Here is a 72,089-nt window from a genome sequence, read left to right as displayed (position 1 = left end):
TAACCTCTTTTCCTCCGCACTGTTCATAGACCTGTCAAAAGCCTTTGATATGGTTAACCATAATATACTTCTTGACAAACTAAATCTCTATTCTCTTGACTCACAAGCACTTCAATGGTTTAGGAGTTATCACCAAAACAGGCAACAAGCAGTGCTTTGGGACAACAACCTATCTTCTTTACTCCCAGTAAATATTGGTGTTCCACAAGGCTCAATCTTAGGTCCCCTTCTTTTTTCATTATTTATCAATGACCTACACTTGAACATACCTCAAGCCACATGCATTCAATATGCTGACGACTCAACTTTAATCTGCACTGCAAAAAATGTTCCCTCCCTCCAGTCCCTCACCCAAACGGTTTTCCAAAATGTAGAAAAATGGTTTATGCAACAATGCCTCCTCCTTAATCCCAAAAAAACAAAACTACTTCTCTTTACTCCTACTCACAAATATCCCACACCATTCTTCACTATATCCTCTAATAATGCTACCAATATTAACCCAGATATGACCACTCGCCTATTAGGTGTAACTATTGACAACCGTCTTAATTTTGATGACCATATTAACACCACCATTAAAGCTGTTAACAAAAAAATTGGTACTCTCTATAGAATTAAACCCTTCCTTACCCCATTAGCTAGAAAAAACATTGCCCAGACCCACCTTATCTCCACCCTTTTCTATGCCTCTGCTATATATACTAACTTATCTAAAAATAACATTACCAAACTCTCTACCTGTTACAATAGTATAGCTAAATTGATTACTGCTACTCCCCTCAGAACTCACCACTGTCTTAACCTCAAACAACTAGATTGGTTAGAACTGAATAACCACTTACTCTATCAACAGTTACTTATCATTCATAAGACCCTTTTCTACCCTGATGATACCCCTAGCCTTACTAAATTGATTTCACCTTATAAAAACCTAGCTACACTATGCTCTGCTAATTAACTCCTAGTATCCTTGACTAAATCTTACAATAAAGCTGGGGACTCACTATTTTCAAATACTGCAGGAAAAGCCTGGAATCAACTCCCTCATGAAATATCTAACCAAAACTCTACCTCTCTTTTCAAAAAACATATCAAAGAACATCTTAAAACTCAGTGGCTTTGTCCTTGTGCTAACCCCGACTGAAATCACTTCTCCTCTACTCCTAACTTTCCTCCCCTCCCCTGACTATGCTTCTAAATAAGACTTTCAATTTTTGACATTTTACATCTTAGAAATAGGCTATACTATAAATTCTTTCTCTTATGCAATTTCTATCTTTGTGTTTTGCATATCTGTTTTTGTTAGTCTAACTTTAATATGATGCATATCCTTTAATTTTAGTCCTATATAATTGTCTGTTTTTGTCATTTGTTTTTTAAACAAGGCTACCTTTGTACTTTTTTTATTCATATCGTTGTTTTATGTTAATTTTTGTTTACTGCTAGTGTTGGAGCTTTTCTCCCCGGGCCTCTGCTGAAAACGGATGCATGTCCAGCTAGACTAGCCCGGTCAACAAATGTAAAATAAAATAAAATAAATAAAACTATATAAGATATTTCCATCCTGAGCCATCTCAATGTTTCATAAAACATTAAATGTAATACAAACCGAAAATATAATACCACCCTCATGGAAATATTCTTTATTCACTCCCATCTTAAAAGAAAATAAAGATCCAAAACTGTGCAGCTCCTATAGACCAATCTCTCTACTAAATAATGACTATAAGATTTTTGTGTCCATCCTTGTTAATAGAATTAAAAAAAATCTTTAACATATATTATAAATAATGATCAATCAGGTTTTATTTACAATAGGTACACCTATGATAATATGCTAAGAATATTGTCCATCATAGACATTTTAAATATGGATAATCGAGAAGCCCTCCTAATTGCTCTAGATATTGAAAAAGCCTTTGACATGCTGAAATGGGATTACCTCTTTAAAGCTCTAGAAATCTTTGATTTTCCTTCTCATTTCATTACTTTGATTAAAAAATCTATATAAAAATAATCCTGCTTATGTAAAACTTGGCCCTTTACTTCAGAATCCATAAAAATTTTCAAAGGCACTAAATAGGGCTGTCGTATGTCACCCATTTTATTTGCTCTAGCAATAGAGTTATTTGCTTTTCCAAAACCCAAAAATTAAAGGCATTGACATATATGATCAATTTTACCCCAAATCATGCTCTTTGCGGATGATATACTCTTAACTCTGAGTTTCTCACAGGATTCTCTCAAGGAATTAGATCTACAAACTAAAAAGTTTTTTGATAGCTCAGGTTTACATATAAGTGAAACACAAAAATCTAATTACATGCATATAAACAAAAAACAAAGCTTTCTTATAACCCCAAACCATTTAATAGGAAAACAGGTCAGTCAATAAATTACCTAGGAATCACATTATGTGATAATATCAATAATACTTTGTCCACAAATTATAAAAAAATTCTATCTACTTTAAAACTACTTACAGATAAATGGAACAATTTATATCTAAAGTTTGAAGATAGATTGTAATTAATAAAGATGGTATTATTACCAAAAATAAACTACATAGCTCAAGCCATACCAATGTTTCCAAATAAAAAATTACTACAAGACATAAATAAAATCCTTTTAAATTTTCTCTGGTTTCCTAAACGAAATAGGATAGCCTACTCTCATCATATTAGACCCTGGGAATTGGGAGGAATTAACTTCCCAGACTTAGAGACATATATCAGAGCCACTGTATTCAAATTAGTTTTTAATCGAATAGACCCACATTTCTAATCCACTTGGAAATCTCTTCATATTGCTATTTTTAAATGAGAATAAACTAGCAAAAAACTCCCTCCCAAATGATCTAATCAACAAATTTTGGAAAATACTATGTGTTACTCTACAATTTAATGTTCTTAATCCCACCAACTCAAACCTTATAAACTACATTTACAATGTATTTAGATACTTCATAAACTCAAACCTAAGCATTCAATTATGGTGGGAACTATCAATTCCCTTTAAAATAGCTAAAAACTTTCCCAACAAATTACATGAAAATATTTTAAACATCTGGGAGCTAAAGAATTTTACTTGCTGGCAGCATTGTATTAGGAACCTATAAGTGCTAAACATACAACAAATAATAAAGACCTTTGATATTCCAAATACAGATTGGCTTGTACTCCAAAGCATTTTATCTTATGCTCAAGAATTATGCAGAATAATCAACAATTCCTTCTTCAGAACTGAACCACAATTAATTTTCTTTATCCAAGAAATGATCTATAATAACCATAACTGGTCTAACTTAACATCAAAGATATATAAAAAATTAATAATCTATAAAGTTAATCCAAAACAAAAGTTTTGGAACTTTATCACTAAAGAATTAAATTGACCTCCAGTTTACAAGTTCGGAAGATTTTTTTCCTGGAAGTTCCTCCATAGTGCCTTTTACACTCCCAATAGGATTGCTAAAATGCATTCTTCTAAACACTTGGTATGTTGGAGATGTTCACAAAATTGTATAGCTGACTGGATTCACATATTGTTTTACTGTAATAAAATAAAAAAAATCTGGGAGGAGATTATTAATTTCCTCCAAGCTATTTTTACAGATTCCTTTGTATTAACTAAATCTCTGATTTTCCTGAATGTTAATGAAACCAATGTTTTGAGCAAGAAGAATTTATATTTCTTATGGACCATACTAGCAATTGCTAGAAAATGTATTACAAGAAAATGGAAAACCTCTTCTGAACCCAATATTCAAGAATTTAAGACTTTACTGGAAGAAACAATATATTTGGAAATAAAGGTAAAAATAGCAAAAATCTTCCCTAATAAATGGATCAACAACCCTTGAAAGAAAGTTCTTTCGCTTATTGAGACTAAAGATCTCCACAATCTCTTAGTACTAGAAGAAAATACACTTTAAATTGTGTAACTAATTCTCTCTAAGTATCCCTTTTTTATATAGGCCATATGTATATATTGCATATAGTTTGTTCTTTGAATTATTCACAATCTAATAGTATTTACATTTATTGTCTTTTTGAAAATCAATAAAATTATTTGAAGAGAAGACAACTCAGTTAATTCATCAGAATCAATTCTGTGAAATTGACTACGGACTTTATGTATGACATCTTCTGCTTTCCCCACTACTTGCTATAAATTATCAGTAAGAACCCTGAGTTCATCAGGTAGAGAATACATGCTTAAATTCAGAATTGGATCATTGCTTTCTGTCATTGTTGAAAGCCAGCCACAAGAAAATACTGGGGCTGAAAGTTCAATAAAAAAGTTGGAGAAAGTCAAAGCAACAGTAACTAATGCCTTGCAGAAGTTAGAAACAATAACAGTATACTGCTTTGTTAAAGCCCAAAAATGATTACTACTGTAAAACCAAGGCACTTTGAAGATAGGCTCAAAAAATCACCTCTTAAACAGACGTAGTGTCCAAAAAACAAAAAGTCAAAGTCTCACTCAAGGGTCGTTAGTTATTCAGCCCAGTAATGCAAAAAGCAAAAAACGCTGTCAACAAATTGTTTAATTGAAGCCCAAAAAATGATTACTGCTGTAAAACCAGGGCACTATAAAGTATAACTTAAAAAGCACCTCTAAAATAAACGTTTAGTCCAAATAAATGTTTAGTCCAAGGAATAGAATGCCAGTAGTCTCACTCACTGGCTGTTGCATCTATTTAGTCCAGCAATACAAAAAGCTCCGTCGGAGCAACTACGGTTATGCAACTCAATCAATAACAGTGATTTGCCCCACAAAGACAATGAAAGTTGATCCGTTCCTCAGTCTTCACATGGGACACACAAAAACATACAAAAGCAACTATATAGTCACTTAAACCAATGGATAACCACCACAAAAAGTGAACTAGAATGAAAACCAAACTCTACCGTTGTAGCTGTTCAGCCCAGCAAGTGGAAATACTTCTGCCGTCACTTCCATGATGGTTCGTTCTGAGAAAACCAGCAGTATTAGTTCTTAAAACCCAGTAACCTTGTTGTTGGGTCAAAGTTTCAACTTTACAACAAGGCACATAAACTCAGTCAGTTTCTGCCATATAAAAGTTGTACTTACCAATAAAAATAAATGGCAGTCACATATACAACATTGCAGCTATTCAGCACAGCAGCTAAATGAAACTCTTCTGACACTGTATCGTTCAGAATACTTCCAAATGAACTAACAGCTATGCGGTCTAATAACCACCCTTCTACCCTCAAATGAGGCACATTACCAAGTAAAAAATGATGAACTTGAGCACACAGTATTATTAAAAAACTTAAACAAATAAATCAAACTACTTCAAACTTAAAAATAAATTCACCACTGTGTGAGCATAGTCCATAAAAAACAGGAGTCAGATTTGCGCTTTCATTCCTTTACTATTGGAACTTCTTCAGGAACATTTGATTTAAAAATTAGACCAGTTAAATACTGTCATACTGATGACATCACACTATCATTAAGACTTTGAACAAATAATTAAAACAATAATACCATAAAAATATGAGAAATAGGAAACATAAATGAAAACTTCTTGATTAGAAAATATATAATATGTCACTATACAGAATTGAAAATACCATATTTCTACATTCAGTGTTGGAAATAATGTCATATAGATATATATAGATATATATATAGATATATATATATATATATATATATATATATATATATATATATATATATATATATATTTATATTTCAATAAACTTTTAATGGAAATGGTTTCATTCAAACCTGGACTGACATCAGCCCTAAGAAGGACCTGCCATTTTAATTCTAGCATTTCCAGGTAATTGTTACTTGAATCAACAAACCTGTTGGTATCCACCTGTTGCAAAACTAAAAAATAAAACTTGTGAAAACATTCACAACTTAAACTGTGTCTTGCCAGAGCATTATTTGGATCCTTGTTTTTAATGGTTTTAACATGTCCTCCCATTCAATCTTTTAGGGCCCTGGTAGCCCTTACTACATAGAAATTGTAACAGGACCCACAAACAGCCAAATAGACAATACCTATACTTTGGCAATTACATTTGTGTCGAGTTTCAAACAAAAACGTACAATATTTGAACACAAATGTACTTTCAGATTCTCTGAATAACATCAGTGTAAAATAATAAAGTAGTGGTGTTCTGTACAAATTTAAACAATAAGTATAAAACAACTTACCTAAGCAGTGTAGTAAGAGACACAAAAGAGTACCACCAATCCTGACCCTGATTCTGCAGGAACTCAGTGACAGGTCCATCTCCTGAAAGTTTTCACTGAGAATGTTATCATTGTGCAATAGACTTCAGTCACTACATCCAATCCTGACCCTGATACTGCAGGAGCTCTGCAACAAGGCCTGACTCCCTTAAGGAAGTTTAACACAAAGAGCCTCACTGTATATTAGCTTTAACAAATCAAAAACATGCTTGCTCTGTGCTGAAAAGTGGCTGTGATATTCCCCCCCCAAAAGAGTAGTCCTTGCACTGTAAGGACAACTTACTAAGTTGGTCACTCCCTTCCCCTGACCACTAGATTACACAGTATATTCTCTTTACTTACTCTCTATAGTTTCCTGGTTTCTGCATTCAATAAAAGAAAGAAAACCTGTTCTTCTTTGTGCCTTCTTGTTAATTTTACTGGCTATAAAATGATTGCTCCCTGTAATTGTCCCAAGTGTGGGAAGACCACTATGCTCCTCTACACTATCCCCAATCACATTTGCCCCCTCTTATTCTACCATTATAGTTTCCAGATACACATTTCACATGTGACATCCATTCCCTAACCCTCCTAAAAAAATCATACTACTATGATAAATACACTCCTGTTTGTATTTTCTTATTTCACAACTTTCATCTAACATATAACATCATTACCAACAAACTTTCTCCCCCCATACTGCTTTGCAGTATATCCATTCATATTCAGACCCCTCTCCAACACTACCTATCTATTATTCTACATTTCAGCTTCTACTTCCCCCAAATAAACTCTCAACACTTCCTGTCTTAACTACAGCCTCATATTCTATTCATTCAAACCACTCTATTTCTTGCATTCCTTCATAAAAAATACTTCCTTCCTACCCCACCCTCTACCAGCTTTCAGACTCCACCACCATTAAATATCATACAGCCCTGCAACGTCTTGCTTCCTTATTGATACCTACTTCCCCATTACCTGTCATCAGTAAAATACAAATCCTTTTACTTAATCATACTGCTCCTCATCATTTCCTGTATTCTTCTTCTACTGAGCCACCTCTCATCCTACCACGACTCAGTAATAGCTCTCAATATATCGCCAGCTCTTTCCCAAGCACCTACCCATACTTCTTCCCCAAACTCTCTACACATTGCACCAAACCTGTTTAATGATGCCCATCACCTTTTCCCAAATGTAGACTGACTCCTTTTCAACTCAAATCAAAACAAAATTAAATGGAAAAATACTCTCCAAAAAACAAGAATCAATAATATCCCAGTATAATAAAATCTGCCAAGAAGGAGACATTCACCCTAATCCTTGCACCACCTACACAACCATCAAGACAATTCCCTTCCACATACTATTTTAATCCCACAAAGACCAATCCCCAACTCCAGTAATCTAACTTTTGCTGTCATAAATATTAGAAGCATAACAAATAAAACTACTGAACTACATGCCCGGATTACTCAGCACAAGCCTGATATTCTCACAGTAATTGAAACTTGATTTAAACCCAGCATAAACAGCTCTAAAATCACCCCCCTGCTATAATATAATTCATAATGATCATATAAAGACAACAGTGGGGACATTGCTTTGATATTTCCCAACAACTACCATATTCTCCCTGTGACAAACCAATACCAAAATTCAGTACAGCAGACCTTCTTATTATTTTCCTGAAAATAAACAAATATAAACATATAAGTATTACCGCCCTTTATATCCCTCCTGACAATAATACAGCTACAGTTGAAGATATCCTACTCTGGATATCCATAACAGCTCCGGAAGAAAAAATGCTACTAGGTGATGTCAATATCAGTCTGGTTGTACATAACCTCCAACTCCTCTTTATCTAACTTGAACTTACATGGTTTCACACAACTAATAAATGGCCCTACATATTGCAGCAGGACATCAGATTCCTTATTAAACTGGATCAGACCCCAGCAAGTCCACCACCACAGGTACAATGTCAGATTATCTCAGCGACCATCTCTCAACCTATACAACCAGACATCTCACAAGTCTACTTAAACCATCTGTTTATACAGCAACATGCAACTTTTCCAAGTTTAACTCGGAAATATTCATTGCTACCTTATTATCTATTAACTGGAGCACCTAACCCCCCTAGATGATGCTGTAAGTGAATTCAATACAACATTCTTAAATATCTTAAATAGCCTTCCACCCACTAGAAGGAAGAGACCAAAACAAATAATGCAATTTGGCTATCCAAAATGACTAGAATACTAATACAGGATAGAAAAAAAGTGTTGAAAGAATGGCAGAAATCTGAAACACCCCTATATCTCAAAAACTTCGGAATGCTCTGCAACCATAGTATGATTGAAATAAATGTAGACAAAAAATGTGCTATAAAAGCTTTCAGGACAATAGTAAACACCACCTGGCCAAAAATTCAACCCTACCTCTTCCCCCAATAACTCATTACTCAAAACTGCAATAGAATTCAACTTTTATTTCATAGACAGTATAGCATCCCTAATTAGGGATTCCCCAGCATCCAATCCCAGCCCTGTCCAACAGCCATATGTCACCACATCCACATTCAGATTTATACCTGTGCCCACATCCTATATAAAACTACTGAAACTTAAACTATGCTCTGCTTCAGCTGATGACCTTCCAGGTGAGTACCTTAAAATTCCCACCGATAACATTGAACATCCTGTGTCAATCTTTATAAATAGGTCAATCCAGGAATCACACATTCTCTCTCTCTCTGGAAAAAAATCACATTACCTGTCAATACAAAGGAGGAAGTTCAACAGAAATAACTAACTTAATTCCTTTAGAATAGTGTATGCGTGCTGTATCTTTAAGAAGTGTTTCAAGGTTGGTACGTGCATATAAATAGCAAGCACATGCTAGCTTCAGTGCCATTTTGAGAGTGCATCCAGAGAATGAGCATGTGTGAGTGTAATAGCTAGTTTGTTTATAAGTTTATCTAAGTTAAACTTAATAAGCCCCAATCCTGATGTGTTTGTACATAATAAAGCAGCTTGAACAGAACCCACAAAGACTTGTCTACTTTATCCTGACTGGATGAGCGACATGGTGTCAGAACCAGGATTCTAGAGACTGCTTTCAGAGCTAAGTGCAGAGTTAATAATGAAGATAAACTAAGAGAAATGAGCATAAAAAAGAGCCAGAAATGAACCAAAGGTAATGAAAACTTGCACAAATGATTTATTTTATAAACAAAGATAAAATGGGGCATTATAAGGGCACAAAACACATTATTAAACAAGCGAGAGGCACAAAAGGTTTATTAATTAAATAAAATGTTTAAAGTTAAGATAATTGATAAAATGATTATCAGAAAAACACATGAGGGGTTTGGAATTACCTCAGAATTGCAAAAAGAGTATATTTAAAGCAAGATGGGCATGTTTAGAGTAAAACAAGCACAAGAAAAGTATAATGGGCATAAAAAGAGATTAAATGACCAAAATTAATATATTAAGGGTAAAAAGGTCACATTAAGCATAAATAAAGCAAGGTGACTGCATGTTGTTTGGCAAAGTACTGTGTTTTGGCATAACTACTGCATTTGCATTGTATTCAGGACAAAACTAGAGTTATTCAAAGTATCTCAAAGTGTGTAAAAGTCCTTACAGTGTGTGCTTATTAATGTATATTTATTCCGAAGAGTTTATTTGTTTGCAAAGTGCAACTATTTTGTGAAGTACAGTTAAAATACAGCCATTTCAAAAAGTTAATTGTGCTGGGTGTGTCTGTTTGCAAAGTGCCACCATTACAGGGTATTTCTTGCACTGTAACGAGTTATTTTGTAAAGCACAGCCATTTTGGGAAACTTTCAGTGTGCCATGTACTGTTTGTTTGCAAAATGCAGTTTCTTTGAAATGTTTCTTCCTCTGAGCTTCTTCTGCCCAGTTCATCTCACAGTGCAGTTATTTGGAAATGTTTCTTACACTGATAAGAGGTGATTTCTTACAGTATAGTGATTTTAAGAGTATTACAGTACCAAAGAGACTTATTTCACAAAGTTCAGTTATTCAGAGGCTTGTGGTGCTATTGGGCATGGTTACAAGTACTTGCATAAATTTCTGGCATATGTATATGTGTGTGTGTTGTTGTGCATACTTGCAAAAGCCTTTGCTGGTATGTGTTAATATGGCAGATGGATTTCAAAAACTGTCACCATTGGTGTTTGATCAAAATATTGCAGAGAACTGAAGAATGTTTGAGCAAGAATATGACATTTTTACACAAGCAGCTTATTCTGACAATGGTGCACGCACCAGGGCATTCATTTTGTTAAACCTAGCTGGGTCAGAGGTCATAGAAAGAGAGCATTAATTTGTGTATGCACCAGCAATATATGAGGGAGAAGATGAAAAACATCACATTGTTGTACAGGCTGAATCAAGGGAAGACCCTGAGTGTTTGAAGTACAGGTTCAGGGAAATGTGTAAGCCCCAGACAGATATTACATTAGAGAGGCATTTGTTTTACACAAGAGATCAAAAACCAGGAGAAAATTGTGCAGCTTACATTACTGACCTGAGAAACAAAGCTAAAATGTGTTGGTTTGGTGACTTAAAATATAAATTAATAAAGGACAGGCTTGTGTGTGGTATTAATAATTCTGCAGTGAGAAAGATTTTTCATCATGACCATGATTTAATGCAGAGCAAAGCTATTGAGATCTGTCAAATCCATGAAGTTACAGAAATGCACACAAGTATGCTTGCAAGTGATAAGAGCATGGTTTCATCAGGCTCCAGAGGAAATGTAGACAGCATGCAACAAGTGGCAAGCAGAAGCAGGCCTAAGCACATGACAGCTGTAACCCCTGCAAGTATGGCAGGTAAAACCCATAGTTTTCCAACAAGTTTAAAAGACATGCTCAGTGCTGTACAAGGGTGAGTCAACAAAATCCAAATCCAGCTTTGTCAGCTGTTGCAATTGTGGTGCCAGTCATGAGTCTAAAAGAGAAAAATGCTTAGCGTTTGGTCAGCAATACTACAAGTATAAAAAATGGAACCATTTACAAAAGTTTTGTAAATCAAGTAAACCTCACTCGAAAAAGCAAGTCAATCATATAGAGAGATGTAATTCTAATTTCTACGTAGATGGTGTATCAGTAATTGGTGAAAAGGCCGATGCAGTAAATTTGTTGGCAAAGAATGAACTGTTTTGTATTGTCCATATTAATGGTAAATCCACTGAGCTTAAAGTAGATACCAGCTCAAAGTGTGATGTTCTGTCAGCAGACACATTTGATAAGGTGAGAACTAATGAACAACTCCGTGTTGCTAGTTGTGCGAAACGTATTGCTTATGGAGGTGAAGAAATTCAAATTGAAGGCTCAGTAGTGCTTTCATGTTACTTGGCTATAAACTGTTACATCTTACTATTCCATGTAGTCCAAAGACCTGTGCAGTCATTACTGGGTCTCAGAGACAATCTGAGAATGAATTTGCTTTCTTTTACCAAAGAAGCTCATCATATAAGCACATATCCTAGCTCCAGTTACACTGAAGCTATTTTCACAGAGTATGCTGATGTTTTCGAGGACAAGTTGACCAAACTTCCTGTTGTGTATTCTTTGAAGTTAAACCTAGAGGTCAGTCCTGTGGTCAGACAGCAAGAAAAGTTCCGATAGCTATGCAGAATAAAGTTAAAGCTCAATTGGATAAAATGGTGCAGCAAGGTGTAATTTGTCCAGTTACAGAACCAACTGAGTGGGTGTCTTCTATGGTAGCAGCCCACAAAAAAGGCTCAGATGAAATCAGACCCAAGAAATTTGAAAAAAGCATTAAAGAGATCACATCATCCAATGCATACAGTTGAGGAAGTCGCAGTCCTAATACCAAATGCTACTGTTTTTTCTGTCTTGGATGCAAAATGTTCATTTTGGCAAGCAATGCCTGATCGCAAATCCTCATTACTGACTACTTTCAGTACCTCATTTGGCAGATATATATTCCTCAGGATGCCATTTGGAATAAATTCTGCATATGAATTCTTTCAGCGTGCAATGGAGCAAATTCTTTCAGGTTATCCTTGTGCCATGATAGCAGATGATTTATTGGTTGGAGACAATAGTGAAGCAGAGCATGACAAAAACCTTAAGAAAGTTCTAGTCAGAGCACATGAAGTGAACTTAAAGCTCAATCTTCTGAAGTCCAAATTCAGACTACCAGAAGTTACATATATAGGTCATTTATTTACTAGCACTGACTTGTGACCAGACCTGTCCAAGTATGCAGCCATTCTTGAAATGTTGGCACCAGATAATGTGCAGACTCTAAAATGTTTTCTTGGTATGGTTAATTATTTAGGCAAGTTTATAGCAGACATCAGTGAATTCACAGCATATTTGAGAGAGCTGACATGCAAAAATGCTATATGGTCTTGGTCGGAATGGCACCAGAAGGCATTTGAAGACCTTAAGCAGAAAATTGCCACCCCACCTACGTTAAGATACTATGATGTCAATAGCCAGTAACTCTTTCTTGTGATGCTTCAAAGTTTGGTCTTGGTGCAGTTATTATTCAAGAAGGCAGACCAGTAGTGTATGCATCTAGAACTCTTACCCAAACTGAAATGCAATATGCTCAGATTGAGAAAGAACTTTTGGCAATAGTATTTGCATGTTCAAAGTTTCATGATTATATCTATGGTCGAGCTGTTCAGATTGAAACTGATCACCAACCTCTAGTTAGTATTCTACAGAAGCCTATGCATTCAGCTCCAGCGAGATTACAAAGAATGATGCTCAGATTGCAAAAGTACAGCTTCAAAATGGTCTATACATTAGACAAACTTCTTTATCTGGCTGATACCTTATCCAGATCACTCAGAAATACAACAGAATAGCTTCATGCAGAGAATTTTGACTTTGACATCAAGGAAGGGCATCATTTTTCTACCATGAGACTTGATGAGCTAAGAGATCATACAAAGTCTAATCCTATTTTGAAAAAGTTCAACCACTACATTAATGTTGGATGGTCATCAAAGCCATCTAGTGTACCACCTGAAATGCAAACTTATTTTCCTTACAGAGATGAGATGTTGATGGAAGATGGCATTATTTTTAAAGGTGCTAGAATTGTTGTTCCCACTTCCTTACAACATGAATATATCCAGATTTTGCATCATGGTCACCCAGGTTCTGAATCTGCCAAAAGAACGGTGAGACAACTAGTATTTTGGCATTCGCTAGTAAAAGACATTGATAAAGTACTTTCTTCTAGTTCAGTCTGCAATAGTACTAAATCACATTTGCAAAAAGAACCACTTCAGCTAAGTCAAGTTCCTGAAGTACTTTGGTCAATAGTAGCCACAGATATATTTGAGTGGAACAATCAGCATTACTTAGCATTGATAGATTCTTATTTGAACTGGTTTGAGATTGATTTACAACCTAATCTAACAACCACTGCTATCACTAAGTTCAAATGTCATTTTTCAGTCGATGGTAGTCTGCACAAAGTTATTTCTGACAATGGTAAATATATTTCCTACAAAGTATTTTGAACACTACAGAATTTTTTTATGATTTATTGATGATATTTTTATTTTGTAGGACTCAACTGAAGCAAATTTGAAAAATGTGTTAAAAGTTTGAATGAAAAGTCGGAATTGTCCTTGTTATCTTACAGGTCAGGCTCCGAGTACTATACTGTAACATGTAGGTGTTTAGCCTGATAGAGTGCACACATGTACTAATTCAGACTACTGATTTTTGTGTATTGCATCATATGCAAACTAGAAAACTGGCAAAAAAAATCTAGAAGCTGCAAGATGAAGACTTAACCTTGGGAGCCACCTCTGACTCTGTGTACATTTTACAATTTAGCTATAAAGCAATGATCCCTGGTTATTTGGAGGGGGTGCACAGAAAGCTGTGTAGTAAGAACCTGTTAATCCCATACTAGAATGCAAACAGTGAGACTAACTACAACAGAGCAAGAATCTTATAATACAATAAGAAAAAAGCATGTTTAACAAAAAAGGTTAAAGCTAGATTGATACTGATAAATGAACATTTGGCTTAAAGATAGCAAACTAAGATCTTAAATGCTGTTATGAAAGATTCACTGCATGGATGAGGTTCATCTGTTCACTAAAATAGTATAGCTTTTTTAATTTTTAAGACATACTTGGTATTAAATACATCATATCAGTATACATATAGCATTATGGTTCTTTCATTTTCTGTAATAACTGAAACTTGGGGCAACACACAGTGCTTAGATTGCAAACTCACATCTGCACTGCATTTCAGTCAGAGCAAAAGTTGTTTTGGGATACATGAGTATGAGTTGTGTAGTAAAGTGTCACAAACAAAATAAGCAGAAATTTCATTTTAATGTGAAAAGGATCAACATTTTTTGTTGGTGGTATTTGCACTCCCTAAGTAAACACATTCTAACATGAAGATACAAGTTTGATGCTTGTCCTACAAAATATATATATATATATATATATATATATATATATATATATATATATATATATATAGATTCACTATACAATCTCAAAATACTGAAATGTCGAATTTCAGTATTTTGAGACTGAATAGTCGAAAAACCACATACACGAAAACCCACAATAATGAACACTACAATCGCGACCATTCACACACACACACACACACACACACACACACACACACACACACACACACACACACACACACACACAAACCAGGACATAATCACACACACACATACACCTACCTAACTAAACAAACAAAACAATGCACACAAACACACTTAACCTACCTATAAGCAGGGGGACAAGCCCCCCTGCACCCCCCTACTTATATATTCTAACTCTGAGGTCGCACTAGACACACAAACACACAACAAACACCACCGCACACACTCACACACACTAAAATCCCTACCCATTATCCTCAAACAGACAACACTTAACCGCATCACACGTCATGAACACGACACCACGATAGAGGCGGATTTGACATTTGCAGATTTGGCATAGTGTAGTTTCGGTTAACTGCACTTTCCACTATTCGGTCTCGACATACTGAATTTAGACATTTCAGTATGTCGAGATTGTCTAGTGTATATATATATATATATATATATATATATATATATATATATATATATATATATATATATATATATATTCTGATATTCTGAGTGAAATAAAGTAAGGGATTATTTCCAGATCAGTGAATATCACAAAAGACAAGGAATAGAAGTCATGTTACGACAACAGAAGGTGTGTGACACTTTCCATGTTATGGGCTGTATGGAGATTACAACGTTGAGAGTTATGCAGAATTAAGGAGTAGAAACAATGATATTTCTAAGGAAAGAATCAGACTGATGATAAATGGATAAAACAAATGGATAAAATAATGATTAGCAATAAAAGGCATTATTACTGTTAGATCTCTTTAGGGATAACAAAGGCAGAAGTAATTTTTGGAACACTTTCTTTTGAGACTCTTTGTTTCATCTCTGCATCGGGCAAGAAGTTGGGGTCTGATACCCCATAAAAAGAAATAACAAAAATAATATTGCCCACATTACCACATATCAAAAAATAAAACTGACACAATTTTGCTGGTGAAGTATAAACGTTTAATACAAAGGAGCTGCTTGTGTACCTGAACAGAGATGAGCAACTGTAATAATTTTATGTTTTCTTATAAAGCAGCAAAGGTAACATGCTTCTAAGGAGCTGGGTATTCAAAAAACATCTTTATATAGAAATAAAGCCTACAAAGGAGACCCAGAATGATGATATTTATAGGTACACAATTAAAACTGCTGTATATATATGGTTCTGCAGAAATTATACAAGTATGTTTGGTAGGTGAAGGCCATTCCTCTACAGAAGTGGAGATGTCTTTTGAGTAGCTAATATACCATATAATTTTAAAATATAGCAACACAGCCTTTTATAAAACTAACCCTAGGAGGTTAATAAAGGACAGAATTTCTCTGAGATTTGTATATCAGCACTTGATTCATGTGAGTAAAGTTTGTGGTGATGAATAGGAACTTTCCTAATAGCAAACCCTTTCCATCCACTTTTTTAACAAAGGAAATAAAATAATGTACTTACATTTGTAAGCAGAATGGTTTATTGCATAAGGTGAATGAGGCCAGTGTTGAACTGATCAGCAAGATGAGGAAAATCCATATATGCATTGTTAAAGGAATTACTAATGATTTCAGGATACTGAAGGACTTGTGTTGGTGTTATTGTATAGACCAAGCTACTTGATGCGGTATTCTGGGGTCTGTAACCAAAGTATATAAATATCCAAGGGCTGTATACAAGATACACTGAATTCTGTAATTACTGATAGAGACAGATACTATACAGAGTTTCTCTGATGTATCAGCAGAGCATTATAAATATTGCATGATAAAATTCTTATCCCAAATAATCTCACTATGCAAAATGCAGGAAAGAAATAGTAAACAGACAGACAAGATAGGTAGTTAGATAAACAGACAGACAAGTAAATAATGAAGCAGAAGGTCCACATCAAAGTTTTGCTTTTGAGAGGTGCAAAATGTTATAATACTTTCCATAAAAGATTTGTTTAGGTACAAGAAATAAAGAGCTTCTGAAGGCTAAAAAAACTTAACTAATGGAGCATTGTAGTTTGTACTGGTGTAAGATTCAATATTTTTGAAAAATAAAGATAGCCAAATCTTCATAAATGGCAGTGCATGATCAAGATTGCTCAGAATTCTTCTGCTCCCAAATGACACCTGAATTTAAGAGGCACTTGTTAGTGCTTCTTATGATGACATTAAACTTATTTAATGGATAGTAGTAATATAATAAAGGCCTAAAGGAAAGACTTGAAAAACTGCAGTCTGGAGAGATGACATACAAGGAAGAGGAATGCAGAAACAGACACACACATAGCATGAAATGGCAAAGGCATAAAATGAACTGTTTTAAAAGGAGAAATAAAGTGGATGTTTCAACTACATATAAAAGAGCCTAAGAGAAATTTCCTGCTACTTCGTACCATGTTTTGGGAGTACAGGGTCATAGAAAACAAAGGTGGTATGCAAAATATTGTCTACTCTGCATACAGGCCACAAGGAGGTAGTGATGGTATAGTACATGAGAGACACATGAGTTAATGATTATACTGAGACTGTGACAACACAGAAAGTGGGAAACTTCTGATTATTTGGTTTTGCACTGATCAGGTATCCTTCTAAATGACCTATGGGTCTACTCCCCAAACCATATTATGGCATATCTACTTGCTACATAAAAAACAGTGATGCAGAGATAAAAACAAACCCATGTGTTTTTATGTAGGGGCTGGAGAGGTTAGGCTTCAAATGGCTTAATTGGTTAGCTGCATAGTAACAACTATCAACTATGCTATTTTTTTGACTCTGTGCACACTGTTTTACTTATCTGTGCTTTGTTAGTTCCTTCCAATCTGTCCATAATGTTTTGCTTCTACTTTTTTTCACATTCTATGTACTACATCTTTTAACATACTTATATGTTGAGCTTTTTTGATTTCCACTCTTTTGTTCTGCTGAGCTACATCAGGACTGTGTTTTATACTAGGCCATCGATAGAGTGCTGGTATAGTGGTAAGTGGAGGCATTAGTAGTATACTGGTGAGCATAGCTGCCTTACACGCAGTTTTCCTGGGTTCATTTCCCAGCCAGTGCAAGAAGTCTGTACATTTAGGGGCAACATATCAGTGGATAGCATAGTCATCTCACAACAAGTGGATCCCTGGTTCAATTCATGACTGGGATGCTTTCTTTATGGAGTCTTCATGTCCTCTCTTTGTGCATGTAAGTTTTCTCAAGGTGGCCCAGCCCCCCCTCACTCCAAAGACATGCAGTAGGTGGACTGGATACTCTAAACTGTAAACTGGCTGTGTGTGTGTGTGTGTGTGTGTGTGTGTGTGTGTGTGTGTGTGTGTGTGTGTGTGTGTGTGTGTCTGTGTGTGAGTTGTATGGAGAAGACAGGGCTAGCCACCAGTGGGTGTGAACCTTGACCCTAGATGATTGTCACTGTTGAAGTAACATCCTGACCCCGGGTAGAAAATGGTAAAAATAGGCTGTGGATGGATGGATGGATGGACGGATGGATGGATGGATGGATGGAGTGGGGTGAGAAAGCATGGTCTGTTATTCTAACGGATCCATGCTGAGTATGTGAAATAATAAAGGGTAAGCACGGCACTTTCTGACATAGATAAGGATGGGCACTGTGAATTTTACTGCTCTAAGAAATAAAATTTTAATGCAAAGCTTTTGGGCTAACCACCCTTCATCAGTACATAAAACACTACATTTCATCTTTACTTTTAAATAGGGCACATTTAAAATCACATGACACAGCCAGCCTATCATTAATTGTTAACAATTATTACTCTTAAAACAACAGTACCTAAAACTCAGCAAATATCAAAAGAAAAAAAATATATACTGTTGTTTTAAGAGTAATAATTGTTAACAATTAATGATATAACAACATATGACCCTCCATATAAGAGGGTCTATATTAGAACACAGAACATTCAAAATGTCAAGTATTCTAATATCAAACCGTATGAATCGAAAATTTAAAACATCGAACATTCAGAACAGCGAATTTTTTCCTAGGGAACAAAATCGCTGTTCCAAAACACATACACACAACACAAGCACACCAAACAAACAGCAGTCCACACAAATACACCTAAACTCTAACACCTAACCCTACACTAAACTATACATACACCACTAACTATCCACTTACCATAACCCAAACCCTAACCCTAAGATCCATCACTATCGCACAGTCATCTCACCCGCACCCTAACCCAAACTCACCTAACCTGCCCTAACCCTCACGTTCACACAATCGCACACTTACCTGACCCGCGCCCTAACCCTAACTCACCTAACCTGCCCTAACCCTCACTTCCACACAATCACACACTTACCTGAACCCGACCAGTAACTTTCCACCACAGCGCTGAAAATACCAAAGCAATAGAAATGGACAACCAAATTCTTTCCCTAGGAAAAAATTTGGTTTTCTGTTTCTTTGATATTTTCTGCACTCGCTGAAAACGGGTCGATATTAGAACACTCGAAATTTTGAACATTCGGTGTTCTAATATAGACCCCATATAAGATGGGTTATGAGTTCAAATTCTGCCAAATGCTAGATGAACTGCTTTCTAAGCAGAAAAGTATATGTTTTATAATTCAACTATATCTGTAGCTATTGAGGCAAGATGCCTCTGCTCTTGATAAGACAATGAATGAACCATGGAAAAGTCACAAGCTGATTTCACAAATTCTCCATTTGATACATATTTTGAACTGTTTAATATAGTTTTTTTAGGCGAATTCCAACAATTCAGCGTTCATTCTTAGTAAAACAAAAACAATAAAATGTTTTTCAGACTGCTGGGCTCTAAATTTAATAAGCTATAAAAACATCCAGGAATGACTTCAAACTGACCTGTCCTCAGCAGCTCAACTTTTTACTGAGCAAGGCAGAAAGGAAATGAATGTTTATGCAGAGTTTGTATTCAAAATAATTCAGTTACGGCAAAGCTTTTACTCTGGATTTATCATCTGCATTTTTTCTTTAATTGTGTGTTAAAAAATAAAGTGCATCACATACATGGCTGTCTGTGGAGTAATGCTGGACTCCTGTCTGGTTTAAAGATTTGCTCTATGTCATAGAATTTGCCACTATAAACTGTATAAATTGAAGGATGGCATCTTAGGCCCAAATCTACAGATGAATCTCATTTTTTACTTTTAATCTTAACTCCATGAGCTAAACTGGCAGATAGTTTGCTTCTTCTTTGTTTAGGTGGTACATTCATTTGAAGTGTGCACAAAACCTACTGTAATTTGCATTGCATAATGCAGCTACTTTAACTTCTAGCAAAGAAGAAACCTTTATTATGTTAGAGTCAGCATTGCTGATTACTGATATCTGCATTTTCAGCTTTGGAATCAGCTCGGCAATCTCAAATGGAGCATCCTGTTTAAGAAAACGTGCCATTCACCCCCTCCCTAAAAATGTTGCAAGCATTTGTCTTAACAATGTATTTTAACATGGCACCTCTGGTGTAAAGAAAGTGAAATTAATAGAAAATGTTGCAAAATTTAAGGAAATGAATGCGTGAAGTGAAACATTTCCATACTCATTGTGCATTTAGCATGGATAATGTGAGCAGTTTAGCTGAGTTTTGATTTAGACATGCTAGACAACATCAGTAGTTGATTATTTTCCACAAGCACTCACTTTAAATGACAGGGTATCCAGATGTCTGAGGATTCATTCCTCATTTCAGACAGTTGAATTCATGGTCCAGTTTTGACACTGTACTGCAGTATGAAATCCATGCTACAGTTGTGAAGAGCATCCTTCAGGTACTTAACGCAAGCTCCAGCTACTTCTTCTTGTGGTAGCTTAGGTGGGTGCGAAAAATCTATATACAAAGAAATGCAACAAGAACGTTGGTAGACGTTATTCAGAAGATGTACTTAGAATTTTCATTTTTAAAATTTACATCACACCTTTAGTTTAATTTCATGCAACATATTTCTTACGCAAACTGAAATGTGGCCCAACAGAAACTGAAATATTCTGTGTTATATGACCTACAAGTAAAAATATATTCAAAGCAGATAGATTAGGTCACTTCTGTGGCACAGAGTCAGAAAACCTTGCTTTATCCACAGCTGATATATAGAGTCCAACTGAACCAGGATTAAATAGCAACCTAGATACTGAAGGAGTCAGCTGAGGAAGCAAAGGTGTGTGTATCTGAACATTAGCTTGTACATTGAGGGTAGTGGTGGGGGATGTTGGTATTGTACTGCAACAGGGAGGCGTATGGAGAATGCATTCCTCATGCAGGATTTTTGGCAATACATTCTGACAGAAATTACTTCCACTGTAGCCAGGCAATATATATATATATATAGTATATGAAATGGAAAATATACACATATATACATACATACATACATAGATACATACGCACACACATTCACACACACATATATATGTATATAAACATATACATGTACACATACAGACACACCACGTGTGTGTGTGTGTGTGTGTGTGTGTGTGTGTGTGCATTTTATACACACAGACACATATATAAATGTGTGTGTGTGTGTGTGTGTGTGTGTGTGTGTGTGTGTGTGTGTGTGTGTGTGTGTGTGTGTGTGTGTGCATGTGTGTGCATGTGTGTGTGTGTGTGTGTGTGTGTGTGTGTGTGTGTTTACAGACACTCACACATATACTTTGCTTATATAAGATTAATTAAGGTACACATATAGTGAATGGGTTTTGGTCAGCTACCAGTTCATATAGCTACAACAAAGTAAAGTTAATCATAGCCATACTCAGCAATAACGATTTTTAAAAGTCAGTTAGAAAACAAAACTCATTCTCTCTAAAAATACTAGAGTTTATATAGCCAATAATTTATGCTTATTAAATCAAAATAGACACTTACAGCAAAAAAATAAATAAATAAATAAATAAAAAAATTTGCAATGATTAATAGTCTAAACATGCCAAAGTACATATAGCTATCAAAATCAAATCTCTCCTCATACACTCAGTCACTGTCTTCCTTCATAGAGCAGAGCCTGCGATCACTACATCTCACTTTGATATTCTAGGAGCTCTGCCACAAGGCCTTTTACCTGAAAGTTTACTGAATTTTATCATTGTTTAATGTGAGTATATTTTTCATGAAGAACCATGCTCAGTATTAACTTCAATCAGTTATATACATGCCTGCTCTGTGAAATAGTCCATGTACTCTAAGAAACTCTTACTAAGTTGGCCACTGTCCCCTTTGCTTGACCAGTAGACTATACTGCATATGTCAGTTATTTAGTCACAGGAAATGACAGCAAACCTGTTTTATTTGAATCTCTTTGTCAATCACTTTGTTCTGGTTACAGACTGACTGCTCTCAGTTACAAACTGACCTGAAGGTGAAAGCCTCCTACACTTAGCTTTGCTCCCCTCTACCCATCTTACTCTGATATTATACTTCCTGCATACACATTTTACTTGTGATTCTTATTCCCAAACCCTCCTCACATGACCTCACTACTTCTATACATACACTTCAGTTTCTTGTTTTCTACTTCCTTATCTCTTTTTAATTTTTAGCCCCATTCCCAACTATCTTTCTCCCTCCCATACTGCTTTGCACTATATGCATTCATAATTGCAACCCTCCCTTATAGTAACTATCTGTTCTACATTGTATCTTTTTCTTTTCCCAAACAAACCCTCATTTCTTCTTATTTTGACCACATCATTATAATCTAGCCTTTAATATCCCTCTATTCCTTACATTCCAGAGAAGATACCTGGACAACCTCACTGTCTTCTTTTATAAAGAATACTTCTCTCTGTACCTATCATCTTCCAGCTTTCAGATTCCACCATCACTGAATCTCCTACTGTCCTGCAACTTCATGTTTCCATCTTCATTGCTACTTCCCCACTACCCGACATCTACAACATACAGACTCCTGTACTTAATTATGTTACTCTTCAGCATATCCTCCATTCTTCTCCTCCTGCTGTGTCATCTTTCTTCCTACCATGACTCAATAATATTTCTCAACATCACTCCAACACTGTCCCAACCGCCCAGCTATACTTCCTCTTTACACTCCCCATACTTTGTACCAAACCTATTTAATATTGTCCCTCACCTTTATTCCAGATATAGGCTGATTAATTGCACTTCAACTCAAACCAAAACAAGATTTAGTGCAAGAATCCTCTCCAAAAACAAGTATGCATAACTCTTCAATATACTAAAATCCTTCTAGGAGAAAATATACACCCTAATCCTGGTCCCACCTATCAGAAAAATAATTTTCTCCCCTATACTTCTTTAACGCAAAGAGCCAATCTCTAGCCCTGGTGATTTCATTTTTGCTGCAATAAATGTCAGAAGTATAAGAAATAAAACTGATGAACTACATACCTGGATTTCTCAGCCTAAGCCTGATGTTCTTGCTGTGACTGGAACTTGGCGTAAACTCAGCATAAAGAACTTCAAATTTATACCTCCTGGCTATAATATCATCCATAATGACTATATAAATAGGAAAGGTAGTGATATTGTTTTAATATTTCCCAATACCTACCAGATTTCCCCTTAGAGCAAATCAGCATAAAAATTCAGTTCAGTTTAGCTTCTTATTGCTTTCCTCAAAATAAACAGCTATAAACAAATATGTATTACTGTCCTTTATATCCCTCCTGGCGACAATACAGATATACTGGGAGATATCCTACGTTGGATATCCATAACATTTCCACAAGAAAAACAATATTACTAGGTGATGTGAATGTCAATGTGTTGGACATAATCTCTGACTCCCCTACATCTAGCACAAACTTATATGGTTTCACACAACTAATTAACAGCCCCATACATTTATAGCAAGACATCAAATTCCTTATTAAACTGGATCCTAGTATCAGACCCTAGCAAATACTCCATCACAGGTACAATGCTAGACTTTGTCAGTGATCATCTCCTAAGCTATATGACCAGACATCACACACCATCCAGTTAAACAGCAAATTTATAAAATGCACAACCTTTCCAAGTTTAACCCAGAAATGTTCAACACTACACTATCATTTCTGAACTGGAACTTCCTAAAAATACTTCCTTTGGATGATGCTGTATTTGAATTCAGTACAACTTTTCTAAATATCCTAAGTAGCCTTGTACCTCCTAGAAGGAAGAGACTCAAAACAAATAATGCAATTTGGCTGTTCAGAAACAGCAGAAAGCTTATGCAGAATAGAGAAAAAGCATAGAAAGAATGGCAAAAATATAAAACACCTCAATATCGTAACAACTTCAGAATGCATTGCAAAAGTAATAAAAAGCAAATAAATGAAGACAAAAAAACTATACTATAACAACTTTCAGAATATTACTAAAGACAACCCTAAAAATTTTGGACATTCATTAAAAAAAACTTACATCCGGCCAAAAATTCAACCTAAACCTCTCTCCCGATAACTCACCACTCAAAACTGCAATACAATTCAACTCTTATTTTATAGATAGTATAACATTTCTAACCAAAGATTCCTCAACATCTAATCCTAACCCTGTCCAACAGCCACATATCACAACATCCACTTTCACTGTCAAACCATTGACCACATGCTATATAAAACTACTCTTAAACAAACTTAAACCATGCTCTTCTTCAGCTGATGACCTTCCAAACTAGTACCTAAAAATAGCAGCTAGTAGTATTGACTATCCTGTCTCAATCCTTATAAATAGGTCAGTGCAAGCATCTCACATTCCATCTGTTTGGAAAAAGTCACACATTATCCCTCTGCATAAAGGAGGAAATTCAACAGACATTAATAACTTTAGATGTACAGCACTCTTATCTCCCCTCACCAAAATACTTGAAAAAGTATTCAACAACAATTGCTACACTACCTCCTGCAGGAAGAACTCCTATCCCCATACACAGTATGGCTTCCATCCTTCCCATTGTGCTAACACTGCCCTTCTAACCTAAACATACTATCAATAAAGCTAGAGATAACAGAAAACTAGTCTTTTCCATATTTCTAGACTTGTCCAAAGCCCTCAGCTCAGTTTGTCACAGCAAACTTCTTCAAATGTCATCACTAGGTCTCTCTCAGACCACCCTTCTGTAATTCAAAAACTACCTGTCCGATAGGTATCAGTCAGTAAAATGGTACTCCTCACTCTCTCCTTACCTCTCAGTCACCATTGATGTACCACAAGCATTCATCCTTGGTTCCCTCCTCTTTAACATTTTCACCAAGACTCTCCATACAGCCACAAAACAGGCCACTCTAATACAATATGCTGATGATTCCAATCTTATTTGCACATATGACAACATGATACACTTCAAAAAATTACTCAGGAAGCATTACCAACCACTGAAACAAGGCTTTTGTGACTCACAACTCATGCTCAACACACAACATAATAAATTACTACTTTTCCTCTCATTCCCTCTCTCTTGAAAAAAAAAATTAAAGTCTTCTATCTTAATAATACAACCATTGAAATCACTTCTTATAGCAAACTATTAGGGGTAATAGTGGATGATAACCTTACATTCGAGTTGTATATACAAAATTGCATAAGAAAAAATCATCAAAAACTAGGGAAGCCAAAAGCTTTCTCACCGACTCAACTAAAACTACACTTGCCACTACTTATCTCCTCCCCGCTCTTCTTTATGACACCCCCATTCTTAATAACCTCCAGGCTTCACAAAAATTAAAACTTGAGCAATGCTATAACAAAGATGCTAACTTTGCACACATACCCCTTTCAGAACCTACCACTGTATAGCGCTGAAAAGCCTAAATTGGTCAGAACTGCCTCATCGACTAACATATACATAGCTTCTTACCACCTATAAAATTATCCAGCATCCCTCTGCCTGTGCAGCACTACAAACATTCTATACAACTATGTTCCCAGTTGGTCATTGTGATCCAGTAACCAAAAACTTCTGTCTATCTACAAACCTAGCAAATCTTCTGGGCATTGTCTGTACTCATACAAGGTTGCTAAGGCCTGGAACTCCTTATCTGTATACATCAGGTCTATACCCTCCCTCCCATCTTTCAAAACCACTCTGAAAGACTTTCTAGCTAAAATCAGGCTCTGTTCTTGCTCAAAACCAGGATAAACTATATCCCTAAATGTGAACAAGTACCCTTTCATTCCTTATACCTTATGACTCTCCCTTCTTCACTTACTTCCTTACTGCTATCAAATTCTTTTCTTTGACTTCCTCTCTAAATATATCAAAAGTTTGTTTTTCTCTAACTTCATATTGCAATTCCTGTCTCTGTTAGATTAACTCATCCTCATGGATTACCAGGTTAGGAGCTTCATTCAAACCTGGTTTAAATGAAACAAATTAGTCATTTGGAGCCAGCTTCTGATTTTGCTGATTTTTTGATTTTTTGATTTTTTTTGATTTTTTGTTAATGTCATAGGATTTATTTTTCATGTTAATTGTCTATATATTTTTATTCACAATTTGTACATATTTGTTTTTTAGGGTGTATATGCCTTTAATATTTCTGGATATATAAGGTTATACCAGGATGTGCTATCCATACTATTTTTGTTGCACTGAGGAAGGCTGGTCTCACAGCCAAAACCGGTTTGCAGTATGAAGTTTTCAGATATTGCCACAATAAATTAGATTTAGGCACTCTTCTCCCTTGTGCTGGTTCATTTTTGTTGTACTCTGATGCTCATGGTTTGATCCATGCACTTGTTCTACCTTGCATGTATTTGGTTTGTTCCTGGTCTACTCTCTCACACGCTGGGGACGTCTGGGAGAAATGGCAGCAGAATTTGTGGCTTGATGCTCATCCATGGTTATTTGTATATTATTTCATCATATTAGGAACAGTTTTGGTCTCCTCTGGTATTGTTTTATTTGGATATTTATTTTTGGACATTTATCATTTGTGTGCACTTGGAGTTCACTTTATTCTACAATCTGGATATTACTGGGCCTACCTCAGAGAACGCCATTGACTTTCCCTGATGTGGAGCAGCATAACCACTAACTTTCTTTGATGAGGAGCAGCTCAATTACATTTATGAGGTATTTATAAGTATGCATGGCTGATTATTGGGCATCTTTTTTCACTTATGGGAAAATCGTTAGTGTTATCACACAGTATTGAACTGGGCCCATAAGCTGCGACTTCGGATACAAACATTTTTGCCTACATACTGGACTAGATGGTGTTTCTGATCAAACCGAAAACAAATTCAGCATTTTGGCCATAATTAAGACTGATATACAAAGCAAGGGACTCAGCTTTCATGTCAGGATTTAATAATTATTATTTGTGTTGATTTTTTTGGCCTTCTAACAGCGCGGGTGTATGGACTTTTGTGATTTAACAATTGGTTTTATGCACCTCACTTTATGGTTTGGATCTAGTAAATATATATTTTTATATGTGTTTTGTTCAGATTTTTTCTATGAACCTTGAAGTCATTTGGGACATGCACTGGAACATTATATGAGGATATAATAGACACGTGTTCAACCAGGAAAGTCTTTTTTCTGATGTAATGATTTATAAGGTATCAGTACCTGTCGAAACATCGAACATAATTTTTGAACTTTAATCTCTCAGCTGTTGTCAACAGTTGGGACTATTTATACATCTAACATATATCATTTTTGTTTATTGACATGTGAATCTAGTGCATTTGGCAGCATATGTAATTTTGATTCATCTTAAGTATTCAGTCATATTCTACATTGTGTCTTTTTGTTATATCTATATGCTTATGTTGATTATGGATATCGATCAAAGCTATAGACAATTTTATACATTTATGCAACTAATAGATCTCTAGTGGGTTGAGGTTTTTTGGTGTAAGGGTTCTATACACAACCTGAGGAGCTTGGTGTGTATGTATATTTTGGCTGTTCATGTAAGAATTCAATATTGGATGCCTTTTTTCGATTAGTAGGTTATACATCCTATATTCAATTAAGGTAAAGCCACGGATATGTGGAATACTGTCTCTATTTAGAACATATGAGTGCAACAGGGCCCATCAACCTTTTCTTTGCTGTCTTACATTTAAAAATATATATTATTTATAAGTGGCATTCCTTGATGACCACTACCATTGGTTGATTTATTAACATATGATATTGGTGGCTTAGATGCAGTTAGCCACCAGCAATTAACAATTACATATAATTTCCATTCAAACTTGGTGTAACATACTGGCGGAGACGTAGATCGGCCAACATTTCACATTTTGCCAACTAATAACAAAATATATTTTCTCATCAAGTTTGGAATAACACATTGGCTGAGACGTAGGTCGGCCAAACATTTTTTTCTTTTAGTTCATAAATTGGTATTGGTTGATCTATTGGAATTTTATGATACATCTCTTATATGACAGTAGTTGAGACGAAGGTTGGCTACTTATATCAGACAAATTGGCAATCCATTATATATATTTTTGGGAGCAGCTATTGATTTTTGGGCCTTTGTTGTTATATTTTCCTCTAATGATGTGACTACAGATTGGACATTGACATCCATATGTTCTTTTAAGATTATCTGTTTGGAGGCACTTTATAATACACAGCAACCTCAAGCTGGTTGGTATGTTTACATCTTCAGAAGATACTTTAGATCTGACGATCCTAGACCTATTTTGATAAATATTGTGTGTTATCGCCACCTGGTACATATATTTTCTATTGTCGTTTAGTTTTGAATATATTGCAGCTATTTGTGGCACCATGGACATGAAAGGTATCTTACAAGGGTTATCTGCAGATAAGGATAATTTGGATGTTTTTAGTTTAAACTCATCTGGTCCTGGTGATCCTAATACCAACAAGGGGGATGCTAAACATCTTTGTGGCATACTGTTTCAGAAAATAACTAGAAATATGAGAACTTTAAGAGCCAATATTTGGCATTTGAAGTTATTCAAGGCATATAAATTGAAAAATATTACACCTCGGGGGTTAAGATTTCGTATTCAACCTCTTTTTGGTTTGATTGATGAACAGTTGTCCAAAGACTGGGCACAAACCCAACACCGAGCCTCTGTGTTATTTGTTGACACCCTTATCTCTTATTATGAATGTATGATTGACTCTCAGACTATAGAAATTCATAATAATTGTCTAGAGGCTCAAAGTTTTGAGTCTGAAGACTGTTATAATAATTATTTAACAAATTTGGCCAAAGATTTAGCCACATTAGAAGAACACTTAATCAAAAAGAAAACACAAAAATTCCAACATGATATGGCTGACTATGAAAAAGGGAAACCTTCTGTCACTCAAAAAAGTGTCCGATTTTTTGATTCCAGTAACAAAGTCAGGAACAGGAGAAAAAGGCCTAGGTCTATACTTAGAAAAAGCACTCAATCAATAAGTGGTACTTCTGAAGATAATACATCTTCTGCCACAGATTATGACGACCCTTCCAACCAGGAGTCCCCAATGGCAAAATGAAAACAATCAGCAGACCCTTTAGACCCAGGACACGTAGAGGGGTCAGAAAACACAGGAAGAAGCACACACAGTTTACAACAGTTGTTACAGAAGATTGTGAGTCAATAAATCATGTGCATAACATATCTTCATTTGAATTGTCATCTGTCCATAATAAATTACTTAATAAGGGTCTAAATTTTGTGCCGACATCTTTTGTCCCTGAACACATATTGGTCAATGAACTTAATGATTTCTGTAGATTGATTAACTTGAAAATATTTTTTTCAGATTCTGATAATTCTCAAAGATCTACTGGGTTCCAGTTTGGGAGATCAGATTTTCAACCTCCTATGGACAAACATGTAGCCATATTCAAGGAATGTGTCACCAAAGATTTACATTTTTCTCTAGGCTATCAGCCTTTGAGCCAATTTAACTCGACAAGAACAACAAGCACTACAGGAACTCAGTTCCAATCATAACATAGTTATTGCACCAGCTGATAAGGGGGGAGGCATTGTAATAATGGATTGGGTGATGTACCAAGCGGAAGCCCATAAACAACTATCTGATGCCCGGTTTTACATACATATGGTGGTGGACCCCACACCTAATTTCAAAACACACATTGATTCTTTTCTGGACCTGGCCACTGAGGAAGGTATTATTAACAAACAAATATGTAAACAACTTAAAGTTTCTGATCCCATTCCTCAGTATCTATATTTGCTTCCAAAGATTCATAAACATCCGACATGTCCACCCGGTAGACCTATTGTTTCCGGGAAGGGATCTCTTACTGAACCTTTATCAGCATTTCTAACATATTATTTAAAACCATTACTATCTATGGTCAGATCCAGGCTGCAAGATACTACAGAATTTTTAAATATCATTCAAGATACACAATTGGAATCAGACTGGTTGCTTTGTACATTGGACGTGACTTCCCTTTATACCAGCATACCACATGATGCTGGTTTATCAGCTATTGCCTATTGGTTAGATCGATCCCAATTATATACTCCGGGATTCAACAATTTTTTTAATAAAATTGACCCAATATGTGTTAACCAAAAATATTTTCTACTTTGAAGGCCAAGCATATTGGCAAGTCAGAGGTACAGCCATGGGAGCATCTTTTGCTCCCGTATATGCAGATTTGTTCATGGGATTTTTCAAAGAACAATTCATATATGATTCTCATAATAACATCTTTATACAAGAATTGGATATTTGGAGACAATATTTAGATGATTGTTGGATGGTGTGGTGGGGCGGTGCGACCTTGGCACATGAGTTTGTCAAATATTTGAATAACAATACATGGGATATCCAGTTTACTCTAACTATGCAACACCAAGAAATTGCTTTTTTGGATGTATTAGTCTCTCGACAGGCTGATCAAACTTTGGCAACACGTGTTCAAAGGAAATTTCCACAATATAATACACTTTTGCATGCAAGTTACCACCCCCGCCACATCATCAACAACATCCCCAAATCTCAATTTTTACATATGAAATGAATTTGTTCTTCCCAAGAATCCCACTCAGAAAGTGAACAAGATTTGAGTAACAGATTGGCAAGTAGAGGTTACAATAGATATCGCATTACCCAAACTATTAATGAAGTTAAAGATATGCCTAGATCACAACTTTTGCAATATAAACACTCACATGACAGACCCAATACATTAACATCTCAACCCATCAGATTTGTTACTACATTTGGAAGCAATACATCTTCATTTAGAGATATTATCAACAACCATTGGGATATTTTGCAGGCTCATGAACATTTGAACGATATATTACCAGAAAGATGTGCTTTTTCCTGTCATAGGGGTAAAACTATCAACTCTCATTTTACACATTACAAAAGGTATAATTCGTCTATACCCATGCAGACAACCTTATTGGATGACCCATTGATAGGTTGTGTTCCTTGTGGTCATTGCAGTGCATGCAGATACATCTTTAAGACTAAAGAATTTACTAGTTGTAATACCTCCAAGATATACCAGATAAAAATTTTTGGTAACTGCAGTACTGACTGCGTGATCTATTTGGCCACATGTACATGTCTCTCTTTCTACGTAGGCCAAACTTCCAGACCATTCAGACATCGGATAAGTGAACACCTCAGCGCAATCAGAAATCATAAAATTTCTAATGCTTTATACAAACATACTATGATTCACAAAACCGCACAATTCAAATTCACCATCATTGATAAAATTGAGATGCACAGAAATCTTAAAGCAGGCTGGCATGACAGATTAGATAATATGGAATCCTCATGGATTACCAGGTTAGGAGCTTTATACAAACCTGGTTTAAATGAAACAAATTAGTCATCTGGAGCCAGCTTCTGATTTTGCTGATTTTTTAATTTTTTGATTTTTTTGTTAATGTCATAGGATTTATTTTTCATGTTCATTGTCTATATAGTTTTATTCACAATTTGTACATATTTGTTTTTTAGGGTGTATATGCCTTTAATATTTCTGGCTATATAAGGATATACCAGGATGTGCCATCCATACTATTTTTGTTGCACTGAGGAAGGCTGGTCTCACAGCCGAAACCGGTTTGCAGTATGAAGTTTTCAGATATTGCCACAATAAATTAGATTTAGGCACTCTTCTCCCTTGTGCTGGTTCGTTTTTGTTGTACTCTGATGCTCATGGTTTGATCTGTGCACTTGTTCTACCTTGTGTGTATTTGGTTTGTTTCTATTAGATTAACTTGCCTTTAATTTCTTTACAAATTGTCTAAAATTTCTCTAAATATTAAATGACTGTCATATGGCTTGATTCTTAACCAATGTTTTTATATTATGTCTAATTTGTTATAATTATTTAAACTGCAGATCTTTTTTTTTCTTCTTTTCGCTTTTCCCAGTTAGGGGTCACCACAGCAGAACAATTGTCTGCAGAATGATTGGCAGTGAAATTTTATGGTGCCAAGTTGCCAGCCCGGCGCCCAGCCTTCCACAGGAGGTACACACATGCACACAATCACACCTAGGGCCAATTTAGAGTGTCCAATCCTCCTACAGCATGGCTTTGGGATGTTGGAGGATACTGAAGCACCTGGAGGAAACACACATGACTGCAGGGAGGATATGCAGACAATGCACAGAAGACACTCTAGCCAAGAATCGAACTGTAGAACCTCTTGCTGTGAGGTGGCGATGTTAACTGCTGCACCACCGCACCTGCCCCAATTATTTAAACTGCAGATGTTTTTGTTTTATTTTTGAAGATTGTAAAATTATTGTTCTTAAAATGTTTTGTAATAATTTGGAGGTTTTCTCTATGGGCCTCCACTGAAAATGGGCTTCTACCCACTTAGACCTTCCTGGTAATCAAATGCCAATCAATCAAACAATCAGTCATTTCTATTGTCCAAAACCAATGACAATGCATTTATCAAAATCAGATCACCAGCTTTGTCCAGGCTTAATGGGACTCCATTTTATCCAAGTGAAAGTAAAAATCCTTCAGGCTGTGTAAATATTGTTTTAACTTAATCAAGAACAGAATACACAAATGCATAGGCCTATAGGGCACCTTAATATTAAAATCCTTTGTCTAGACTCCACAAAGTAGCCATTCATCATAAAGAAAACGACATACTGTAAACTGAGCAAAGAAAATAAACAGATACGTCAGGAACTTTTTTGCATTTAAAGGGCTTTGGTCCAGCAATGATGGGAAAAAGCCTCTGCTAAGCCCCAGATGACCTTGGCTTGATTAGTCGTCCAAGTGCTTGGGTGATAATTCTGTTGATTGGTTAGTAATTGAGGTTAACCTCCCTATGGGGGGGGGTTGCAGGGAGGAAACTAGTTAACATCTACCAATAGTAGCACTACTAGTGAAGGAGGCCAGTGCTTTGCTCCATTGCATGGGGACTTGAAAGCATGGGGCCCTATGAAATACAATATTTCAGAAAAATAATCACACAGCTTAAGTAACAGATAATCCAAAGAATTACACTGCCACCTACTGAAGCCAAGTTTCATAACAGATATTATAGCACATCCCATTCACAGAGATGGAACATGCTCATCTCAGAAAAACAGAAATTGGGATTCTGCCACCCTATACATTCCGCAGATACCACACACACCCCTAAATTTGTATTCTTTCTATGAATAGTTTCATCTTGGGGAAGAGGGGGGATTTCCTGATGTAACAAATTTGGTTTTAATCAGTCAACTATGGAAAATTCAGCTTACATATACCCAGATTTGATCAGTGCTGTGGGTAATGATTACAAGGACTCTGTAGTTCCAGTCTGTTTGTGTCTTTCAGCTTTTCCCGGTTAGGGGTCGCCACAGTGGAATTCTGTTCCGCTAATGATTGGCAGTAGATTTTTACATACTGGCTTGCTGGGCCTAACGCACAACCTTCAATGAAGGAATGCCCATTCACGCATGTCGCTACACAGAAGATGCTCTAATTGAGAATCGAACGGGCAATGTCTAACTGTGAGGCGACAAAGCTACCGCAGCACCACCACCGCAGTGTTAAAATGTTGTTGTGTCTTTCGGCTTTTCCTGGTTAGGGGTCGCCACAGCGGAACTCCGGTCCGTTAATGATTGGCAGTAGATTTTTATGTGCTGGCTTGCCGGGCCTAACGCACAACCTTCAATGAAGAAATGCCCATTCACGCATGTCGCCACACAGAAGACGCTCTAACTGAGAATCGAACGGGCAACGTCTAACTGTGAGGCGACAACGCTACCGCAGCACCACCACCACAGTTTATACTCTGTAGTTCGAGTCTAAATTTTCTTAATATAGATATAGATATATAGATTTCCCATATTCAAAAAGTCATAATTTTAAGAGCCACATTTCTTGCCCTCAAAAATACAACAGGAATGCATCTGGAAAAAAAAGGTACCTAATGGCATATTGTGTGAAACAAAAATCTGCAAGCAAAATAAATGCATTATATCAAAGAAAGAGACGTATACCTTGACCCTTAAAAGTGACTTAGATTATGGATTCATCTAAGAAAATTATTTAATTAAGAAAACTTAGACTGGAACTCTGTAGTTCTGAATTATAACCTTTGGTTACACTAAAATGATATTTGTCCATCAAAAATGACAGATGGGATAAGTATCTGGGGTAGAAGTGTATAAAATGAGTTAGGCAAATGTTCAGTGAGAAGAGATTTAGATAAAACATTTAACAAAGACTGCTTGACATGCAATGGCACAGGGTGACTGGATTATTCCCTAAATTTACAGTAGGATAGAAATAGCTGAGGACTGTCAGGTGACATATAAGGAAAGTTAACAACTGAACTGTCAGTGATAAACCACACTGGTTCTCTGAGAAACAGAAAGGAGAAAGGTATTCTCTAGGCCTTCAATGACCTCTGTCAGAGAGGAAAGCATCAATAAGTGCACGAGGGCCGGAGAAATGGCTAAACATATGTGCCAATGTTGCAGGGTCAGTTTACTTCATCTCCCAAGCGGTAAAACAAAAAAAAATACAACACTAACAGAAGAGTATGAGAATGTGAGAGTAAGGGTGTTTTTCTTTGCCTGAAAGATCACCATCAGTCTGTGGTCTGCTAGCCTCATCTGTCTAATGTGTAGTCAACACTTTAGATTGACAGAGCTACCTGGAGCAGGCTAGAAATCAGTACTGTGGGGGCCTGCTTGGTGATCAGTGCAGAAGTAATTCAGAGGGGTAGTTCAAAGGGTGCACAATCTCTTCCTTCTATCCACAGTAGTACAAAGTCAATATGGTTTGCAAAATGTTTGAAAAGAAGGCAATACCAGTAATACTGATATTTATTATTTATTATTTATTTTATTTATTTCCAGTTTGATTACTGGGGATGTCCACTGGGCCCTGGGGACCCGTTTTCAGTGGAGGCCCAGGGAGAAAAGCTCCAAAAATACAAATACAAATTAAAAATTACAAAATATGAAAAAATATAAGTGATACATTGAAGTGACCAGTTTGTACAATAGGAACATTCATTATTACAAAATAGTCAAACACAACTTCACTAAGGTTATTCTAAAAAGGTTATACAATTATAAAGCTGTTCTTATAGAGTAATTTGAGAAAATGCATTATATTAGCACATAGAGAAGAGTTAAGAAAATCTATTTACAGTATTTACACAAGGGGGTTCAAAGATAAATAATTGTAGGACATTTTGAGAGCAATGATACATTCCATGTGGGATACCAATGTGTTCTTGGATAATTTTTAGGTGGGGTAGACTATATGCACTGCCTCACCTTTTTACATTCTAGGTAGGATATCAGCGTATTCTTGTATAGTTTTAGGTAGGGTGAAGACATGAGCATTTCCACTTAGTGGACAGATGTTTGAAAAGCTGAGTTTTTAAATTTTCAGAGTTTGATATTGTTCTTAAAGAGGAAGGGAGAGAGTTCCAAGTCTTGCCAATAGTGAAGGAGAAGAGAAGTTGGCCGGCTGGACTTTTAGGTTTTGTTGATAGCAATCAGGTTTTGATGTTCGGATCTGAGAGTTCTATTGGGGATGTAGGGTGGAAGGATATTAGCTAGGGCAGGACAGTTAGATGGCTGAAATATAAGTTTGTGCGCTGTGGTGAGCTGCAGATAGTTTAGGTAGTTTGGTAGTTCTAGCCAATTTAGGGATTGAAGGGAAAGGCAATGATGGGTGGAGTTTTTACAGTTGGAGGCAAATTTAGAGATTTTATTGTAGCAGCTTTCTAGTTTGGAGGTGATAGAGGATGACAAGTTGGTTAGGAGAGGAGCTCCATATAATAATGAGGGCAAAAGGTAGGTAGTGGCCAAAGTGTGCCTGGTGGAGTGAGAGAGAAAGTGATTATTCCTATATAGCATGCCTAGTCTTTGGTGGGTTTTCTTAATATTTTGTTGAATGTGTATGTCGAACTTTAGGAATTCATTGACTATAACACCGAGAAGTTTGGCAGAGGGAACCACTTCAATAGTGGAGTTGGAGTTACTAAGGACTTTGAAAGTGTCTTTGTCATAGGAGTAAGACTTTCTGGGAGAGAAGAGGAGAATTTCAAATTTGTTAGCATTAAGGGAGAGGTGGTTTTGGCCCATCCAGTTTTCAGTGGTTGAGAAGGCAGCTTGGGTTTTGAGAAGCAGTTCAGAGATGTTTGAGGCAGAGCAGACTAAGGTTGAATCATCTGCGTATTGAATAATTTTGGTATCAGGGATAGCAGTGTGAATGTTATTAATAAAAATATTTAAAAGCATGGGTCCAAGGATGAATCCCTGTGGTACACCAGTTGGGGTCAGTAGGAAGGAAGAGATGGAGTTTTTCCATTTGACTGCCTGAGTCCTGTCTGATAAGTAGATAGAGAACCAGGATAGAGAGTTAGATGAGAGATGCAGGTTTGATAGATGGAGATAATGTTTATGGGAAACAGTATCAAAAGCTTTAGAGAGGTCAAGCAAAACAGTAGAGACCAGGTGACCTGAATCTCGGGCTTGAATGATAGTTTATAAGAAGGAAAGTGGAGCAGTAGTAGTGCTATGGCCAGGGCGAAAGCCATGTTGAGTTGGTGTAAGAAGATGGTTTCGGATTAGAAAAGGCATAAGTTGAAAGTGGATACACTTTCTAAGATTTTAGAGATTGGTGAGAGTAGAGGAATAGGGTGCACATTTGTGATGCTGGTGTTCTTGCCTCCTTTGTGAAGAGGAAGGATGTAAGCTGATCACCATGGTTTGGGGACGTAAGATTCATTAATAGATCTATTAATAATGATGCTGATTGGGAGTGCTATCCCATCTGCGGCACATTTTAGGAAAGTGGAGGGAATATTGTCAGGGGCATTAGAGCAGGGTTTAAGTTTAGACAGAAGTCTTTTTATAAAGTTAGTTGATACAGGTTTGAGCTCGAAACTGAGGGGTGGGTTAGTGGAGGAATTGGAGGGAGAAGATAGGGGAACAGATGGGTTATTGCTAGGGAAGGTCTTGGTTAGGGCAGATATTATTTGTATGAAGAAAGAGTTAAATTCTGAGCATAGTTCTAGGTCAGATTTACTTGGGTCAGGGCATGGATTATTTTTGGAGCCGGGATTAAGGAGAGAGTTTATTGAATTCCAGAATTTCTTGGGGTTGTTTTTATTATTAGACGGGAGGATGGTGTAATAGGATTTTTTGTCCTTGGTAATTTGTTGTTTTACTTGGTTACGTAGTTACATTTTTTTCATTCTAAAAGGTATAAAAATCACTGTGCTTTGTGGGAAATTGCTCTGATTCAATATGAGGCTACAGTAAGTAAGTAAGTATGTAAATAATTAACTAACTAAATACAGAATGAAAATTGCTGATTTAACTGTAGCTCAGGTAATGATCATTTTACAGTCTACAGTCATGTACTGTATTGCAACTTTATAAAAGGAGCAATGCCTTTTTGCCTACAAAATTCCTCATTTACAATCACTGAATATGTGAATAAACATACCTACAACAGATCAATAATGTGGACTACGAAATGCCACTCTAACAATAACAATAAGTTAACAAAACTGTCTAGCTTCAAGGTCAAGCCCTGTGGCATACTGGAATAAAGATAAAGACGAAGCCCTGACTACAACCTAGATTATCTGTGTATGAATTAGGAGTATATGGACATCTGTTGGGCCAGGTAGGGAAAAATGTGCTTGAGCATCTGAAGCCAGCTCAGTCATTCTTGGGGAGGAAGAGGGAGACTGCTAGGCCTGCAGCATTAGCGACACCTTGTGGTGGCTATGTGTATTACCACCTGTAGTGGTCAGATTGGCTCGTCCTACATTTGGCAGGGTCTTTCTTGCTTAGTAGTGGAATAGGAGGTGCATGTGGGAGCATGCACACCTCCCCTGTCTGAACAGGCAGCTACTGTGAGTCTGCAGACAGTCTATGGGTAGGCTGGTCTGAGGGATGAGCAAGATGACCTTGCTCATCCCCCAGACGAGCCTACACATAGACTGTCTGAGGGATGAGCAAGATGACCTTCTCCTAGTACCTGACTCTCACCGACTCATCCTGGAATGGATGGACGGGCAAGGTGTTCTAGGCAGGGATGAATGGGGCATTATGGGCCAAATGGCTGTGATCTAGCGTGAGGATGCCCGCCTCCATCTCTTACAGAATGAATGATGGCAGGTGGTGTCGTCTTTAGACAGGATCTCTTGGAGACAGTGAAGTAGATAAAAATAACTGTTTAATGGATAATGCTGGCCATTTAATTTTCACAGACATCTGTATCTTTATTTAAGCCTTTCTGTCTCAGTGAGCAATGTAATGTAATAGCACTATACTTTTTCTTTTTTTCCAAGACAATTTGGCTGATTTCTAACACATTTTTGTAGATGCATTCCAGCCCATAAACTTAAAACAATCAAGACTGCAGCAGACTGCAGTGCCGCTCTAGCAGGGTTGCTTTTCCAGTATTTATTTGATGTAGGTAGACCAGGATGGGAGCACCGGGTGGTGTGGTGGGGGGTGCCATGGAGCCGTTTTGCCTAGGGCACCAGTTGACCTAGGGCCGCTTCTGCACTAGCTGGCTTGCTGTTTCATATGCCCATCATGTGCTTCTGAATTTGCAGCTTAATTTTATAGTAAAGAGTGTATCCATACTGCTTGTTTGATATCTAGTTAACTAATGCTCAGAATGATATAAGTGGAAGGTTGCCAGATGGTTTTATGTGATGCAAAACTTGGAAAAGAACAGCATATTTTTTTATGTTTTGTCATGTTTTCTCTTTTGTTACATATTTTGAGGGTGAGGGGACTTGCCCTCAAATCACTGAATGCAAAATGGCTTGTCCCATGAAAAAAAATATGTTTTACAATCTTTTTGAGTTGCTCCTACGCGACAATATAGATATTTTGGGGACAATTAAGCATATGTTACCTGGACAGGACAGTAATTATTCATAGGTGATCTATATAGCTGATAAACATCAATGGACAGGAACATGTGAGTCTGAGCACAGCAAAATCTATGTCACAGGTGTTGAGGTCAGATGTAACAACACTATATAAGATATATAGGGAGAGTTCAAAGCATATGGCAATCACACATCTGTAGATACTACACTAAGTTATATTCTGCAACTCTTCAGTTCCAAAAATTAAAAAAAAAAATGTCTATAGAGACAGTTGTTAGATAGCACACTTGGTTATGGTCAAAATATGAAGTAGTAAAGGGCCTAAAATGACCTCATCTGCCAAATTACCCTGCTAGTCATGTTATGTCAAGGAGCCCTATCTTGTGTTTTAGATCAGGATGGTGTGACTGTGATTGGTCAAACTGACTGTACGCAATTCCTGAAATTAAAATAGTCCATTGAGGCATTTTTCAAAACACAATAACTCTGCAATAAATACTATGGTGTACCAGTGCCCATCTTTATTTAGTAAAGGCAGGCTGCTTTAAGAAATGAATTTGCTTGCATTTCTCAAACTACTGCAGTTATTTATCTATTGCATCTGAGTGTATTTTAAAAATTTAAATCAACCAGTGTATATTAAACATTTAAATCAGCCACTGCAGATATTGTAAATAATATATAGAATTAGAAAATCCTACTTATTCAGCATTCTTCTTCAGGCACAATAAAAACGTGTTACTTGCTGCTACAGTCATTAATATGTTTTTCTGCTTGAAGGACTGATTCATCATTAAACACCTACATCATACCTTTGGGAGGGTATTTATTGATTTGTCCTTTGTTTAAGCTACATGTTCTGATAGTAGTATTTGTTAAAAAGATATAAATACCTGTTATCTTTTGAATCACATATCGACCCCAAATGATTTAGAATGTTTACAGATAGCACCAAATCTCTGTTATTTGTCTAGTACATTGAAATGCAGGGATATAAAAGACAACAAGTAGGGACAAACAATTCTTAGGAAACATCAGTTTTTTATAGAAGAATTGCATAGTTCCAGTTTGTCTGGAACATATGACCATTCCTTATTTGAGACAGTTATGCATCAGTCAAACACATCCAGCACTCTGACATATGCATTCCTTGGTGAGATAAGCTGAACAGAACACACCCTTCTGTCCCCTTTGTAAAATGGGGCTGTTCTGACTTTTGCTGATGTGAGGCTTCATTAATATGAATGTTTGACATTCCACTCTTGTTATTTTGACTTTTGATAGTGTGTTAATTATTTCTTTTGATAGAAACAAATATATATATATATATATATATATATATATATATATATATATATGGGTCTTCAGATGATCAAACTTTCAAAAGTTCGACTTTCATATGGCCGAGACCATATGAAACTTTTGAAAGTTGGAACATTCCTAACAGAGATCTCCATACAGCGTGGAATGGGAAGATTTCCCTTTTCTGCACTGTAGTGTGATCTCGGAGTTGGTATATATATATAAATAGCAGGGGGTGTGGGGGGTGCAGAGATACTTGTCCCCATGCTAAAACCATTCAGTTTTTTTTTTTAATTTTTTATTAGATGTTCAAACTTTCAAAAGTTCGATCATATGGTTTCGGCCATACGAAAGTCAAACTTTTGAAAGTTCGATCATCTGAAGACCCATATATATATATATATATATATATATATGGTTCCCATTCAGAAGCCTGAAACATCATAAGCCTGAAAATCAAAATCCTGAAACCAAAAGCCTGAAAATTCAGAATCCTGAAAACTCAAAATCCTGAAAGCCCAAAATCCTGAAAGACCAAAATCCTGAAACTCAAAATCCTGAAAACACAAATAATGCTAATATGTCACTATAAAGACACTAATATCTACCAACTGACCCTGACCCTAACCCTAACCCTAAGGTCCGTCACTATCGCACACTCACCTGACCCGCGCCCTAACCCTAACTCACTTAAACCGCCCCTAACCCCAATATTTGTCACTATTGCATACATGCCTAACCTGCACCCTAACCCTAACTCACTTAAACTGCCCCAACCCTAAAATAAAACCAACCGCACACTTACCTGACCCCAATGCATGACCTAACACCACAGGGCTAACAATAGCAAAGCCACAATGACATCAGTATGTCTATTTTGTGTTTTCAGGATTTTGAGTTTCAGGATTTTGGTCTTTCAGGATTTTGGGCTTTCAGGATTTTGAGTTTTCAGGATTCTGAATTTTCAGGCTTTTGGTTTCAGGATTTTGATTTTCAGGCTTATGATGTTTCAGGCTTCTGAATGGGAACTATATATATATATATATATATATATATATATATATATATATATATGCGTGTGTATTTGTGTGTGTGTATATACAACTCATGCTTCTTTACTTAAAGTGTTTTGCTGATGTTTGGACCTACTTTGTGACATCTGATGAGTTAATTACCACAAAATACTTTCTGTGCTGTTGTGGGTTACTATTTTTGGTTTGTATTTTAATTAACAAAAAAAAAAAAAGAAAAAAAACATTTGGAAGCTTTTTTATTAAAACTGCAGCTCAAATAAATTTAGGGTATTCCATAGTGCATGTCACCTTAAATATTATATGAGGTGCATCAATAGACTTTAGTAGGTGTGTCTTTGTGTATGCACAATGCTCTGTCTTTTAAAATGTATGGAAGTACCTAATGTTTTCCCTTCATTGATGCCATGCATGTTAAAGATCATTGTTTAAAATCCATGCCATCATCATATGAAAAATCTAATCTTTTAATTTGTTTTAATTGAAAAGCCCAAAGAAATGTTCATTGATGTGGATAAATAGCAGATCGCAAGTTTATGCACTGCATACCATGGTGTACAGATAAGTTTTTCTTCATCTGTAAACCATGTTAATTCATCATCAACAAACTCTCTTTATGGCCAAACTTAATACCTCAGCCTTTTTGGCTTCTGAGAAGTTAGCCAGTGTCTCCAATCAAAATTTATATAGCATATTTGATTAAAGAATATCCATCAGTTCTGCACTTGACCTTACTTTGAAAAATATATCTTCATGACAAAGAAACTATTTTAATTCACAATCAGCCAGATTCAATAAAGCCTACATGGTCTGTTTACACTATGTATGTGTTACGCCACTACACGCACACAGTAATGCACTGTTTTGGATTCAGTAAGCAGCGCGCACAGCAGCGCAAACGAGGTAAACATTGTAGCATGCTAATTACAGCATAAGCAGCTGAATTGTATGCTAATTAACCAATCCCAAGCAGGAGGAGCTATTCAACAAGCTCTAAAGCAACCATGTAGTCTCACTGCTGGTTTTTCTCTGCAAATTCCAAAACCTATTCAAATACAGCCACAGAAAGGAGTCTATGTGCAGAAACAATGTTAGGGGCTGCTGTTGCTTTAATTCATTTGTATGTGCAACAGGCTGAAGTCTATTCTGTTGCTGCTGCTAACAGACTAAGGCCAAGAAGTAGAAGAGTTTTCAGATCCTGTTTAACCTATCATAATCTACATGATGTGTAAATTGTAGAGAGCTACAGGGTGGATAGAGACACACTACAGGAACTCTGCAACCTTTGTCGTCCTCAACTCAGAGCCAGGGCAAACCAAGGGGGACCCATCCCAGTGGAGAGAAAGGTATGTAAAGCACTTAGAATCTTAGCTATAGGTATCAATCAGAGACCAACAGGGGACATGCTGGGAGTGTCACAGGCATCAGCATCTAGGATTGTCCATCAGTTCCTGAATGCTATGGTCAAACATGCCAGGGAACACATATATATTCCCTGTACTCATGAGGATATGGCCAGAAATATGCAGGAGTTCTACCCTGTAGCACACTACCCTGAAGTTCTGGGTGCCATAGATTGCACACATATAGAAATTAAGGCACCACCCAGGGGAAAGGGAAGGCTGTACATAAATAGAAAGGGCTTCCACTCTATTAACTGCCATGTCATGTGTAATGCCAAGGGAATCATCTTGAATGTATGTGCTAGCAATCCTGGCAATTACCCTGACTCACATATCTGGCACACCTCCCAACTGTATCAGATGTTCGCTAGGGAGGGATATCCCACAAGGTCATTTACTGGCAGATACAGGTTAGGCACTGGAACCGTGGCTGATGACACCCATCAAAACTGCACATAGACCCACTGAAGAATGCCATAACAAGGCACATGCTCAAACCAGAAATATCATAAAGAGTGTGGTTGGGCTGCTGAAGTCATGGTTCTGGTGCCTATATACATATGGAGTAGCCCTGCAGTACAATCCACAAACATGTAGTGAAAAAAACTTCAGCAGGATCAACAAGGGGAAGGAGCACACATCCCACCGCTATTGCCAAGGTCATTGCAGCCACATGCAGATGAGGTGTCAGAGGCGGAAACAGCAGATGCTGTGGGTGTAGGGAGATGTAGGCATGCTCGATATGCCCTTGCATTGGCAAAGAGACAATGCATAGCACACTCATTCACCACTTAAGGGCCTAAAACCTTCCTCCTACGCACATACATATAGTAACATTCATGCCAGGCAACTTGCCCAACCTTTGCCTCCTCATGTATTGGCTGTGTACTGCTTGTATCAGACATTGTCAGCCCTAAAATAAAATTGTTGCAATTGCTGCATTTACAAGGTAAGTATTGAACCTGGGGTGCGTTGTGTAGTAATATGAATGAGTGGCATATCCTTGCATTTTTGTACTTGTTAGTGTAACCAAGTAAAAGGTGGGAGATTTGTTCAGAAATGAACTTAACATGTGACAGCAGAGGATTATTTGAGTTATATGTGTCTATTATTAAGTAGTAGGCCTCAGGCATCAAAACTTCATACAGTCATATCTCTCAAAAGCAGTGATGGTCACTGCATGCTTTCAGTTTAGCGCCATACATTTGCACTAGAAAATCATTAAAGAGAGAAGTTAGAAAGAAATGATACACATTTCAATTTCAGACTTCACAAACCTCACAAGATCATTGACAATAAAATTGGGAAATTCTGATGTTGTTAACAGTCTAACTTTGTAAGACTACTATAAGTCAAAGGTACAATTACTAGTTCAACATCATAAATGCAGATATACTAAGCAGTAAGTCAGCCATGCACCCTGAACATCAGACAGAAAGCTTATGTAACCCTGAATCCAAAACATACAAAACAGGGATATGGCACAGTTATCATAACTTGCACAGGGTGTTGTGTGGGAGGTAGGAAGGACAACATCATCACAATTAATAGTAACACAGGGGTAATACTTTTACCTCTTTATATGTCCATTAATTATACTTTCAACAAGAACTTGGATGACAACTCCAGCCTAAGCTAATCAGTCAGAATGTGTTGTTAACTGTAGCAATCTTCAATCCCCTCCAAAAATAAATTCTTGAGAAACAGAAGTAACATATTGATTTAAATTGTTTTACTATACAGCAGTATTCAACAATTGAGATACAAAAGTCTACATGGAAGCTGTTCTCGGGACATGCTTTCTGTCAAGGACATGCTGTTCTGCACTTTCCTGGGAGCACTCTGAATCCTGACAGTAGACAGGAACTCTTCATTTGGTGTTAGTGGTGGCTCTGTAGCAGGCTCCTCCCTGGTACCCATCAGATCATGCCCATTGCATCTGCTCTCCTCCATGCAGATGTGTTCATGTCAGTGGCCCTATAGCGCACCTACTCATATGTCCTGCCGTGGAAACCCACGGCATCAACATCATCAAAAATCTGCTGCCAAATCTGCATTCTACATGACATATCTCCCCTTTCCTTTCAAGCAGGAAGGCACCATGTTGCCTAAAAGCATCAATGATAACTTGGTTTTCAGCATCAGTGAAGGGGGATCTTTGAGAATTGAGATGCCTGGGTTGCATAGTCCTAGGTGTCCTAAAAGACAACAGAAGAATAATGCATGTAAGTATCACATAACTACAAAATAACTTTTCCCAGATAAAAAAGAAGAGTTACCATCTCAGTATCACCCACTGGAGAAACATAAAACAGTCTAGAGATTTGAAATACAAACAACAGCCTGGATGCAAAAAACAGGATAGTAACAATAGTAACTTATCCTTGTTTGTGCTATAACAGAAATGCAGCTTTCCTCATCTCCAAAAGAACAGGCAAATGACACATTTTGCTAACAAACCATCTTTGAAATGCAAAAGTGCTATAAAATGAACTGTCCCTGAAACATAACAACTCAGGCAAGTTTGTAGCCACACTATTCCTAGATCTGTCAAAGGCCTTTGACACCATCTCACACACCCTACTTATATCCCAGCTCTCCACCCTTCACCTCTCTCCCACCACCATCGCCTGGTTTTCCAGCTACTTGTCCAACCACTAAGAAGCTGTCCAATGGAAAACTTCAACCTCCCCCTTCCTTCCCACACCAACAGGTGTCCCACAAGGTTCTGTTCTTGGTCCTCTTCTCTTCAACCTATTCTATATTCTAACATTTTAAACATTCATTTATGTACTACTTTTTAGATATGCACATATGCCTTTGATGAAGGCAATGACAGATGTAATGTTTTAATTAATGCTTTTCTGTGATTGGCATGTGTGATTTTTTGAATTGTTTTAAATAAGTGCTTTATATGGAGTTTTTTGTATCAGTCTGAGGAAGTGGAGTTAATCCGTGAAAGTGCTTACTGTTTTTTGTTTTGTATTAAACGATTATTGCTGTCAGGTATGTGCCACCAACGTTTATTTTTTCTGCATTGGTTACTTGGTTTCTGCATTGGTTGCTTTATTCAGTGCTGAGGATTTTCTTTGGATTTACTACATTCTAGCATATGCAGTGTGTAGTTGACAAAATGCAAGCATACCTTCTCAAGTTCAGTAATCCTCTGTGCAGGTATATTCCAAAGTAATAGCCTCTGTTCCATGTTCTTCACATAAAATAAGTGTCCTCACCTTCAGTTTTTCTAGCTACATTGTTGCCTTTTTATATGGTGTAGATTCAGGGCTGTTAGCATGGGGAAGATGCAAATCAGGTGTGAATTGATTAAAATCGCTGAATCCCAAATACTTTGTTTGGTGTTGCAGATGTAAACATAGTGCAGGCACTCCCTCAGTGTTTGTTTTTAATGGATTGCGACTGAATGATAACTGGTTGGGAGAAGGAAAACACAACAGCACTGCAGGCTGCCTACACCCAGTAGATGTATCAGGTTAGACTTTCAAAGGGTTGGATGTATGGATGGAAATATAAGTAAGCACCACGCAATTCACAGGTTCTGTTTATTAACATCCAACCTCCCCTTCATTTATTGGCAACTGCATACGATATTGTTTCCATTTAATATCCACACACATTTTAAGGCTAATGATAGAGAATAGCTTATTAGCTGCATGTCTCAGATTACTGGTCAAATAAGAGAATAATGACCAACAAACACAAAGAGGTAAGGCAGAGCTGTATATTTGCAATAGTCATAACTGGTTGTAAGATCACTTAGTGCACTACATCCAAAAATAATAAATGTACAAATAGTTGTATGGTTCCATATTACTGTAGATGATGTTATAGTTTATTGTATGCAGAATTATTTCAGTTTGTTGGTGAAAAGCTGTTTGTGTGGCAGAAAGGGATAAGGCACCCATCCTGTATTCTAAAGGTTAATTGGAGTGAGAGTTCAAATCCAGATCTGCGTAGAAATATCTCATGTGAACCAATATTTTCTAGTGTGTATGTCATATATTGATTTTTCTCATTTCAACTGCTTGTCCCTTTTTCTTTTCTTTCTTTTTTTATTTTTTTTTAAGACTAGTGTTTGCATGATGTGGCACTTAGTGCAATCATAGGAAATGAAGGGAATGAATGTCAGGTTTGGATGTGCTTATCTCATTTGAAATAAGCACAGCAGTGCACAAACTGGACAACTGGACCACCCAAGAAGTAGACAGAACACCTGCAGACAGGACCCATATAGCCAGTAATTGAAACTGGATGCATTCAATTAATTCTGTTGGGCACCACACAAACCCTCTAAGTGGTTTTATATCTCGGTAAACACAGAGACCTTAAGAATGATTAGTAAATTAGAGAATGTCATGTAACTAGTCCTGTGGCATCAGGTGTAACTGTAGGGCTAGAGTACAGATGGTTCTGGGTTTTAGTACAGGGTGTAGAAATCTTTTTCTTAATGTCGTGACAGTGCAGTTTATAGCAATCAACTGAAAGGAATTTGAGACTGTGGACATCCCACAGCTGTGTTAGTATGAAATTTAGAGAACACTTTTAAGACTTAGAAAGCTTAATAAAGGCAAGACTGGTTTGCATAATGCTCTTCTGTTCTTTTCTGTTCTTTCCCTAGCTGCCAATGTGCAAGCTCATGTTACTCGATTGAAGAGACTGAGGAAAACAAGTGGTATTTGTGCAGGAGAAGAAAAGTGTTACTGTAACATTAAAAGTTAAAGATAACTTTTTGGTATGTGACATCCAGATAGTATCCCATTGAATGAACTGCCACCAAATAATGTGATGTCCCCTACTATCGTGGGTCAATAACTAAGGAGATTCAATCCTCACTACTGACTCCAGTGTGAGACAGTCACTTAAACAGGGGTAATGTTTAAAAAACTTTCCCTAAAAGAACAGCAAGAACACACTCTATAGCCTGGGATAGGACTGTATATGTCTGTTCACCCCTAATGTAATGCCTTATTACACACTTCAAAGCAATCTGGCCCATTGTAAGACCTCTGATACACTCACACTTAAATAAATTAAATATCATGCATCCAAACACTTCTGGGAAAGACTGACACAGATTTCCAGCTGTGTCCCTTCCCCAAAATAATACAGCAATGCTGCCACCAGTCAGAGTGTCTTCTTGCCCTTCTAAAGGGGTATCAAATTATGAAAATTAAATATTAAAACAAATAGTAGCAAATTACCTAAGCAGCCAGGCTTTCGGAGTGGCTTGGGAATTATCAATGCAAGTATAAGCATTCTCAAATCACTAAAGAAAAACACTGATTGAGCAGTCACAATGTAAGTTAATAAAAAATATTTACGATTGAGCAAAATGGTTAAAAATATAAAACAGCAATTTCCAACAAACAAACATAGCTCAGTCATCAGGAAAATGAAATCAATTCTGAAGGATAAAAATCCAACATTTAGAAAAACTCTTAACTGATCTGATTAGTTATAATTTTCCTATCTGACTGAAGAACAGTGTCCCTGATCTAAACTAAATTACTGCAACAGAGCAAAGACAGACTTACAGTTCTTGGTGAGTCCTTTTGGGTATCCACTGCACAGTATATCTGTCACTGGCTGTTTACTGACAACTGACAACTGACTTCTGTAACTGACAACTGACTATTAACTGTCTTCAGTAGGCTCTTTTATAGACTAGCCTAACTGTCACAACTATTCCGGTTTTAATTTTCATTTCATATTTTGAAAATCAACCAACAGCTGTTTTCTAAAAGTGCCTTCCTATCTTTCAGCTTCTGACAGAGTCACACTGTTAACATTCCAATGAAATCATCTGCAGATCAGCTGAACCTGTGAGAGTTTGCCTTTAGAATCTTTCTTCACAAACATGCATAGTTAGAAATGTAAAAGGACACTGTTATAGTCTTTAAAATATTCTGTACAAACAGATGATAAATCAACATGTAAGAACTTATTTACAACATCATAGCTAGTCATGATGGCATATAATACACAAGATCATCTGAAATTATATACAAAAACTCAGCCAGGCATGCTAGCATAAATAACAGTGTCTAATTTCTTCACATTGTGTTTTATAGAGATGTATCAAATTTAACATTCATATCCCAACTGTAGAAGCAAGTATGCATGAATTAGTCATAGCATAAACCAATTGTAAGAATCCAATATTAGGCTGTAGTCAGAGGTTGTAGGTTCAAATACCACAATTCACAAATATACAATATTGTATACTGTTATTTCTTCAATAATATTTACATTAAATTAAAAACGTTATACCAGTGGCACAAAATGCCCTGCTGTAAACTGTAATCTATATAATTGGAACACACATGTGCAATATATACACATTTCAAGGATTACTTTCAACAATCTGTGGTATAGGATCATAAGAAGTTACTAGGCTAATTGCCCTAGGGCCTTTACAAGCCTAGCCAAGTTCTTACCCTTATTTCCATGATCAGCACATATTGCAATTGTCCAAGAGTGACACAGGTAGATCCCCTGGGGTGAATTTATGGTCACCTATCCAATCATCCAGATTGCATTGGAAGTGGGCCAATGAGGTGCTCTGTTTGACATGAAGTGAGAGTCTGTTCCAAAGGTGTGGTAATCTCTAGGGAAGAAATCTGTCCCTCAGGTTTTATTAATGTCACATACCAGGTTGAAGTCTTTAGAGCGAGTAACCCATGTACCAGTGTGTATCTGTTAGGATGTATACTTAAATCACCAAACACGGAGGAAACACCAGTGCCCAAAAGCAACATCAGAAATCAAAATTATGGTACCAGAAGGACACAAATACAAAATATTAATAGAATGAATGCCTCATTTAAATCAAACACAAACTTTTATTAACACTTAACTCTAATCACCGCATTATGTTCCTATATACTTCTTTTTAGTTTCCATACTGTTTTTCCTATATAAAATACATAACATTTTTTACAAAGAGCTAAATAAATCACCAGATATACATGCAAGAATTGTAATATTTTTAACTACAGTAGTTTAGATATTAATAAAGTATGTTTTAATTTATTTATTAAAGGTTTGAAATTTATTCCTAACTGGAAAAGTGAAATTAGTAAAGTGCTAATTGATCTAAAATTGTTTGTCAGGCAGTAAAACTATGAATTGTTGTTCCTTATGGATTATAATAATTATGATGACAGACTTAGGAAGAAAAGTATGTATAATCTCCCATTACACCCACAGTTGAAAATTTTTGAAATTTAAGTTTAAAAAAAACTTAGAGAGGCTATCCAGGCGAACCTCTCCAAAGACAAGAGAGATTTATTGGAAGAATTGAATTGTAATAAATACGTCTGAATGCTGAAACCAGATAAAGGGGATGAGATTGTTTTAATGTATACCATCTTATATACAAATGATGGACTAACTGAATGATGAAAGTAAATATTCAAGAATATCTAAAAATGAGATAAATATTACTTATCAAAAATTGACTTTGCACTAAAAGAGTTTATAAAGGATGGGTTTATCAATGAAAAAAAAATTCAATATTTATGGCTAGATAAATCCATTATACCTTCCTTGTTTGGGATCACTGAAATTCATAAAGATATGATGGACCACTGTTTAGGCCAACTATAGCGGCAAATGGTTCCAAAACTTACCCTTTAGCCAAATTTTTGGATTCTAAATTAAAAAAATTATGGATTGAACAAACTGACATTTTAAAGTATTCCTGGGATTTTTTAAGGAATATTAAGGCTAATCTATATAGGAAATATTTAATATTTGTCACAACCACTATTCAATATTTATTTACTGTTATCCCTCATGAAATTGGGCTGGAGTGGTAGAGGAAGCCTTAATAGGAAAGAGAAAATTTACTTACAATGTATATAGATTGTGTTGAACTTATTGAGTTAGTGTTAGACAATAATTTTTTATAGATAAACCACAGCAACCAACAGGAACCGATATGGTAAAAACCACAGCAACAACAATCCAGCAATTCCAAGGAAGGAAATTTATTCACCAAACAGTAGTAAAAAGTCTCTAGCGCCTCGGCCAACAAGCCTTTAACAGAGTACATCAAATGAAAAAAGACTCACAGTTTATATATGCATATACTCAATTGAATAATAGGTTAACAGCTCTAACTACACAGTTAATTGAACCTTATTAAAACATAAAGCACAATTTAACACACTTATACAAAACTTTTCCAAAAGCATTCTTGATTCAAACCAACAGGATGCATAGTATTAAATTTTAAAATCAAAAATGCCTCTTTTTTTCTTAATAATTGTTTCACTTGTTCATCTGTCAAAAACTTTTTACATATTAATCTGTCTAAAATTGTAACCTGGAAACCCTCCAGACTTCCATTATGTACTTCATTAAAATGTACTGCAACAGGACTAGATAATTTGTAATTTTTAATGTCCCTTATATGCTCTTTTATTCTACACGCAAAACTTCTTTTTGTTTCCCCTATGTAGAATTTATTACACGTGCATTTAATTGAGTATATAACTTTCTGACTATTACAGGTAAAACTATCATTAGTTTCAAAATTCTTATTATTGATTTTATCAAATTTTGGTGTAACAAAACTACAAATACTACATTTACCACATATAACTGTCCCTTTTTCCTTTATTCTTCCCATTATTTCCAGTTTTGGTCTATGGAACCTACTATGTACAATAAAATCTTTGATATTTCTACCCCTATTAAAAGAAAATAATAACTTCTTATTTTGTAAACATTCTACTTCTCTCTTTATGATATTCCAACTAGATTTAATCATATCTGTAATTTCATCAGATATGACTGAATAAGTAGTCGTAAAATAAATATTATTATTCTGCTCATTCTTTTTATAGTTATTATACCATATCCAACCACATTTAAGTTTAATTTAATAATTTTTTATATTTTGATGGGGAATTTGTTAAACAAGAGAGGGGTGTTGTGATGGGGGCTTGTTGTACCCCCACATATGCCAATATAGCTTTGCCCATTGGGAAAGAAAAATACATTTTTAATTTCATATATACAGAGAAATGGAGCTTTTATAAATGGTATTTAGATGATATATATATTTTTCTGGACAGGCTCTGAGGTAGAATTGAAGGATTTTTTTGAATATGTTAACAACACTACCGACTTTTTTAAATTCACCTATAATATGACTAAGGACAAAATTAATTATTTAGATGTAATGATTTATAAAATGGATCAGACAGAAGGGTTTAAATCTACAATATTTAGGAAAACACTTTCTCTAATTCTTATTTATTTTTTAGTAGTACACATCCTTATAAGCAGAAGAAGAGTATTATAAAGGGTCAGTTTATAAGTGGATCAAAAATTACTTCTAATGACCATGATTTTTTAGATGAGTGTTCTAAGCTTAAAGATATATCTCTGGAAAGGAAATACCCTTTAAAATTGATTGAAGAGGTTATACAGGAAGTTAGAAAATAAAGACAAGGTAAATATAGTCCTATTTTAGGAAAAGAACTGGATAGCAACTATGGGTGGAATGATGAGTGGGTTCAAATGAGTAGCAAAGAAGAAGGGGGTGAAACTTATAAAGGTTCCTATATAATGAATTTCAACAATGATACACACATTGTTAGAGAGGTTATAATGAATAATCTGTATAGGCTTGTTTCCTATACAGATTTAGATAAGATTTTTAATGAGCCATTGAAATTTGTATAAAAGAAGGGCAAGAATATTAAAGGACTTTTGGAGAATAATAATACTTATGAAAGGGGGAATAGAAAGGCAGGTACTTACAAATGTGGGGCTTGCACTCAATGCCCATTTACTATGAATTCTGAGCCTGTTTATGTTACAGCAAGGGGTAGATATATTGAGACAGTGACCCATTCCAGTTGTAATAGTATGGGGTGATTTATTCAGCCCTGTGTAAAAATGTGATACATTTTATATAGAAAAAACAGTAAGGAAATTAAAACGAAGAATATATGAAGATATAAATGAGACCTACAACAGGGACATAAAAAAATGCACTTTAAAAGTATACTTTGAAGTACACCCAGGCAGGTTTTATTTTTTGTGTGCTAGAAGTGGTAGAAAAGGACCCTAGGGGGACCATGGGAGATAAAAACAGACTCTATTGGCAACTGGTGTTGAAAGCCAATAACGCACCAGGGTTAAATGAAAATGTTTCCATGGCCCTCGTTTTAAAATTAAGGTCTGCAAAACTTTAAGGAAATGTATATTATAGGTAGGATGAAAATACTATTTGATAGTATGATTTTTTGTGCCTCTTGACTTATTGAAAATGTTTCTCCACTAGATGTCACTGTGGTTTAATTTATATTTATTTTTATTATTCATTATTACTGTCACTTCATATTATTTTTTTATAATGTATATTTGTTGCAGTATTTATTGAGCTTTTTTGGATATTATCATAATTTTAGGTATAGATGTTTTTAACAGACAGTATTTATGGTTTTATATCATGCCCTAGACAGTTTATGAAGTTTAGCAATTAGGTATTCATGTTCCAATTGTTCTCTAATGCTTTTATTGGTTTATTAGTTAATTGACTACATTTTTGTATTAAGAAAATGGTATTTATGAGGTAATGGGTAGAGGTTTAGTTATCTGATGATGTCCTTTTGATTAGGATGAAAACGCACTGATTACAGTTAAGAGTTAATAAAAGTTTGTGTTTAATTTAAACAAGGCATTCGTTCTATTAATATTTTCTATTTGTGTCCTTCCGGTGCTGTAATTTTGACATATACTTAAATGTTATACTTAAATCCGTGGTGGTGCAGCGGTAGCATTGTTGCCTCACAGCAAGAGGTTCTCCCGTTCGATTCTCGGCTGGAGTGCGGGGAGTGCCTTCTGTGTGGAGTCTGCATGTCCTCCCCGCAGTTGGGTGGGAGTTCGAAAGACATGCATAAATGGGGGTGCCTTCGTTGAAGGTTGGACATTGAGCTGGCACCTCGGTGTTCATGAAAATCTACTGCCAATCATTAGCAGACCGGAGTTCCGCTGTGACGACCCCTAACCGGGAAAAGCCGAAAGACAAACAACAACAACTTAAATGTTTTACTTAAGATAAAAAAGTTGTATAATTGTATTAATGCATTGTATGTCACATATGATGGTAGTTATATATCTCTTTTTTCTCTCACCCCAACCCTTATTTCTCTTTTTTTTTATTTTTTTATTTTCTATTATGTGTTGTCAAAATGTTTCCATGTCATCCATTGTACCACATCACTAAATGCTCCACAGCGAGGTAGGCCAGCCCCAGTGAGTCAGCCTGCCCCTGCCCCATCGGCTCCAGCACCGATGTTCAGCACATCTGGTATGCAACCTGGCAGCACTACCTCTGCTGCACCTACACTACCTGCTCCCCGTGACAATCTTGCCCCAGAAGCTGGTGCAGTGGTACCCTCCGGGAAGAGTAGTGGAGGTGGTGATTTCACCTGGAGAGAGTTGCCAGGGATGGTGCATAAGGTCATGCACCACACCATCGGTGTACACCTACACTGGATGGAAAGGCTGCTCTCCCTAATGGCCCATAGGAGGAGGAGGAGGAGGCATCAAGCACTCCAGCCACTAGTGGAGTAAGATGACAGTGATAGTCCAGTGAGTGAGGACTTGATTCTCACTGTCTCCAAGCTTGATGGACATGAGCCTGCTTTGCCCCCTTCCTCATCCCAATTATGGTGCCCCCCAACCTTTTGTGTCCATCACTGTTCCTGTTTCTTGTATTGTTTCCCTTGTATGTTTGCAATTGCTTCCTTACCTACCCAGCTTACCTGACCCAGACATACCAAAGTCCCTTCCGCAACATTCCTCTCTTACTGAAATAAAAAAAAAAATGGACACGTATCCCACAAAAAAAAATCTTCCCATACATAGCTCTCCATTTTTCACATGTTGTTTCTTGACACACTTGATTTGGTTGAATTAGTTATACAATATGTTTGCATTGTGGTCACTCCTCTTTGTGGAGGTGACAGTCCAAATTCAGTTAATATTCTGCACATATTTTCAGTTTACATTGTTAAAGAAATTGAAAACTATGGTTCTTTTCTCCCTCCTGCACATTCCTGTAATGCTTTCCCTTTGTTCTTCTCCCTGTTTGCTCCGAATTTCACTTTTTTCCTAGCCAATTTTAACACCTTTAAGCTAGTGAAAAATATAATCACATACAATACACAAAGTAGCAGAAAGGGCAAAGGATCCCTTCACTTTTTAGACTCTGTGTTTGTGTGGAGGTGTGCATCATGCACCAATGCGCAGCAATGGTGATCGGTGGCAAAGTGTTGCAGTAACCTCTGTGCAGTGCTGCTTAACCCTGCTGCACTATGCCAACACACACCAACACATGTACTATAAAGAATTCATGTCATTGCATTATAAATGTTTATTTAAAAGTATTAGATACACCTGGATTTGAACCCAGTATCATCTGATCTCTAAATGAAAGGTGAATTAACCCATACATTACTAGATAGACAGCCAACTGGCTCACCGACAGAATGCACACTGTCAAAGTTGAGGACTGTATCTCCACAACTAGACCACTTACCAGTGGAATGCCACAATGATTTATGCTGGCCCTCAATTCTTTGGAAACTGTTTCTCTGAAGCCCAGGCCATGGTAGATGGCCTGTGGCTTACCAAGTTTGCAGATGACTTTCAAATGGACACAGTCATATAGAGTTCCCCAGTGATAGCAACATATTACAGAAGGAGCTGACAGTGACAAATGATTGGTGCCAAACACACAGACTGAACCTTAAAGCAAACAATGCCTCACTGTCCCCTTTGGCAATGAATTACCCCTGCTGATTATGAAATACATAGCACTCCTCTGAACTCAAACACAGTGCTGTGAGACTTGGGAACACATGTTGATAGCAATCTACACTTCAATCATTATGTGTCCATAGTGATGAGACACACATACTATATTGTGCACCCCATAAATAAGGCCATCATATCCAAGACCAAGGAGGTCATAGCTCTGCTGTATCCTTATTAGACAACTTATTGAGTATAATGCTCCCTTTTGTCTGTATATCACCAGACACCTGCAACACGTGGAGAAAACACATAATTTTATGACTGGGATAATTCAGGGCCTCTAAAACATGACATACATGGAAAGATTGAAAGCTCTGTCATTGCACTCAGTATCATGAAGGTTGCTGAGAGGTGACCTATGCTGTTCTACAGAGCAGTCTCAGACCCTGCCCTGCTGGAAATTCTGGATATTTGCAAATCAAATGGGACAAGAATACCTTGCTCCAGTTATCTCAACTTAGCCTGTGACATAAACAGAACATGTTGGGGAGACAGATATATCCCACAGAGATTGACACTCCTCTGTAATAAGCTTCCACTGCATGTGAAGCAGTGTTCCTTAAAGACCCTATTCAAGCACAACCTTGACAACTGGATGGGTGATTGTAAATTCACCCCTGGGGTGGCACCTATGTCCCCCATGGATAGGACCAGTTGGTGCTGATCACCAAATCACTCAGCTAACAATGACCATCTAACTATACTTAATAAGGGTACTTGTATTTTTACACAACTAGGCTTTTACATGCCCTCAGGCCATTAGACTTGTAGCCTCCTATGAACCTATGAAGCTGTGAACCTGTGCAGACCTCCCAACATCTTATCTCCAAAATGGCCTGCTGATGTCATCCACTATAAGTTGACCTGCAGTCTTGGAAAAGTCAGACTCATACTGTGACACTTGCATAGACTACTGAGTTTTGAAGTCTGTGTACGTAGATAGGTAGGGGTTCAGTTTTCACTACAGTCAACTGTATGTGTGCAGCTAGATAGAAGAGCAGAAGTGTGCATCCTACAGTAACTGCTCCAAAGCCTTGCATTGACAGTATTTTGATACTTGCACCTGCCTCCACATTCATTTTCTGCAGGCTTCCCAACATCTTCTCTTCAACATGGCCTGCTGATGTCATCCACTATAAGCTGACCTGCAGTATTATAAAAGCAGATTTGTGCTGTGGTGTGTGTGTAAATTACTAAGTTCTATAGTCTGTGTACTTAGATAGGTAGGGGTTCTATTCTCACTGCAGTCAACTGTGTGTGTGTGTGTGTGTGTGTGTGTGTGTGTGTGTGTGTGTGTGTGTGTGTGTGTGTGTGGGTGTGTGTTTGTGCTGTTGCTTGACATTACAGAGAGCCTTTTACACCAGCATGTGAGACTCTGTTATTGCCATATTCTCCTTAACAGACACTGCTGATGTCATCAGCTATAAAGTGTTGTCTGAGACAACCCAAGTCAGACTTGAGCTGTGGAACTTATCTTAAATACAGAGGTCTGTAATCTGTGGACTTAGGTAGGGATTCTATTCTCACTGCAGTCAGCTGGGTGTATGTGTGTGTGTTTGTGCTCTTGCTTGACATTACAGAGAGCTTTTTATACCAGCTTGTGAGGTACTGTTATTGCCATATTCTCCTTAATAGGCACTGCTGCTATCATCGTCTGTAAAGTGTTGTCTGAGACACTCTAGCTCAAGCTTGAGTTGTGGCACTTGCTTTAAATGCAGAGGTATGTACTCTATGTACTTAGACAGGTAGGGGTCCTAATTTCACTGCAAACCATGTGTGTGTGTGTGTGTGTGTGTGTGTGTGTGTGTGTGTGTGTGTGTGTGTGTGTATGTGTGTGTGTTTGTGCTGTTGCTTAACATTGCAGAGAGCCTTTTACACCAGCATGTGGGGCACTGTTATTACCACAGTCTCCTCAGCATACACTGCTGATGTAATCAGCTAGATGTGATTTGTGGATATGCACTATTCCCACCAGGGCAGGGTCAGAGACTGGCCTAGAGGCCAGGCAGAAGTCATTTCGTTCTATACAATATAGCTTATAGTGATATGGCTTTCAGTCCATCCACATGCTTCATGGCATGGTTTGTAGACCCTGTGTTTTCTTCATCAGAAACCCCTGTGGTCTGTCCAGCTGCTGCATGGGTCTGGTGAGATACATGTAAAACAGAGCATTATACTCTATTAGTGTTCTGATTAGATTTGAGTGCAATGCTGTCATACAATCCTAAGATCTGAATATGATGGCATTACTTATGATGTGCACAGCATAAGCTTTCAACCCAGAGTGGTCACTTGGTGGTTGAAGTTCAGATTGCTATCTACATGTGTTCCCAGAGTTTGCATCACTGGGTTTTAGCATAGCAGGACTGTTGCCAATGTTGTTATTAGCATGGAATTCCACTTTTCAGAAGGACAACATAAAGACACATTTCTGAACTTATTTGTAGATTGTGTCACTTTATCCCCAATCATTTGTCTGTGTTAGCTCCTCTTGTAGCATGTTATCATCATTGGTGGACTCAATAATTGCACACAGTATGCAAGAATCAGCAACCTTGGTAAGCCAAAGGCCATATATTTTAGTCTGAACTGTCAATAAATAGATTCCAAGCAGTGAAGGGCCAAGCACAGATCCCTGGGGTTTGACAATGGTGACAGCTCTTCTGGTACAGGTTGATTCACCAACTTTCACAGTATGTGCTCTATCGGTGAGTCAATAGGTTACCCTACTAGTGACATAAGGGTTAATCCCCAGCTGGGAGAGTTTCTCAATGATACCTTCATGGGGCATTGTATCAAAACCCTAGGCCAGATCATGATAGGCAGTATGTACTGTGTTACTTTCATCCTAGCCAATTAGACAGAATCAATGAGCTTTGACAAAATCACAGATCTTCTATGGCATGACTCAACACATAAACCTTCCTAATATGGCTGAAAACATATCCTCCACATGGGCTATGTTCCCATAGAAGTGTGTATATCAACATGCATCCATCTAAATTGGGGGACAGCACTTGATGCATGTATGTACAGACACTTCCTGACTCTCCCCAGCTGTAAGGTAGACCAACATACCATGGACCTTTTCTAAATGGACACGAGTAGTACTCCAACTGTGTGCAACAGACCTGTGTGAGTTGTTGATACATCATGTCTGTTACATATGACAGATGTCCTTAAAGAGGTCAAGGGCATGCATGATGACAACACTATCATCTTGTGGAACTTGACCAGGCCAAGGCATTTGACACAAATCTACATTGAGGAATTAAATCAAGACTGTCAGAACAGCTATCTCACCAAGTGGGTAGACCAGTATATCACATATGTGACATCTCACTATGGTGAAATGTATGAAGTGACCTATAGCTCAGGTTGAGTGATTAGGTCTGTATATCATGGCTATCTGCTAGGCCCTTTCCTGTACATTATTTAAGTGATGGACATCACAGATGACATAAACATCCTGTGTCCAAACAGCTGCCTGAAGGACTACAGACTGTGGGCAATCATTGACTCCAACTGTGATATTAGTATAACACAGACAGTATCAACACATACCAAAGATTGCTGCTGCAGCCATGATAACACCTATAATGACAAGAAAACATTGGGGATTTGTTATGTCAGGAAAATAAACACATAAACCAAGTATAATATGGAAATCATACCCTATAATCATACCAATAGGTATATGACCTGTGTTCTGGGGTAGATGGTAAGTAAATGAAACATCCACCAGAATGTGGTAACAGTGTTGACTCCCTTATATATAACACAAGTACTGAGTATGTGAAGAATATCCACATCAGAGGCCATAATACCATCATAGTTCCCAGCCTTCATTACACCAAAAACTGAATACAATGCATCCTTATACATGTAGCTCCCCACACATCTTCCATTGATGTGTAACTGAAGTGTACCACCTTTGTCACAGTGAGCTGTTACGCAGCTTATTGGCCATGCCTAGGTATTCTTTTTGTAGCATAAACATGACTGTCTGATGGTGCAAAATACCTCTTTTGGTGATGTACACACTACATACTTAGGTGTTTGAAAACATTAATGGCATGGATATCATTTGTGACAGTGTTGATTGTGCTCTCTCCTCTCTCTCTCTCTCTCTCTCTATATATATATATATATATATATATATATATATACAGGTATAGCAGTGTCCCTCCTAACACCTCTAGCAGATGTTACAGTGCCCAGACAGTGTGCGTGATTATCCTCATAGAGTGTGTACATATCATAATAGTTGTACATGTATGTTTGTGCAGAATCATCTATCTTGCTATATCACATATGTTATGTCAGAGGCATGGGATTACAGGTAGCATTATTCTGATATTGTCCATAATTGTGGTTGGTTATTTAAATGTTGTCCATGAGCCTTTACCTTGCTGGTGACCTCTGCCGAGAGTACACTCAAATTCAGGCAAATCAGTTTGCACAGCTTCAAAATATGCACCCTACCACAATTGTACCATATAGATATGTGACTGGTGTTGCTGCTATAACCACCATCTTCCACTGACATGCCCTCATCTGCTGTACATTAGGTCATTTTGCCTGTCCTCTTTCCCTGTGTTTATTCCTATAATTCATCTGTGTGTCCCTATTCAATACATACACACTTCTTGCATAGTCATGAGCTCATGTTTATGTAGTAAGAAGCTTATCATGTATCAGTCATGCAATAATACAGTGTATGAAATGGAGACCGCTAATTTTAGGAATAAAAGCAATGACCAATTTCTAAACTTTTTATTATGAAACTTTTTAATTCTTATATAGGAAAGTATCATGTAGTGTTTATTTTTATGTCGACTTAAACCTTTCTTCAGATTTCATTGTCATCTATCGATTTGCAATAACTAACAAACTAAAATAAATTGTTCTTCCATTTCTTGCTGCCCTTTTTATATAAATTCTGGCCACACTTAGGATACTATAGATTAATTTATTTCTACTGTTAACTTATGTTTTAAATACTTTATAATAACCTTACTAAAAAATGACAAATGGAAACTGGTCGAAAAGGGAAACTTGGAATAACAAATAATAATGCCTAGGCAGGTCATATGGAACACTTGATGCAGTCGACTTTTAATATAGCAGGAGTGGTTGACAATGATTTGATAATGAAAAAGAAAAAAAGGGAATATTCAAAATCCCAGTAATGCTGTGATCTTGCTCATTTGTTGACCATCTGTTTTATTGACCTACGTGTGTTAGAAAGTTGACCAGTATTAAGACTGCTGTCCGAAGAGGTTGCAGCTGGTTTGTCTAATCTGCTCTGTTTTTCTCCTTTACATACTACCATACGTTCCCTTCCTCAAGTCTTAGTTTATAGGTTCATAGGTAAGTATTAGGCTAACTGCATTGTGGGCCATTTTAATCTTAGACAGTTTCCCTTTTAGTGCTCAAAACAACCTATCCCATTTGGTTATAGATTGACTTTAACCATTCCTTGGTCGATAATAATTGATTACCCCTAATGAGAATAACTGGGAATTATACCACAGATAATTTGGTTCTCTAATGCCTTTACATATTCAGCTGTTGTTACACTCCTGCCACATTGGTTCAGTGTCACATATAACATCCCATTAAAAAAGAAAAACATTACTGAAGTAGTTATGGAGAAGTATTTTGCAATAAAGTCTTGAGAATTATCAAGGCATTCAAAGGAAAATTGAGCTGAAAATCAGTACAGTGCAGAAACATATTGTAAGATGATTCGTATGCTTTAGTTGTAACTAAAAATCATATACTGTACCCCAAAGTTGAATATTCAGAGGAACTTGCAAACAAACAGCACAAAACACTGGCAACAAGGCCTTGAGCATATCTTTACTTTAGAGATAGGATGTGAATGCATCTACACAAACAACCTGAAGATATTCACATCTGAATTTCTGATTTCAAATGTAACTATCAGACTTATCTGCAATAACATAATCATCATGATTTTGCATCATGTTACTTTCACTTGAACGTCTGACATGTTTCCTGCTGTGAATGAAGAGCATTTTAGAAGTATGGAGGTGCAGCTATGCCTTGTCACAGGTGCTTAATCTATCTTTATTGCACACCTGGTGATTATTTTAAATGCCTAGAATCTGCAGTCAAACATTGTGTAATAAAATATATTCCACCCTGTTCATTATGGCTCTCTAATGTGTTGGTAGCACTTTTCATTTTAGGAAGGAAGCAGTCAGAACTGGTTTTGAAATGTGGTAATAGCAGTACGGCAGATGCATTTGTGACTTTGAAAATTTAAAATGTAGTATTATTTATACATAAATCAAATAAAAGTAATCAGGTGTTGTTAAAGAAACTGCACATCACGTAACTAAATAGTACATTTCAAATATAACTCCAAATACAAAACATAAACAGCATCCACACCAGTGTGAACTTTATGAATTCTTCAATACAAATCTCACATGAAGATTTGTAATGAGAAGATACGTTTACTTGTATAGTCTACACTGGACTGAATGTAAGTTACATTTCAAATGCCTACTTTGTTTTTTACTAACAATTCTGAAATTTCCAAACAGGATTTGGCAAATGTGGATTGTAAAACAAGTATATAATGGGTGTGTGACTGAGAGTAAGTACTTCTTTGTTGTATGCTCAAAGTTCTGTACCATCCTTAATCCATCAAGTCAAACTTTGCATTTTCTTGTTTGGGCTTTTTTTAGATTTCTTCATGCTGGTCTTTCACAATACTTCTAATGAATGGAGTTGTGACATCAGATACAGCATGGGCATTATACTGACTGTATATTGTCATTTTGCTAGTTTAAAATGTTTGGAGTTGAGTGAACACATGGATGCATTGCATGCTGATAAAATGTACAATAAACATTAAAGAACATACCAAAGTCACAGAAAACAATATAAAGTTTAGAATGGTAATCGGCACACAGTAACCTAGCTAAAACCTTTTGTATACATATTTAAAATTCAAATTACAATCTGATGTAGCTGTTATAGATAGAATGGTTTGATTTCCTTAGCTGAGAAATGAGTGTGGACAGGGTGGAGCTACTGTTTTATCAGCAAAAGCAAATGCATATTTTCTGCTAAGCTTTAGCTTTACATGGGCAACTGCAGAAAAATGCATTCGTAGAACTTGCTCTTGTTTTGAAATACTTGAAAATGAAAATAAAAATGAACTAGAAATGAACAGAATGAGGAGGCAGGCAAGCAGAATGTTGGATAAAAAACATAATGCTTGAACAATTCGCATGGGATATTTAATATTTGATACAAGACAGTTTAAATATCTAGGGAGTTGGTGGTAGTCAATTAGATGTAGAAGAAGAAGAAACTGAAATTGAACATTTAAGTCAATTAACATTCAAGGGCATACAGCACATAGAACTGAATATTAATGCAGTTATACAAGCATAGCAATTGTACTAATATATTTACTATCAATACACTGACATAAGGAGATTTTGTACTGCAGCCACTTTTGAGATGGAAAGTAACCATCAGTTCAGCAAACAATTACACAGATTTTTTATATGTTGTACCCAGAGGTAAACTAACTGAAAATGGGCAACATAACCTCATTTACTAGGAAATGACACGCTTCCTGTCTTCCCTGCTATACACGGCTGTTCTTTGTGTTAGTGCATGCCTTTACCAAACAGGTTAACTGGCTTTTGCTAGTAGGGTAAAGGGCATGGGTATGCTTTCTGCCCCAGATGAAAACATAGATTTAGTATTCTCAGATAATGTAGTATTACACACATCGTTTCTTGCGTACTTCCTTCAGTTTATCCTCACCTTCTTCACAATCTCCCTCTCCCTTTTCTTATAATTACACATTCAAGTAGTAACACATGGAAAAAAGAAAAAGATTGACACATAATCATAATCACAGCAGAAAACATCTCTTTTGGCCCAATAGATCTACCTAGTCCCCCACATTGCATATTACTCTAGGATCCCCCACAATTCTTTTTGTACTGTGTGCCTATCACATAGCTTTATATGTTCCCTGTCATTTCATCTCTTATCACATTTTTCATGTTGCATCTAACATTTTAGTTTAAATAACATTTTGGAAGTACTGATATAGACAATGCTTGAATGGACATTAAGTTGAAAAGTGTCTAGAATTGTAAAGGAAACCTGGACTTAAGGGCCATGCAATATGTAGAAGGAAACAAGTTATATGATATCACATAACAGTAAGCATGGCAAATCAACATTATCCATAATAAGCCCCAGAATGATATATGCTGAGTTATACTTATGTAGGAAGTAATGTTAAACACATCAGTCACAGTCTTCAGAATGTACTCTTTGGGTGTTCTGGCCTGGCACTTCTTGTTTTCAAATCATAGTGCATGCATTGTTTGCACATAAACCACACTGCCTTCATTTAACTGGTGTAAACATATTTTGGTGAGTTAGAACTGTTCCTTATTTTCTTTCTTATTGTATTCTTTGCATCTGTGTTAACATCTTGTTTGATTTCTGCCACTACTTGTTTTTTTTTTCTAAATTAGTAAAACTATCTGGATGTAGGTACCAGAACTGCAAGCAGAACATCTGTCACCCTCAGCAGTTCCACAAAGTGGCATCCACTCAACTCAAATGTGAGGACATAAAAAAAAATGAGGGTCAAAAAAATCTTATAATGGTAAGAAGCTGCTTGCTACAACTGTAACAAGCATAACCCTTCTCTGGTAACTGCTTATGAAGCCATGACATCCTGCCAGCTTCATAAATCAATGTCAGCACTGCATTAACTTACCTGTACACCAGCTGGTTGAATCTCCCCACTCAACTTGTGCCTGGGGCAGCCACCCCCTCTACACCAGTACCACCCAAGTTACAATCCTGCTAGAAACTGTTAAATATTCAGAACCAAACAGATTCTAAAACACAAAAATCAAGACTTTAGCATTTCCAAAGTCAAACACCACTAATCTTGTAATCTCCTTCTAGTCTGTTATTTATATATTTTCTGCCTTTATGGAGCTCACCATCTGTTACTACTAGTGCCTTGCATTGATTTCTGATTATTAAGACTCACTTTACCCCTTGGATCTAATCTGGCTTTCTTCTGGGACAAGAGAGGAAACTGAGGCATCCTTGACTAATATTATCCCTCTTGCCATAGCGTCTTTTTTCAGTGACATATCCATGCCCCTCCCCATACCCAATGTGCAATCACATAATGTCATCAAGATCAAAGATGCCTACAAATGCCTCCTGTAGTAAATTAAGCAAGAACTGATGTCTCTGATCTCTCCATCTGGGCTGTCACCCTATGATGAAAAGATATCCCCATTCATACACCCCTACCTTAATATCTAAATACCCAGATGTTTTATATGGTTTACTATCACATATTCAATTGTCATTTAGACAATCGAATATGTGCGAAAATCATTTTTTTGAACTGAGAGTTTGATCACCACAATGTCGAAGCTGACATAAGCGAACAGCCGCTATTGTCAGTTTCAACATTGCGGTGCAGATCGCACTATAGTGGGGATCGGGAAGTGTACCCTTACCCTCACTGTAGTGCAATCTCGGAGATTGTATATATAAGTAGGTGGGTTGTGGGGGGGGCGCAGGGGGGCTTGCCCCTCTGCAAACGTTATTATTAGTTGTGGGTAGATGTGAGCATTTCAGTAAAGTCAATATTCAACATTGCTGAAATGCCCCGTTCAATATTTTGTTTGCACCATGTTTTGATTTCCGACAATGTATATATATATATATATATATATATATATATATATATATATATATATATATATATATATATATGTATCTGTGTGTCTTACTACTGGAACTGTGAGACATGTTATTCCAAGTCCCACAATTCACAAAAAATAAGATAAATTGCAAGTTCAAAGTAAATAAAGCAAATAACCAAAGTAGTTACAACTCATTTGAAACATTTTTACAGAAGGTGTACATGTAAAATATGAGAAAACATTCAACTGCAAAAAGAAGGAAGACTTTTCCACATATAAGGAAGTCTGTTTTAGTCCGAGCAGTGTGATGGCGATACTAAAGCCAAAGGGATTTTTTTAGCATTTGATTTTAGATCTCCTTTGTAGATCCAGGTATTCCAGGTTTCTGCAGCATTGTTATACACTGCTCTCAATTCACAAAGTGAGACACAACAAGAAGCATCAAAATGGTAAATGCAGTTACAGTATATATGAACATATTATAGTGAAGCATTAACAGAAATATGGTCAAAAGAAAACATTACTTTACTGAAATATATGCATTATTTACTTTGGATAAAGTACATTTTAATTGAGTGTTTAAACTCAAGGCTGATTTTATAATTCCTAAAGTAAGGAGAAACTTATTTGCTATGAATGTTAGGAATATGAGTGTGTTTTTGCACTGTGGATCATAGATCCATGGCTGTCCTGTATCTTAAGTGGCTAGTCAGATGGGGACATTTGTATGCATACATGAAACAACATGAAAGTAAATAAGCATTAATCATACAGAGCTCTGTTTGTGAATGTCATCCAGTTTGTTTGTTTGTTTTTATTCTTTCTAGGGGATTACAGTGGAAAATGATGGAAGGGAGCTTGACAGCAAACCATATTTACTAACCAAGTAAGATGGACACATATGTTTCTTTTTAGTGGCAACCTGGTAGCACTTTCTGGTCAAGAGATTTGCTCAGTCACTGAGTAGGCAAATGGGGGTGGAAGGAATCAAACCCTATTCTCTTGACTACTCAAATCAGCTCATTAATAGCCCAGAGCCTTAATCCTTTGGACAAGCTGCCAGACAAGCTTGCCAGTTAGTTAAAGAGCTTACCCATGCAATAGTGAAATACTGGTCAGCTCTGTGACAAAAAGGCAGCCCTGAGAACAACCCTAATTGACTTGAAGTCAGTTAGTGTCTCAAGTGGTGGAGAGACTAGGCAGGGAGGATGGGAAGTAGGTGCTTATGCCAGTTCAACCTTCCAGGGGTGAGGGGTGGTTTGTTTGACAGTTCCTTGTTAAGACAAGTGAGTACTGGCCCAGCTTTGAGCAAGTCACTGAATATTAAGCAGTAGGGGACTGGCAAATGCGACATGCAGTGATATATGTGATGTCATTTTATAGTCTGCACAAAACAGGCTTTCCTCTCTTCTCCTGTCTTCTAGTAAACCCATAATATTTGATCCAGCTGTGTATATCTATTTTATTTTTATTTATTTTGACATTTGTTGACCAGGAATATCCGACTGAGTCTTAGCCCATTTTCAGTGGAGGTCTGGGGGAAAAACCCCATATAGAAATTTATTTTTAAAAACAAGCAGTGGATATTAGTCATAACAAGCAGGTTGGAATACATGGCACATACACATATAAAGTATAAGGTCAGTAAATAATAAGAGACAGTATATGGTGTCTTTGTTCCAAACCTTGTCCCTTAGCGGTCATCAGACTTACTCAAGAGGTGCCAATAAGGCCATCTCTGCCTGGAAAAGGAAGGTTCACCTGTCCTAAGTAACATGACATGATGTCACTGTTTGAAAAGGGGACAAACAGGCTCACTGTGGCAAAGGTCTAATTATCAATTGTAGATGTAAGGAATGGGGTGAAACAATATAGAAGTAAAGTAGTTTATGAAGTAACAGAGAATGCCTTAGTGTTATCCTTGTTTTGTCTGTCAGAAAGAGTTTAAATCTGTAAAGATTTCCTAAATGCAGTTATTTTCTAGGACCTGTATGCTGCTTGAAAGTGAAATCCTTATCTAAATGGATGCATTTCCAACAGTGGACTTGCTTTATTAGGTCCTTGTTTCCCTTGCAGGTTGTATTGTGTGTGTCAATATTGTGTTCCATTTCTGATAAAGTAATTAATTTTGTCATTTTTTTTCATTGATCTTAGTACTGGTTATCCAGGTCTTAACTGAGTTGTAGCCTAATTCTGGCTCTTGCATTGGAGTGTCAATGTCTCTGAATAAGTATAGAATCATTGATGTATTGTTATATCAGAGGTCTCTCGCTATGTAAGGACATGCTATTAGACAGACTGACAACAGTAACAGCCCAGTGAAGAGCTTTGGAGAGATCCAGCATTAGACTGATAACCTTCAGATAAAGAATTTTGCCATAAAATGGGCTGCTTCTTTCCATATTATTAGATGAAAACTAGATTAATGTATAAGGGTTGCTTGCACCTTATTTCAGTTAATATACAAATCACAATGTCATCATTAAAAAGATCAAAGTCTTTTGAAAGGTCCAGGATGACGGTTATAGTGTGTCGACTCTTATTTAAGTTATTAGTTTACTAGTCTACACCCAGGATCAGAGACTAACCCCTGTCCAGACCCTGACAAAAACCCTGTGGAAATTGCCACACTTTTCAACACATATTTTATTGATATTATAGCTAATCTCACTATCGCCTTTCCTCCAACTACACCTAACCAACCCAAGCCACCAGCCACTAATAGCTCCCCTGACCATTCTCCCAACTTCTCTCTAGCCCCTATTTCCACATCCATAGTAAAGAAAATGCTTCTGTAATTGCAACCTTGCACAAATGCACCTGACAGCCTACCACCAGAATTCCTACAAAAAGCTGCAGATTCCATTGCATACCCCATCAGCATACTTCTTAACACATCCATGCAAGAGTCGTATGATCCTTCCATCTGGAAAAAAGTATTTATTCTCCCACTCCATAAAGGTGGAAACAACATAGATGTCTCCAACATTTGGCCCATTGCCATCCTTTCTCCCATCTCAAAAATCCTTGAGAAATGAATCCACAGCCAGCTTCTTAGCTACCTACTTGACAACAGCATACTATCTCCAACCCAGTATGGCTTCAGACCAGGGAACAGTACCACAACAGCTCTTGCCTCCATCTGTGACACTATCAATCAGGCCTGTGACACCAGAAAACTTGCCTCCTCTCTATTTCTCTATCTGTCCAAAGCCTTTGATACTATCTCTCATCCACTCCTTCTTAGAAAACTATCCAAAACAGGTATCTCTCCTTCTACCTTACACTGGTTTTCCAACTACCTATCAGACAGGCAACAAGCTACAAAATGGCTAAACTCCTTCTCTCCTTTCCTTACCACCTCCCCAGGTGTTCCCCAGGGGTCCATCTTAGGCCCACTACTTTTCAGCATTTTCATTAATGACTTCCATTCTACTCTCACTCAAGGAACAGTCATCCAATATGCAGATGACTCTACTATCATCTGTGCTGCCAACTCCCCACACAAACTCCAACAACTCACCCAAGCAGCCCTCAACACCACTGAAACATGGATTGCTAACAACCATTTAGCATTAAATCCTAAAAAAACTAAACTCGTGCTATTTACCTCTAAGAAATCCTGCACCATAAGCAAAGCCACTTTCACTATTCTCTCCCATGACAACACCTCCATAAAGGTTGTCACACATACCAAACTTCTAGGTGTTACTATAGATCAACACCTAACTTTTGACATGCACATCCACAACAACAGTAAAAAAGCACACCATAAATTGGGCATGCTATATCGATACAAAACATTCCTCAATTATTCTTCCAAACTAGCCCTTGCCTCCTCTTTTCTGCTCCCCTCTCTTCTCTACGGAGCTCCTCCTTTCACCAATTTTCAGGCCAGTCTTAAATCCAAGCTACACTCATGCTACAACAAAATAGCAAGATTTGTTACCAATGGTAGCCCTTATCTCACCACTGCACCGCTCTTAGACTAGTTGAACTGGCTAGAACTACCTCACCATCTCACGTATATTCAACTAACTACTGCCCATAAACTAATACACAACCCTACTATTTGCCCAGCCCTTTCTTACCTATTTAGTCCATACCACCCTAACAGGCCCCTCCAATCAGAAAACCAAATACTCCTACATGTAGATAAACCCAACCTCTCCGCTGCCTAATGGCTCCATTCGTTTTCCACTGCTAAACTGTGGGACTCTCTCCCTCCCTCCCTTAGATCAACTAGTAATACATATATCTTTAAAAAATCTTTGAAACATCACCTCTCGTCCCACTGGCAATGCCCCTGTGCTCAAACTTCACAACCCATAACCTGACGTCTGTCTCTTCCCTTCCTCTTCTCCCATCTTTCCTTCCTCTCCTCCCACCTTTATCTCCTTCTCCCCCTCCACCTCCAGTACCTTCACCTTTACCTTCTCCTGAACAAATAAACCCTCTCCATGCCCCTTGATATTTGACACCCCTACTGACTCTGTCTCATTTCCAACTACTATATGGGACTGTCATTCTAATCTGGAACAACTGTTGTATGGGTTCTTATCAAACTGACCATACTGCACTGTGGCCTGAAGCTAAGGCAGTTTAATCTGCCATATTTCATCCATGTGTTTTTATTACTTTGAATGCATTGTATGCTTGTATGCTTTAGCAGTTTATCTGATAAGTCTGTTATCTTGTCTTCTATCACACTGTACGCATTATATTGTTATTATGTTTTATCCTGTGGAGCTTTTCTCCCGGGCCTCCACTGAAAATGGGCACTCTTTGGCCCAGTGGACCTTCCCAGTCAACAAATGCAATAAATAAACTCCTTCTGTAATACTCCTTTTGGTTAATACAGTAACTGGAACAGTAATAAATTCAGGTAATATAAAAAGGACAGGCAGAAGATCATCTACTGAGGCCAACAATGCTCTTTGATTTTTTTCTGAGCAGCTTGTGAACTATTATATAATCTGTTTCCTTGAGATCAAACCCCTACTGTTGTTGTTTGGTTTCATATCTTCATTGTTTCACTGCCGTTAGACATACCAGTTGTGACAGAATAAGTAATAGATGCAAAATTTCCATTAAATATATAAATAATTGCTTTGTAAGATGTCAGATCTGAAGTTTATTAATGATAGACTTTGTTCCCCCACAAGATTGTTCATGTTCGTCCAAAGAAAAGCCAGGTTACTAGAGTTTTGGCACTGCTGATTACTATAGCAGTCTTTTATTGCTTATATGACAGCCATTGGACATTTGTTACGATTTACATTTTATTGTGTTCATTATCTAAAATGTTTCAGTTTTGTATACCTTACCTCCTGTTATAATATCTTTAATATTTTTTTTATTTATCCAGGGTAGTGTATTGCATTTTTACATTGATGTATCTCAATACAACACAACTCCCTAGAATGCTTAGCAGTACATTTTTGAAGTAAGCCATGAATCTGTTGATATCAGCAGAATTGTTTATGAAGAACAAGTTTCTTGCTCAGAAGATATGCCTAATCCGGACAATTTGTAATGTTTTTATACTACTAAAGAAGGTCAAATTTGTGGCTGATGAGGGGATTTATGTTTACATAAGGCACATGTAAGCAGATGATTGCTTAGGCAGTTTGAAAGGAGTACTACATGCAGAATGCTGTCAGGCTATTTCGTCAGTGCCCAGATGATTAAGTGTTGTCCCACCCTTGACGATGCTAGTTCAAGTGAACATGAGGATTATGTGAGAGAATGGCAGAGCAGGGCATTCAGTAATGGTGTTGGGGTAGCTGATGGAGTCTCGGTCAATGCTATAATCATACAGGAGTATTATTTCTGCCACAGTCTATTGTACAATACATCTGGTTGTAGCAGACAAAAGTCTATATATGAAGCCTGGTTTTAAGTGCTTGCATCCCAAATTTACGGTGTTTGTCACCATCTTGCATTGATACAGCATTGCCTCTCTACCAGGTATGCAAAGTCGTGATTTTTCAATTAATTTAAATATAATATAGTCATGGATGAAGTGTTTGCAGTCTTTTATGTAATAACTGCTTCTTTCAACTTTTAAGGTATTTCTTTATGCTGCCAAGTCTCCACTCATTAGAAACATGCTTAAGAACAGTATATGAAATTAACAAACATGTTAAAACCAGTGCATGCATCTTGTTTTCCCATAAACTTACACTGCTATACCAATGGTATGCAAACTACCCTCAGGAACATGCAGAGGCAGTGTATTCATGAAACCTGCTGCTGTCAGTGTGGTGTCCTTCCCATCAGTGCTGCTCCATAACCAAAAAGTTAGTGGGACAGATACTGGACTATGAGCACTGAACTTTCCAGCCTTGAAGCAGTCAGAGCACACCAACAGCTTTGCACACATATCCTAGAAATAAACGAGACCAACACTAATGTGAACCTCTAAAGCCTTAGTAAGACAAGACCCCCCAGTAAACCTTATCCAGTCTCACAAGACTTTGTTCTCCTAGCCTCCCCTCCCCTGTTTGTTTACTCCCTGTTAGTGTGCTACTGAGTAGTCTCCACA

Source organism: Protopterus annectens, chromosome 8.part0 (genome assembly GCF_019279795.1).
Source record: "Protopterus annectens isolate FY-2018-M chromosome 8.part0, PAN1.0, whole genome shotgun sequence".
NCBI classification, from domain to species: domain Eukaryota; kingdom Metazoa; phylum Chordata; order Ceratodontiformes; family Protopteridae; genus Protopterus; species Protopterus annectens.
The sequence above is the reverse complement of the archived record's forward strand: the minus strand, read 5'-3'. Positions refer to the sequence as shown.